Source organism: Coregonus clupeaformis, chromosome 2 (genome assembly GCF_020615455.1).
Source record: "Coregonus clupeaformis isolate EN_2021a chromosome 2, ASM2061545v1, whole genome shotgun sequence".
Classification (NCBI taxonomy): Eukaryota; Metazoa; Chordata; class Actinopteri; order Salmoniformes; family Salmonidae; genus Coregonus; species Coregonus clupeaformis.
In genome coordinates, this window is record NC_059193.1 from 4,942,952 (window position 1) to 5,005,543 (window position 62,592).

At 43.1% G+C, this 62,592-nt stretch overlaps 2 protein-coding genes across 2 annotated transcripts; both read left to right on the forward strand.

Moving 5' to 3' along the window:
• The first annotated feature begins 53,659 nt into the window (after positions 1-53,659).
• Positions 53,660-55,948, forward strand: LOC123492677. Its single transcript, XM_045225444.1, has 6 exons — positions 53,660-53,696; positions 53,865-53,986; positions 54,192-55,092; positions 55,227-55,410; positions 55,696-55,872; positions 55,932-55,948. The coding sequence occupies exons 2-6, from the start codon at positions 53,892-53,894 to the stop codon at positions 55,946-55,948; spliced, it is 1,374 nt and encodes a 457-aa protein (XP_045081379.1). The 5' UTR covers positions 53,660-53,696; positions 53,865-53,891.
• A 575-nt stretch (positions 55,949-56,523) lies between these two features.
• Positions 56,524-58,186, forward strand: LOC121536041. The gene is made up of 3 exons (XM_041843329.2): positions 56,524-57,306; positions 57,586-57,838; positions 57,988-58,186. Exons 1-3 carry the CDS (start codon positions 56,911-56,913, stop codon positions 58,080-58,082), a joined length of 744 nt encoding a protein of 247 aa, XP_041699263.1. The 5' UTR covers positions 56,524-56,910; the 3' UTR covers positions 58,083-58,186.
• The last annotated feature ends 4,406 nt before the right edge of the window (positions 58,187-62,592 follow it).

Sequence of the window (62,592 nt, forward strand, 5' to 3'; positions counted from 1 at the left end):
GGCCCATTCCTCCATGCAGATCTCCTCTAGAGCAGTGATGTTTTGGGGCTGTCGCTGGGCAACACAGGCTTTCAACTCCCTCCAAAGATTTTCTATGGGGTTGAGATCTGGAGGCTGGCTAGGCCACTCCAGGACCTTGAAATGCTTCTTACGAAGCCACTCTTTCGTTTCCCGGGCGGTGTGTTTGGGATCATTGTCATGCTGAAAGACCCAGCCACGTTTCATCTTCAATGCCCTTGCTGATGGAAGGAGGTTTTCACTCAAAATCTCACGATACATGCCCCCATTCATTCTTTCCTTTACACGGATCAGTCGTCCTGGTCCCTTTGCAGAAAAACAGCCCCAAAGCATGATGTTTCCACCCCCATGCTTCACAGTAGGTATGGTGTTCTTTGGATGCAACTCAGCATTCTTTGTCCTCCAAACACGACGAGTTGAGTTTTTACCAAAAAGTTCTATTTTAGTTTCATCTGACCATATGACATTCTCCCAATCCTCTTCTGGATCATCCAAATGCACTCTAGCAAACTTCAGACGGGCCTGGACATGTACTGGCTTAAGCAGGGGGACACGTCTGGCACTGCAGGATTTGAGTCCCTGGCGGCGTAGTGTGTTACTGATGGTAGGCTTTGTTACTTTGGTCCCAGCTCTCTGCAGGTCATTCACTAGGTCCCCCTGTGTGGTTCTGGGATTTTTGCTCACCGTTCTTGTGATCATTTTGACCCCACGGGGTGAGATCTTGCGTGGAGCCCCAGATCGAGGGAGATTATCAGTGGTCTTGTATGTCTTCCATTTCCTAATAATTGCTCCCACAGTTGATTTCTTCAAACCAAGCTGCTTACCTATTGCAGATTCAGTCTTCCCAGCCTGGTGCAGGTCTACAATTTTGTTTCTGGTGTCCTTTGACAGCTCTTTGGTCTTGGCCATAGTGGAGTTTGGAGTGTGACTGTTTGAGGTTGTGGACAGGTGTCTTTTATACTGATAACAAGTTCAAACAGGTGCCATTAATACAGGTAACGAGTGGAGGACAGAGGAGCCTCTTAAAGAAGAAGTTATAGGTCTGTGAGAGCCAGAAATCTTGCTTGTTTGTAGGTGACCAAATACTTATTTTCCACCATAATTTGCAAATAAATTCATAAAAAATCCTACAATGTGATTTTCTGGAGAAAAAATATCTCAATTTTTTCTGTCATAGTTGACGTGTACCTATGATGAAAATTACAGGCCTCTCTCATCTTTTTAAGTGGGAGAACTTGCACAATTGGTGGCTGACTAAATACTTTTCCCCCCCACTGTATCGACAATACAAAATTCATGTGTGTAGAGTGTGTGTCTTATCATGTGTATGTGTGTCTGTGCCTGTGTGTGTGTCTCTTCACAGTCCCCGTCGTTCCATAAGGTGTATTTTTAAAATCTGATTCTACTGCATGCATCAGTTACCTGATGTGGAATACAGTTCCATGTAGCCATGGCTGTATGTAGTACTGTGTGCCTCCCATAGTCTGTTCTTGACTTGGGGATTGTGAAGAGTGTCACGGTTTACTAAGCCAGAACCCAGAAGCAGACCAGGACAAGGTAAGTTGAAACAAAGGTGAGTGTTTATTTAATAGATCCACGAGTGAGGCTGAATAATCCAGGGAACAGAGCGGGTGGCGTGGATGGGTTGTTGAGGGTGCAGTGGTAGGTCCAGTAATGGCTCGGCAGCCGCCAGCCATCAGGCAGAGGTTGGGTGAAGGTTCCGGGTGAGTGACTGCAGATAGAACAAAACGGAGGTAAGTATACAGCAAGTCAAAAAGGTGCAAAACAACAAAACTAACGCTAGAAGTTCCAAGGCTGATACACGGACAAACATACTGTTCGTGGCTAACGATCCGGCAGGGAATGGATGTCAGGTCAGAGCTTATGAAGGTGATGATCAGGGCCAGGTGTGCAGATTGCTGATGGAATGCAGGTGTGGAAATCAGGAGAGCTCCCGCCTAGCAACGTAGCCCGGCAACCAGGCAGGGAGCGTTCCAGAACCCTCGGGAAACTGGAGATCCCGAGCAGAAAAACTAATACACAGACGGAACCGACTCAGACTGCCGGAATCGTTACAAAGAGACCTTTGGTGGCATGTCTTGTGGGGTATGCATGGGTGTCCGAGCTGTGTGCTAGTAATTTAAATAGACACCTCGGTGCATTCAGCATGTCAACACTTCTTACAAAACAAGTAGTGATTAAGTCAATCTCTCCTCCACTTTGAACCATGAGTGATCTACATGCATATTATTAATGTTAGCTCTCTGTGTACACACAAGGGCCAGCCGTGCTGCCCTGTTCTGAGCCAATTGTAATTTTCTGAGGTCCCTCTTTGTGGCATCTGACCACATGACTGAACAGTAGTCCAGGTGCGACATAACTAGGGCCTGTAGGACCTGCCTTGTTGATAGTGTTGTTAAAAAGGCAGAGCAGCGCTTTGTTATGGACAGACTTCTTCCCATCTTAGCTACTGTTGTATCAACATGTTTTCACCATGACAGTTTACAATCCAGAGTTAATCTAAGCAGTTTAGTCACCTCAACTTGCTCAATTTCCACATTATTTATTACAAGATTTAGTTGAGGTTTAGGGAATGATTTGTCCCAAATACAATGGTTTTAGTTTTTGAAATATTTAGGACTAACTTACTCCTTGCCACTCATTCTGAAACTAACTGCAGCTCTTTGTTAAGTGTTGCAGTGATTTCACTCGCTGTAGTAGCTGACGTGTATAGTGTTGAGTCATCCGCATACATAGACACCCTGACTTTACTCAAAGCCAGTGGCATGTCATTAGTGAAGATTGAGAAAAGTAAGGGGCCTAGACAGCTGCCCTGGGGAATTCCTGATTCTACCTGGATTATGTTGGAGAGGCTTGCATTAAAGAACACCCTCTGTGTTCTGTTAGACAGGTAACTCTTTATCCACAATATAGCAGGGGATGTAAAGCCATAACACATACGTTTTTCCATCAGCAGACTATGATCGATAATGTCAAAAGCCGCACTGAAGTCTAACAAAACAGCTCGCATAATATTTTTATCATAAACTCATAAATCTCACAAGTCACAAGTCTCACTAATGGAGAGCAAAACAGAGAACATTATACCAGTATTTACTATAATTAGGACAATTTGGCTTAAATGTATATGATAATTACTGTGATACAAAAATACATCAGTAGGAATGCACATATTGCATGACATGCAGTGCATTACATTTCCTCATCCATCACTATAGTATACAAACATGGAGGGTAAAGTGGTGCGAAAAGGGCATTTACAAGGATATAAAAAAGAGTGTAATGTTACAGCCTATTGCGTGATGAACTAACCCTCTCTGATGTTTTGGAGACAGCTGCGTTTGTATTATTTAATTATCCATATCAACAGCCTTCCCCCAGGTCAGGAGAATACCACAGTAGACTATTGCTGAACTTTAATTTACAAAGAAGCTCCATCTACCATTTCATTACTACACACAGTTGAATAACATACAGTAAATATATAAAGTACTACATGACACCTGTAGATATTCTTCAAGTGGTGAAACTAAAACAACTACTATGATAGCGAGCCATGTAAATTATGATTATGGTTAGATAATGACAACCATATTTATCTTCAAAACAGTCATTTGTGGGTGGAAAGATAAATAAAGAAATGGACAAAGACTGTTTAAATTCAGACTGTATGTCTAAGTGAGCAAGGATGGTTTGTTTCAATAACACACTGACTGATACTCATCCACAGACACACGCCCTGTCTACATGATGTCCATGTGTTCATGTGTCCCAGGCCTCTTAGCAGATGGAATCTACACTCTTATAAAAAAGGGTTCCAAAAGGGTTCTTCGGTTGTCCCCATAGGAGCACACTTTTTGGTTCCAGGTAGAACGCTTTTTGGTTCCCGGTAGAACCCTTTTGGGTTCCATGTCGAACCCTCCGTGGAAAGGTTTCTACATAGAACTGAAAAGGGTTCTACCAGGAACCAAAAAGGGTTATTCAAAGGGTTCTCCTATGGGGACAGCCGAAGAACCCTTTTAGGTTCTAGATAGCACCTTTATTTGTAAGAGTGTAGAGACTAACCACAGATATATAAGTGTACATGATTGAGTCATCTCACCCTGGGCCGAAGTCTCTGTAGGCATGTTATGTATTTATTGGGATAGCGGGCCCCCTTAGACATATGTGTGTGCGTGCGGGTGCGCTCATGTAAGCGATTGAGCAAATCTCTGGGTATACTGGTGGAATGCAGCCTGTATGGATTACCCTTCCTGGTCCAGGAGCAGGAGGGGTGGGTGGCAATATGTCAGTATGTGCCATGACACAAACTGTCGGCTCCACAGGACGTGGGTGGGAGAGTTGTACTGGCCTTATCTCAGAGCTCCATCTCTGGGTTCAGTTCCTCTGACCTCTCCCGGGGCTCTCAGGACCTGGGAACTGCTGGGGTCAAGGACGAACCAATAAACCCTCCCTATCTCCCTGTCCCTCACCCCCCCCTTCTCCCCCTCCCCTTTAACACACTCATACACTCCCTCTCTAAATAAGGGCATGTTGAGTCTATAGGCATTCAGGAATATTCAGCCCTCCTCGTAAATCAGAAGCGGGGTAAGGAGTGGGGAAAGTATTCTTGGCAACACTGATACAAGGGAGTGTAAATTAAATTATTTAATGACCTGTTTTCCAAGCAAGATTACCAGTGCCAGCACAAACAGAGATCTGGGGAAGGCCCATAAGTCACTGCCTGCCTGGGCTTTAGTCGGCTGCTGCCAGACCATGAAGATCTGCGCTGTTACATCTTACGTGTGCTCTTCCTGTATTTGTCAAGGGGTTGTTTTCAAACATACCCCTTCTCCTACTCCTCCGACACCCCCACTCTGGTTTCCTGCAGTTGTTATTGGGGTCGAGCCTGTCCAATGTGTAATTAATAAAGTGGAGAAAGAGAGAGTAAAGAGACTTTGGGGTTCTCTCTTTCATGGCTTATCAATATCAGGAAGAGGGGGGAACAATGGCGTCCATCAATCTCCCAACATTCCATTGTGAGGGCCATTGGTCAAGAGAGCAGTGGGGCTCTTGATGAGTGATGGATGGAGGGAGGGGGACTGACTGACCAGTCCCACAGCCACTTTCCCCCACTTCTCCTCCAAATTCCTCACCCACCTCTCCAAACTGGCATCGTAGCAACCAGTGAACTAATCTTCTGCTTGGACACACATACACATACATTTACCTATCCAATATACAGAGGTAGGTACAGTATAAATATTTAGTGCTGCTGTCAAACTGGTCATTGGTGTTTGTGTGTAGCTACAGAGTTGATGTGTATGGGGATTAGTCAAGTCTGACAGTTCAGCTTTTAGCAGAGCTCTGGAGGTGCCCTACGTTAATCAATCCAAGCTGTGTTTTCAGGCCGGACCCTCCCTCCACCCTCCCTCCACATGCCAGTGTCCCCCTAACTCACAACCGGAGCCCTGAGAAGAAACAAAAATACTTCATGTTTAATGTTCAAATAATTATAACGCAACCCCGGGCTCTGGTTGGGCTTAATGTTCGAACATGGTTGTTTTGCTGATTAATGGGAGTAAATGTTGTAAATGCCTGGTCCAAATGAGAACCAGGGCGTGTTGTCAATGTGCATTACATGTCATGGCTCTGGTTCAGCTCTCCCTTTGGTTCCATCCGAACCAAGTTAAGCATGCTTAAATATAATGTAATTTCCTGTTTATGCACTTTTCTCTCTACACGTATTCTGACCTTGAACTTAAGTATGAGAATAGCATGCTATTGACCCACATATTTTTTGGTGTGGAGATCAAATAAATGAAGGTGTGGCGGAGGTGTGTCTACAGATACGCTGTATTTTGACCTTGACTTAATTCCCTAATAATTACACCACCTTTATGCACGAGAACCTTAAATAAGGTCTAGCAAACCTATCAGTTCCAAGTGGAAAAAAGCATTTACTTATTTTTTTCTAATAGAAATAACACCATTCTCCATGCACTGTAATTTACAACTTGATAAGAGCTATTGGTAAGAGCTAGGTAAATGAGTAATCTTTTTGGATAGGGGAATTGTAAATATAAATTACACTTGTTTTAGATCTATTTTACCTTATAATTGCTGGAGACAAATATGAAACCAGTCATATGGCAGCAAACTGAATCGTGTATCAAGATATCAACTTTCCCACAGTAAAGTTTATGAAATGCAGTGCTATTCAGCAGAATTTAAATTGTACGGCCTTTTAACTTGCACTTTTGAATGTCTTAATTATAGGCTACCCTGACTTTCTCTGTTTCCTATTTCTATCATGTTAAATATTAGCCACTATCAGTATCGACTAATCAGTAGGCCTATTAACCACACAAATTCAACTGCCAATGTAATGTCAGTTCCCTTCAGTTGGTATAGCCTAAATTATCATTCCATTTACCTTCATTCACTTCCTCTGTAAACACCGTCATGGCTGTGTGTTTGTTGCTAAGGATCATTAGTAACAGTTGATAATACAAAAAAAGAAGATGAAATGTAGGCCAATGAAATCGTTGTGGAGCGGAGTGGAGACCAAGCCATAACAGTTTGAACACGACACATGGCGCAATACTTGACCGTGTCATCACACAGTTCCATGGTTAGTGCAGGCAATAGACGAGGGTGTAGCCTACTATTGTACACTATTCTAATTCTATGTACACTAATCTTCCAACATTACCATGGGTTGAAGCGCTGAATGTTGCATTTTCAGAAAGAATCAAACCACCGTTTTCTTTCTTTCATGCGTAAAGGTTCTCCAACCCATTTTTTCCCATGAGTGCCTAGAGTTCATGAGAACTTAGCCTACCTAAAAATAGCTGTGCCTTTATTCTGGATTTTTATTGTAGGCATATGTCCTCATAATTTGCAGGGATGAAATTTGGAGATCCAAGCTATAGGCTTCTGTAGCGCCAAACCTACCGAGTTGATTTAAAAACTATGGAATGTTTTTATTATATGCCCAGGCTTTTCTCAGTTTAAAAAAAACCAATTTGTATCATGTTCAATATTAGCCTCTATCGGGAGCCACCGTCAGTAATACCCACACACATTTATAACTGTCACTTTAGTGCTGGTTTCCTTCCATTTGTAGCCTACATTTAGCATCATACCATTACCATTCCGTTTACCTTCCTTTCCTCTGTCACGTCCGTGTATTTATTCCTGGGAGTCGCTAGCAATAGTGGATCATATTAGGCTAACGTTGTGCAATAATTTGGGACATGTAGCCTATTTCAATCATTATGTAACTAAGACACATAGCAGTTTAAACCTGGGCTACAGTTCCATGATTAGTGAGGAATAAGGTATTTATAGGACTATTGTGAACCAGAGTCTGTTGACAATATTCAAACTGAAAGGTACACCCTATGTAAATGGGTGGCTTAAGATAAATGTACCGAAAAGCCCATTGAATGAAAACTCCACGAGAACATCTGTTGGCCAGCAAGTCGGAGAGTTTTCAGCGGTTGAATTAAATGTATTCAGAGCGTGTAAGGAAGCCACACCTGCAGAGGCGACTGAAGAAGGTAAGTCTGAATAACACATTTTGGTACATTTATCTTATGCCATCCCTTTACATACCTTTTAGTTGGAATATTGTCGACAGACTATTAAATACTGAGAAGTGCGTAGGAAAGGTGTGCATAGGAAAGGCGTACATTTCCTAAGTCTGACCGGCCCCAAAGTATTTGCATTCAAGTCATTACTGGTCAGCCCCATCAATTACCATTCTTGGCAGTCGTCTGAAATGGAGCTGAATTTATTTAGGGTGGTGCCCAAGTCAAGATACTCGGCACAGCTTTGTGGGCTTTGTAAAGATTTTAAGATACTGTTGGGCTGGGGGGATGGAACTTTGAACTGGCCCTGTTTTCATCTCAGCTTAACATTTATTTGAATACCGCAGACATAAATTGTAATAGATAGTGTGCCCAGACAGACTGCGACGTTTTGACATCTTAGAATGATTACGGGGCTCAAGAGTGCTGTTAATATTGGAAACGGGCCTCCCTGGAACAAGGAACATAGCATCCCACTGCATAACATTACTGTTAATGTCTGGCAGTCGCGATTAGGGTTCCTCATGCTCTGCATTAATTTGTGTTATCAGAGGGGGCTACAGAAGGCCAGCTTTTACAGACAGCTGATGTCAGAGCACGCAACACTGCAAATAAACAATGTCTCTTTACACCCTCACTGCCGAAGAACCTAACAGCTCCTCTGGCTCCAGGACAGCTTTTGTTAATTAGTATTAAATGCCTGGTGTCGACCGGGTGGGTACATGAGCGAGAAAGGCACTGAGACGTTGGCGGTTTGGGCAGCAGCTCACTGAAGCTCAATGGGCCGCCGACTGCCGTGTTTCAGACGTGATGACCTGAGACTTGAATGGTGATCCTATGGCTCTAAGGTCTTTGTCTTGCCTTTCCACTGTGTGTTCCACTGTTAGCCGTTCCCAAACAACACCCAGGATGTTCCTTTCACACTCATTGTGTTTGGAGTGTTTCTCTCCGTTCCTATGCCTCCATGATGCCTGCATAATAGCTTTGGCTCTCCAGACACCTGAAGCACATTTTCCTCTCCTCTTAAAGCTGTGTTTATTCGTCACTGGGGCGAGTCGGAGAGAACAAACAGTCTACTATCCTGGGTTGTGTCTCCTCTCCTTCCCTCTGCGACTTCCTCCCCCTCAATGTGTGTTTGCTCTTGTGACTGTCAATGCAGAGTGTATTTGGAGAACAGAGCATGCCCTATCCTGTAACCTGGCTGGGAGCTTTATCTCACACTGCCCTCCTCTTCCCCCTTGCCATGGATCCCTGGCTGACACTAAGGGGACAACAACACTGACCCACATGTACTCCTGGAGATGCTGAAACGTACTGAGAGCCTTGCACAACCCAAAGGGCATGCGATTGAATTCAAACAAATCAAAAGGGGTGAAAAATATTGTTTTGGCCTTGTCCTTTTGGTGTGTGAGTGTGCATGTGTGTTTGCGCGCACACGTACAGGAAAGATGTGTGTGAGAGTGGAGACCCCTGTGCTACAGAGCGGGTCTTTTCAGAGACAACTAGCTATGAACATCAGCCAAAACAAAGCCCATATGCAGGACACACATGGGAAGCCGATTTAGTCAAGCAACTGTGATCACTTTTTCATCGAGACAGTGTGTGCTTTGGGGCACCTCCAACTTCCTCTAATTGAAGGAACTGTAAGATGCTTTTCAGTTATTCTCTCAGTTCAATCCCTCAACGGATCCCTGGTGGTGCTTCCTCCTCGGCTCATTTGAGTTGTTGGATGGGAGGGTTACTAGGATGCGTCTCTAATGGCACCTTATTCCCTATATAGTGCACTACCTTTGACCAGGGTCCATAGGGCTCTGGTCAAAAGTAGTGCACTATATAAGGACTAAGGTGCCATTTGGGACGTAGCTTAGGACTGTATCCCCTCTCCACCTTTACAATAAATATCTCCCTCCGCACCTGCGGCTTCACCTCTTGACTGAACCGCTGAGCGAACGTTCCCAGACTTTTCATTTTCCTAAAAGCCAAAAATAACCTACTGAGTTTCTACGTAAATGATCTCAAAGTGATCTTGAATGATTATTCAGGGGTCCTGTGGTCATTTACGCAAGTAAATTAGCTAAATTATTATGCAATAATAGTTACACACTATAACTGGAGGAGGTTTAGGAACAAATCGTCCCTGAATGACTAAATGATTGATAAACAAATATAAATAACTTTTGGAACTATAGAGCAAAAGGGATCCATTGAAACTCCATCATCATAAAGTGCAATGCATGGCTGATTTAGGGAGAATAGATCTGTTCTGTTCCTATCAATAGATTGTTTCTGTTTGCTCCCAAAAGTTCATCCAGGGTCGCCTCCATAACATCTTCGTTGAATTTTGTGTCTCCTGGAAGCTCTGAAATGTCAAGTCATTGTGCCCCTGTTAAAACAAGATTAAATGAAAGAGACTGGCCTCCTTCCATTGTGTTTTTTATCCAAACAAACTACACGGCTTAAGTCAGCTCACTCTGTTTTCCAATACTGCAGCAAATTAAGGAATTCCCAATAGTAATGATTGAACAACATGGAAGCCTTATGATATTACGGCCTCCCATCGGATTTTGATAGGCTTGTAAATATTTACACTGCTGTGGCAAAGATGGAGTTGTCTTCCAGCACCTTTACACACACGTGCACACACACGCACACACACTCACACACCGCTGTGGGAACAGAATGTGACCAGGGGCCTTCTCCCAAAGTGCCTTCTCCCCAATTTCGGTCCCGGCAGGAGGAATGTGATTTGTTTAATTACGTGCCCCTGAGTGGCCCCATGGGAAGAATACTTTTTAATTTCTCAGCCTCTAGCGGTCTCCCTCAGCCTGGCTGTCTACTCCACTGGCTGGTCTGGGGTCAATGCAGTGGGGGGCTGAGTCACGCTGCCTGCCAGGGGTTACCGGGGCCCACTGGTTCTCAGACTAGCGGAATGCCATTCAGGGCTAACCCCTCCCCAAAAACCACTCATAACCCTCCTTACCAGGACTCTTATCAGTGGGCTCTGTGGCTCTACACCCGCCTTGGGCTGCCCCTTTGCCCCTTTGCCCCTCTGCCCACCAGGCATGACAAGTGGGGGCGCTGGGAATAGGTGAGGAGGGATTAGAGGTGTTCTATACTGATCATATGGATCATATGTTCTGTCAATCAACCTGTCAATCACCCACATTGTAATGATGAACAAGAATTAAATCATGCACGTTTGTCTCTGCATGAATACACAGTATTATGTCAGGGTCAAATGTGACAGACTAGCTCTCAAAACTCTCAATCTCATGAACACATACGCTCACAAACAACAAACTCTATGCCTCTGATACTGTTGATGAGGCACAAGACAATAGCGCATGGCAATGCAGCAATAGAGAATAGAGCTGTCAGAGCAAAAGGTATGTGTACAGTGTATCCTGTTTGTTTGTGAGGCATAAGAGGCACAGAGATAGAGACAGGGGAAAGACTAGAGTCTGAGTTACAGACAAAGGTGCTCCCTCCCTTAGGGCCAGACATGAGACACTGAGGAAGAAGAGGGAGAAAGAGCGGTAGCGAGAGAGGACTGAAATGAAAGGCTGCCTCCCTCCATATCCTATACAGACAGACACACCAAGGACGGTCTGTTCCAAAGAACCATTGACCTTCTGCGAGAAAAGCCCCCACCACAAAACAAGACATCAATAACCTGAAAAGCGATACAGCGTGAGCGGAAATCACCATGGCACATGGAAGAGGAGCACCTGAATGGTCTTGTTTAAACAGCCATCGCCCTGATACAGTCAAGGAAGGGATGTGCTGTGGCATTGTGTGGCCAACAATAGCAGACTGTGAACTCTGGGTGATAAAAGGGCCCCACCAAACTATGAATATACCTCTCCTATGAACAAACCTATTGTTCTGGTTCAGAAAACACTGTTTTATGGCTGATGGCCAGAGTGTGTCAGGTAACAGGTTGTTTGTGGCGACTGAGATCCATGGAGAGACTGTAGGCACAGGGGAGAGAGGGAGGGAGGGATGGAGGGATAGAGGGATAGAGGGAGAGAGGGAGAGAGAGAGGGAGAGAGAGAGAGAGACAGAGAGAGAGAGAGCTGGAGTCAGTGCTGGAACTATTGGTGGAGACAAGATTAATTTTTTGATTAATTTGGATAGCTTTCCTTGGGCGGAGGGAGCAGAGAGCTTAATCCATTGCGATGGCTGACAATGGCGCTGTCAGAGCGGTATGACGCCTCAATAGATAGAGCTGCAATGGAGCATTAAGGGCCCTGTAAACAATCCCACAACACTCATAACCCACACCGCAGGACGGGCTTAGCGCAAACCCCGCTGCTCCCTCCTTCAGAGCTCTCACCCCTCCTTCCTTCCCTCCCTGCCTCCTGCTACAGAGCGGTACAGATGAGCCAGCCAGCCTGGAGCAATGTGGGAGCCTTCACCAAATCACCTGGCCAATTGGAGAGCTCTCATCCTGGGCCAAGCCAGAGCCAGAGCCAGGGCCTGGACAGAACCGGACTAGACCAGAGGAGGTGTGGGTATCACGCAGTACAGTCCTGCCTTGCACAACAATGATGTGCTTAATACTCAAGGAGTGATCCATTCTTATGACACCCTATCTGTTAATACTGTCTGGTTGGTTGAGATCCAAGAGGGTATGGTCCAATGGATGCCCAAGAGGCAATTAAGTCAGAGTTATAGCGGATGCGCAGTAGTTATAGAGGATGGAAGCCTTGTTCATCCAATAGGCTACATTGTTATTGGACTAGTCTTCCCAGCCATCCTTCAGAACATGATCTAGAATTTTAACAGTCGGATGTGACTCCTATGACTCATCTAATCACCTCGACTTTGAACACCCACCTCCGACACGCCCCCGATCCCACCAGCCAAATATCTCACACTCGGAGGAGAAGGACCTGAGGACCTCCACATCTGTCCCGTTAAAGACTTTGCCGAGGTTCAGTTAGCCCAGAGTGCTCCGCTCCGACTCACCAGAGTCTGTCCAGCATCCAGGGAACAGGTTCAGAGAGGAGAGGGGAAGTTAAAGGTTGCGTCCCAAACGTCACTCTATTCCCTATCTAGCACGCTACTTTTGACCAGGGACCACAGGGAAACCCATAGGGCTCTGGTCAAAAGTAGTGCACTATATAGGGATTAAGGTACCATTTGGGACGCAGACAGAGAGGGTTGCGGAGGATGAAAGGAGAACGCAATGTTCCTCTCCCAACCATGACGTCCTTTTCTTCTTCTACCCTTCTCTTCCCACAGTCTCCACCAACTAAACCCTGGGCCCAGGCAAGGCAACATATGGCCTGGGGGGATGATTTTTGTTTTCATCATAACCACAGAGATGGGGAAATGGTTCCAAATGACATGGGGATGGGCGTGTTATCATTTCAAAACTGAGATTAAAAAAACACAACCGCATTTCCTGTTGTTGTGATTTATGAGTGTTGCTTTTCCAAATGATGTCAACAGACATTATGCGTTTGCGTATATCTAAGTGAGTTGAAGTACAGTAGAGTGACTGTAAAATGAGTCAGATTGAATTATGATAATCATATTTCTAGAGGGAGCATCTTATGGCCAGACATTACACAGTACTACACAGTTAAGTTTATGGATGAGCGTGTATAACTTGGAGTGAAATTGAAGTACAACTTGTTGGATGCAGATCCTTTGCTGAAATGGGATAGGATCATATTCATATTATGCCCAAAGGGTTACATGACAATTAAGAACTGTAGACCTCAGCAATAAAATAATAGCAATATCTGATGGCATTTAAATGGTTAAGCATTGTCTTAACTGAGGGGGGAATGGGTAACCTAATGCATTTTAACAATGGTTATTTTTAGCGACAAAATTGTATGGCATTGAATTTCACATTTGCAAAAGAGCCAAGTTCATCCAGTAAGATGCATGCAGGCAGCAGTGGTAGAGGCAGCACTCTTTAAGCTGATTTATGCTTGATCGGATTTGCGGTCCGGCATTGCCATGCGTCTCCCAAATGTTGTAACAATGTGGAAGGCTCCATATAGCTCCGTATATCTCTGAATTGACATGATTGGTTGACGGTAGGTGGGTGCAGTATGTCCTGTATAAACACAAAATCACTTCCTTGACAACTTCCATCACAACAGCTCTGCTCTGCTCCGCAAAGCGCAAGAAGTATGAATGCCCTGACATTGCAATAAATGCTGTTTGGCAAATACATATCCGGATTGACCATAAATCAGCTTTAAGTCACAAATGTTGAGCAAAGTGCTTCAATGACCCTGTGGAAATAACCCAGCGAAATGACTATTGACAGAGTATAGGGCCTACACTTGGAGTGTGTTCAATGCTGACCATATAAAACAAATATGGCTGCTCATAGTTTGTGGCAACAATATCCTTTAGTTAAGAATAGAATGCAACTGCACAAGATCAAATGTATTCAAACGTGTCTATTCAACCTAATTACACAAGTAAATCACAGAAAGACTATATGCAGCATACATGTCTACCTGGTTGACCTTAAGTTCGAATGAATCTCAAGTATATTGAATTTCCTTTAACAGCACTCATACTCTATGTGTAGGAAGTGCATGAAAGAGTATACTTCAGCTCCTTTATGTACAAGCACAAAGCAAAGCTTACACCTTTTTTTTTTTATGTCATGGAGCGGAAGCCCCCACCCAAGCCTTACCTGAATCCCCATTCAAAGAGCTAGTTAAAACAGGATATCATTAGTATTAAAAAGGAAACAAGGCTTAACAGATCCTAACAACCGTCTATTAAAAATATGAATACTTTGTGTTGGTGGTCTGGTCAAAATCTTTAAATAACAGGTTCCACATGCCATCAATTCCCCAAGGCAGGGGCTATAGCTACACTTGACTTTGAAAGATTTTCACTTTCAGCATGAGTTGACACCCTCTCTTGTACAGAAATAAAAAAGACCACCCTCTTACCCTTCAATTAGTATTCTATGAGTCAGACAAACGTGTCTTAGACACTTTCGACTTCCTTTCCAAAAAACGTATTTGATTGTATGGGGAGGTTTGCAGGGGTGATGATTAAACAGTTAAAAAGCTGGAAGGCATGCTGACAGTGTAACTCCCCCGATAGCTTTCTTCATTAGTAATACTGTCTAGTCTAGTGAGATACCATATGTCATAACTTGCAGCTTCTTCCCCTTTTGGGAGCCGTGCACATTACTACAAAAATTACAAGGTATTTTTATCACCTCTAACTGTAACCCAAGACGATGAGTTGCAAGAAAATGTCAGTGTAGTCAGCCAAGTCAAATCAATGAGATTATGCATCATGGTGAGTTTTACTCCAAGCTGTCTCATGATATGATTACAGTATTACCCTGGCGGCCCGTGATTTCAGTGAGATATGATTAATTCTGCAACATATAGTGTTGGGGGTTGATCAGAATGAAGTATGTCAAAGATACACAAAACAGATGACTAATTTCACCCCCAAATAATAACGTGATACAGATGTATCTGAAAACATTGTATTGCTTCACTGGAGTAAAGGCCATTGTTCATTGCAAACTTAATTTAAGCAAAAGGAAATTTGGAAACGTAGTAGCACAAATTAAGTTAATTCAAATAGATTTAATAAAGTGCGGCAAAACTCAAACTTCATCAATAGTTGTTACTGGTTTTGGATAGTCCAAGAGAGATGCTGTACTATGGGCCAGCGTTGAAGACAACCAAACAGCTGGATGCAGTGTGTCTGTGCCTTAGCTGCCCTGTCTCCCTGCCTGCCTTTCCTCCACATCTCTGTTCTGCTGTCAGATCAGACAGCCACTCTCAGCCCAAAACCTCAAGTATTCCAATTACACAGCTGGGGTTGGGCCTCCTCTCCTCTCCTCTCCTCTCCTCTCCCTCTCCTCTCCTCTCCTCTCCTCTCCTCTCCTCTCCTCTCCTCTCCTCTCCTCTCCTCTCCTCTCCTCTCCTCTCCTCTCCTCTCCTCCCCACATCTCTGCTTCCCTCCTCTCGCCCCCCCCCACACTCCTCTCCTCTCTACATGGTCCTTCCAGACGTTACAATGGTTTCTCACATGGTCACACCCTCACAGGAAAGCTAATGAATGGGGCCGACCTTCATCTCCCTACATGCCAACCGCCCTGTCGCTTGTCAATCACACACCACACAATACAATTCAATTCAACTTTATTTATTAACAAAGTATTGAGAAACTTTTGTTATTGACCAAATACTTATTTTCCACCATAATTTGCAAATAAATTCATTACAAATCCTACAATGTGATTTTCTGGAGGAAAAAAATCTCAATTTGTCTGTCATAGTTGACGTGTACCTATGATGAATATTACAGGCCTCTCTCATCTTTTTAAGTGGGAGAACTTGCACAATTGGTGGCTGACTAAATACTTTTTTTCCTCACTGTATTTCCATCTCTGGCCATGAAACAGCTCGCATGTGCACTGCTCATTTTAGAACAGTGTTTTCCCGCAATTGCATTTTGGAACATTTGCACGTAGGTCTACCACCATGTGTACACTGCTGAGCCTAGAATGTGAAGAGATAAAATTGTATCAACATTTTAAGCTAAACATTCTGATCTGTTCTATCAGCCTTATTAATTGATATGGCATATACCTCCAATACACTACTTTGATACGCATCGTGGGGATTAAAGGAGTGAGTATATGCAATGCCCACTGAAAAATAAGTGGGTAGCCTATATGGCATATACCTGTGTATAACCTCCACAACACCACTGGCTGAAGTGTTTACAGTGCCATATTCCTGGGTTTGATCTTCATGTGTCCTGGCATTTTATAGGAATTCTCCATTTCTGGAAGAAGTTGCAGTGAGTGTGGGTGAGAATGGAAAAAGACATGGCAGTGTTGTATCAGTCATGAGAATGTATAAGAATGTACAGGACCATCACTGTGGTGAGAGGCAGAGGAAAGTTCCAGTATCAAGTTTAGTCTTTCCATTAAAGATGCTGACTACAACCAGACTCCCATTATCTTCATTTGGCATTTTGGGGCAATATTTGGAAACAAATAACTCTTGCCATTATGCATTTTTACGGTTATTTTAGGTTTTCTGTTTAGGGTTACACAAACTACAGACATCCAGGTGTATATGGATGTTTTTACAATAAATAGGCCTAAATTCTTTCTACATAAGGTATGCTAGAACTTGTCTGCCACTGTCCCACCCAAAGACCGGTGGAGCCACATATGGTACACAAACCTGAGCTAATGTTTGCAAATAAAAGGGTGTGCAGACTGATCTTTATCAAATCAACCAAATAAAGTAATTTGTTTGCTTTATTATCTTCTTATGATTATTCATTTTTGGTGGAGGGAAATTGATTATTATTATCTGGGCCAAATATTTAATGTTCCCATTATTTGAGTGAGTGCATATACAAATGCGTCATGAGCATTGTGTGTACAATAACACAGAGACATTTTCCCACACTGAGGCCAGGCCTGGCAGCGAGGACTGAACCTCAGAGATCCTGGCAGCAAGGGAATTCAAACTACCACATTACAGACCACCATAGTGCATACATATTATCACAGATCACTACAATTTTACAGATCTCTACTAACATGGATCACTACAATACAGTAGATCACAAAAGCAGATGCTGCTGTACTAGTAGGGCCTATGCTAGATCACTTCAGAATGGATCATCACAGACGGTTGTTCAGAAAAGATCTCCAAAACAGATCATATCATGATGGGTCACCACAGCAAATACTGTACAACCACAGGTTACAGAGTGCAAACCACAACAGAACATCACAAGAACCAAACAAACATGAATATCATGGGCTGCAAATCACTACAATGATCACAGCGTAGATTTCCTGGAAAATGTATCTTACAACTGGAAAAGATATGACGGGTAATCACGAATCACCTTACCAGAGATCTCTAATGGCTTCAAGATTCTAAAAAGTTACGCCAAAACCTTGCATTGCTATCTGTCCACAATCACATCGTACTAAGCATTGTGACATCACCCAATGGGGACTCTACACATACTAAAGTAAGGACCACAAACTCTAACAAAACAGATGACAAACCACTACACCACAGGAGTCATAGAGAGGTCATTGTGTCAAATAGTTGAGACAAACGTTCACGAGTTGCTATATCACTTTTGGGATTAGGGGAAGAAACATTGAACTGGAGAATCTCAATGTTATAGCCTAGTCCTGGGGGTCTTACAGAGTACAGAGGGCACACTGAATTCAACCCCTCTGATAGCATCTTCATTCTTATGCTCTTACGTTCACTCCCACAGAGCAGGAAACTGTAACATAACCAGAATACCGAACCCACTTGGGATTGGCTGAGCCACAGCGGTGAACCTAGGGTCACTAGTTAGATGTAAATCATTTGTGTGAAGAGAATATGTCAACAGAACCACTGCAATGGCCGTGTGGTGCCAGGATATCAACCTCTCCCTCAACGTGATCAAGACAAAGGAGATGATTGTGGACTACAGGAAAAGGAGGACCGAGCACGCCCCCATTCTCATCGACGGGGCTGTAGTGGAGCAGGTTGAGAGCTACAAGTTCCTTGGTGTCCACATCACCAACAAACTATCTTGGTCCAAACACACCAAGACAGTCGTGAAGAGGGCACGACAAAGCCTATTCCCCCTAAGGAGACTGAAAAGATTTGGCATGGGTCCTCAGATCCTCAAAAAGTTATACAGCTGCACCATCGAGAGCATTCTGACTGGTCGCATCACTACCTGGTATGGCAACTGCTCGGCCTCCGACCGCAAGGCACTACAGAGGGTAGTGCGTACGGCCCAGTACATCACTGGGGCCAAGCTTCCTGCCATCAAGACCTCTATACAAGGCGGTGTCAGAGGAAGGCCCTACAAATTGTCAAAGACTCCAGCCACCCTAGTCATAGACTGTTCTCTCTGCTACTGCATGGCAAGCGGTACCGGAGCATTAAGTCTAGGTCCAAAAGGCTTCTTAACAGCTTCTACCCCCAAGATATGACTCCTGAACAGCTAATCAAATGGCTACCCAGACTATTTGCACTGTCCCCCCCACCACCTATTTTACGCTGCTGCCACTCTCTGTTTATTATCTATGCATAGTCACTTTAACTCTACCTACATGTACATATTACCTCAATTTAAATGTTTTACTTATAAATTTATTACTCAACACTTATTTTTCTTAAAACTGCATTGTTGGTTAAGGGCTTGTAAGTAAGCATTTCACTGTAAGGTCTACAGCTGTTGTATTCGGCGCATGTGACAAATAACATTTGATTTGATTTGAATTCCACTTAATAGTAATCGAAGCACATGGAAATATCATTTGACGTGAAAACATGTTGTCAGTAGCTCGTTATGATAGAACCGTAGGTGATCTGGTGATTAATCATATCTGAGGTCCTTGGATCTCGAGCGGAAAAGGCAACGCATCATGAAAAATATGATCTGTGTGGCGTTTTAGGAAGCCATTAGTGAAACTACTGATGGGGCTGATTGGAGAAGGGCCGTTTCCTTTTACTGGCGTAGCGGGTTGCTATTTACAGAGCTCTGATAATGACTGTGAGGGCAAATGTACGCCAGCCTAGAGTAACGATACGTATCACTATGATTGGCGCAGGTCAAGGGCATAGACATGCATGCTCTTTTTTTTTGCCTATACACAGGCACACTTACAGTATACATACTCGCACACACTTATGCAATAGACAAACAAAAACTTGTGCAAAAACACACACTGCATAGACATATACATAAACAGAATGGCGCCAGAGAAGATGGCTGCCGTTTTACAGCCCTCTAACCAATTGTACTATTATGTGTGTTTTTCCGCGTTATTTGTAATTTATTTTGTACATAATGTTTCTGCCATCGTCTCTTATAACCAAAAATAACTTCTGGATATCAGGACAGCGATTACTCACCTCGTATTGGACGAAGATTTTTTCTTCAACGAGGCGGCCGCGAAGGATATCCTACAGACACCCAACAAGGCCCAAATCCCCGTCATTCGCATGAGAAAGTGACAGAGATATCGTGGACGTAGGTCGGGGTGCCTTGTAAAGATCCGACGGCGAGCGAGTAAACTGCCTCTCCCATCAATCCTATTAGCCAATCTTCAATCATTTGAGAATAAATTGCATGACCTAAGATTACGGTTATCCTACCAACGGGACATAAAAAACTGTAATATCTTATGTTTCACCGAGTCGTGGCGGAACGACGACATGGACAACATACAGCTAGCGGGCTATACGCTACATCGGCAGGATAGAACGGCTGACTCCGGTAAGACAAGGGGTGGCGGTCTGTGTATATTTGTAAACAACAGCTGGTGCACAAAATCAAATACTAAGGAAGTCTCGAGGTTTTGCTCGCCTGAGGTAGAGTATCTTATGATAAGCTGTAGACCACACTATTTACCAAGAGAGTTTTCATCTATATTTTTCATAGCTGTCTATTTACCACCACAAACCAATGCTGGCATTAAGATTGCACTGAATGAGCTGTATAAGGCCATAAGTGAACAGGAAAACGCTCATCCAGAGGCAGCGCTCCTAGTGGCCGGGGACTTTAATGCAGGGAAACTTAAATCTGTTCTACCTAATTTCTACCAGCATGTTAAATGTGCAACCAGAGGAAAAAAAACTCTAGACCACCTTTACTCCACACACAGAGACGCATACAAAGCTCTCCCTGGCCCTCCATTTGACAGATCTGACCATAACTCTATCCTCCTGATTCCTGCTTATAAGCAAAAACTAAAGCAGGAAGCACCAGTGACTCAGTTAATAAAAATGTGGTCAGATGACGCAGATACTAAGCTACAGGACTGTTTTGCTAGCACAGACTGGAACATGTTCCGGGATTCTTCAGATAGCATTGAGGAGTACACCACATCAGTCACTGGCTTCATCAATAAGTGCATCGATGATGTCGTCCCCACAGTGACTTTACATACATACCCCAACCAGAAGCCATGGATTACAGGAAACATCCGCACTGAGCTAAAGGGTAGAGCTGCCGCTTTCAAGGAGCGGGACTCTAACCCGGACGCTTATAAGAAATCCCGCTATGCCCTCCGACGAACCATCAAACAGGCAAAGAGTCAATACAGGACTAAGATTGAATCGTACTACACCGGCTCTGACGCTCATCGGATGTGGCAGGGCTTGAAAACGATTACAGACTACAAAGGGAAGCACAGCCGCGAGCTGCCCAGTGACACAAGACTTCCAGACGAGCTAAACCACTTCTATGCTCGCTTCGAGGCAAGTAACACTGAAGCATTCATGAGAGCACCAGCTGTTCCGGATGACTATGTGATCACGCTCTCCATGGCCGATGTGAGTAAGACTTTTAAGCAGGTCAACATTCACAAGGCCGCAGGGCCAGACTGATTACCAGGACGTGTACTCCGAGCATGTGCTGACCAACTGGCAAGTGTCTTCACTGACATTTTCAACATGTCCCTGACTGAGTCTGTAATACCAACATGTTTCAAGCAGACCACCATAGTCCCCGTGCCCAAGGACACTAAGATAACCTGCCTAAATGACTACCGACCCGTAGCACTGACGTCTGTAGCCATGAAGTGCTTTGAAAGGCTGGTCATGGCTCACATCAACACCATTATCCCAGAAACCCTAGACCCACTCCAATTTGCATACCACCCCAACAGATCCACAGATGATGCAATCTCTATTGCACTCCACACTGCCCTTTCCCACCTGGACAAGAGGAACATCTACGTGAGAATGCTATTCATTGACTACAGCTCAGCATTCAACACCATAGTGCCCTCAAAGCTCATCACTAAGCTAAGGATCCTGGGACTAAACACCTCCCTCTGCAACTGGATCCTGGATTTCCTGACGGGCCGCCCCCAGGTGGTAAGGGTAGGTAACAACACATCTGCCACACTGATCCTCAACACGGGGGCCCCTCAGGGGTGCGTGCTCAGTCCCCTCCTGTACTCCCTGTTCACCCATGACTGCATGGCCAGGCAAACTCCAACACCATCATTAAGTTTGCCGACGACACAACAGTGGTAGGCCTGATCACCGACAACGATGAGACAGCCTATAGGGAGGAGGTCAGAGACCTGGCCATGTGGTGCCAGGGTAACAACCTCTCCCTCAACGTGACCAAGACAAAGGAGATGATTGTGGACTACAGGAAAAAAAAGAGGACTGAGCATCAGGGGCTGTAGTGGAACAGGTTGAGAGCTTCAAGTTCCTTGGTGTCCACATCACCAACAAACTATCATGGTTCAAACACACCAAGACAGTCATGAAGAGGGCACGACAAAGCCTATTCCCCCTCAGGAGACTGAAAAGATTTGGCATGGGTCCTCAGATCCTCAAAAAATTCTACAGCTGCACCATCGAGAGCATCCTGACTGGTTGCATCACCGCCTGGTATGGCAACTGCTTGGCCTCCGACCGCAAGGCACTACAGAGGGTAGTGCGTACGGCCCAGTACATCACTGGGGCCAAGCTTCCTGCCATCCAGGACCTCTATACCAGGCGGTGTTAGAGGAAGGCCCTCAAAATTGTCAAAGACTCCAGCCACCCTAGTCATAGACTGTTCTCTCTGCTACTGCACGGCAAGCGGTACCGGAGCATTAAGTCTAGGTCCAAAAGGCTTCTTAACAGCTTCTACCCCCAAGATATGACTCCTGAACAGCTAATCAAATGGCTACCCAGACTATTTGCACTGTCCCCCCCACCACCTATTTTACGCTGCTGCCACTCTCTGTTTATTATCTATGCATAGTCACTTTAACTCTACCCACATGTACATATTACTTCAACTACCTCAACTAGCCGGTGCCCCCGCACATTGACTCTGCACCGGTATCCCCCTGTATATATAGCCTCCCTACTGTTATTTTATTTTACTTCTGCTCTTTTTTTCTCAACACTTTTTTGTTGTTGTTTTATTTTACTTTTTTATTAAAAATAAATGCACTGTTGGTTAAGGGCTGTAAGTAAGCATTTCACTGTAATTTCTGCACCTGTTGTATTCGGCGCATGTGGCCAATAACATTTTATTTTATTTTATTTGATATACTCTCTCTCTCTCACACACACACACACACACACACTAATGCTCATTAATCACCCTTTCTCCACAGAGATGTCCAGGGTTGAGTCTAATGTCCGGTGTGCAACCGCTCCTGTGTTGTGGTCCAATATTGGTTTACAGTCGCAACGATACGGCCTGCCTGGCTTTGTACTCTGCCTAAGCGCTCCTCAAAATCAAAGCCATTTATAATGAAGTAGTGCATGGACATTTGCTTTCCCTTCATGAGGAGAATAATGGAAGTCTCTGTGCAGATGGGACTACTTTTTCACATCACTGAGCGGACCCCCTCTGCTAGGCTCCGGCCCCGGGACCAAGACGCCAATCCATCAGCCTCTGAGACAGAAATGTGTGGCAGGAAAGTGGGGAGCAGAGGCACGGAGGGGGGCTCCATTGGGGAGTGGAAGGGGTTTCGGGTCCATGAGTCTGACAGCAGACATTTCCATCAGATTTACATGTAGTTGGAGGTCTGTGTCGTTAGCATAATTTATGTCTCCCAGCAGCTGTCTCTCTGAATATACAAAGTGAAGTGTAAGGAATGATGTGATAAGCTTGCAGGAGACTTCATCCCATGTGGTCATAGAGATCCCTGGGCAGGTCTTCTGTTTCTACGATTGGTGGGTTAGCAATGGGTGTGTGTATTTATGCGCGTACATATCTGCATACGTGTGCGTATCTGTTTCTGTGTGTACATGCATGTGTCTATACATCTATGTCCACTGTTTCACCCCACACAGAGATAACCACTCTAGCTGAACTCCTGTGTGGCTTTGCTCTTCCACTGGGTACCTTTAAAAAGCTCCCTTTCTGACGCTTCAGAGGATAGGTTCAGCTGTAAGAGCACAGGGAATGACTCGGCCCAAATGCTATGCAGTGTGACATCTGCAAACCATAACACCCACTTAAAAACAAGAGAACTTTATGAAACAAAGAACATGGCTTCAGCTTTTTTTTCTTTGTAAAATAACGAGGCCACAGGGTAAGCATCTTCACAGAAATTGGTGGGGCGAGAGAGCGAGGTGCCTTGAAGTTCATTGCAAGTGTCGGTTTTGCTTTAGCTAGACTTCTAAAGACTGCATTCTTACGTCATTGTTAAATATTCACATGACACTTTATGTTTGTGGTTATATTTATGACATGACATACCCCACCCCACACATCTTTATGACTTGCACTATGTTTGGAAGTCCTAAGAGTTTGACTTCAGTGCTTTAGTTCACTTTATCATCCTTATTGTTAAACGAATGTTGCATATCAAAAGTAGCGAGGACAGATCAACTCATGGTGTTGTGTTGATTGTGCTGTTTTGTATTGTATGTTTTCATTTTGTAATTGTTTATTTTTATTGTCCAGCTATCCATTTCAAAAGAGATTCTATATCGCAATGGGACTTTCTTGGTTAAATCAAGGTTAAATCAATAACAAAAATTAATGATTTCGGTCACACTTTATTTGGATAGTCTGGATAGTCCATCTGTAGATGCTCTACAGATGGTCACACTATCAACAAACTATCTGTTGATGAGCAACTGCTTACTATGGTTACGGTTAGAGTAAGGTTGAGAATAAGGGTTAGCGGAAAGGTTAGGGTTAGGGCTAGGGTTAGGGTTAGTAGATAGTTAGTAGAAATGTTACTGATAGTCTGTAGAGCAAATACAGATGGACTACCCAAATAATGTGTTACCATTATTTCATAATGATTTTTTATTATTCTTTGACAAAATAGGCCTACTGGTAAAACCTTTTTCACCTACAGTAGTACGCAACATGTAACAGTGACTAACAGTGACTAACAGGAAGTACAGCTCAGTTACTGGATGGTATTGGATAGAATGATCCCTGATATTCCTGTTCTCCTTCCCCTGTAATTATTTCAATTGTGTCTGTGCTTCTAATGGATGTAGTCGGGACTCGGCTGCAGTAGTCTGGCTCCTTCAAGGATGAACTGCTACAGTCTAACAGGGACCAGAAATTGGCCTGGGCATTTCTAACACCGGCCGATTTCTTTCCTTGAGGCCCCCATACCGGCCCATTTTTGTACCTCAAGGCCCTCATTTTTAGCCAAATAATGATCATTCAGCACAAAACCTCCAATTTAGACAGGCCCAGGTGGCTAAAGATGGACCCATCTGGCATTTTGCTGGAACTGCCTTACGGCCAGTCCATTTCTGCAGTCTAACTAACCTGAAGGGTAATCAGGTTTACATCCATGCGTTCAAATATGGAGCCCTTTCACTCAGTCATGTCTTTCCTGGAAATAAAATGGAATCCTACGAACTGACTTTAACTTCAGATAACAGATCAAACGTAATACAGAACATACAGTAAATATAGCAGATCACTTAAATGCCCTATAATTTCAAATGCTATGCTAGAGTAAAACATGCAATACTTTATAAGGGAACCTTTAAAACATGACCATTGTCAAAGCTGGGAGTACCACATGACATCAAGAGAAATGTGCATCTCTCTTTCATAAGTGTTTGAAAATGAACAGTTCTAGACTAGGAAGATGCTGTATATCTGATGCTAAACCAAGTCAAATTAACTGGACACAAACAGCCTGAGGACCTGTGTCTTTATCTAACCCATACAGTATATCATTAAAGCCCAGCCAGCCAACAGAGTCAAAGACACTGTAACATCCTATTGCAGTGAACCTGGATACAGTTCACACACCTGACCCAGTGAGGAGAGGGCCCAGATGTCTTATCTCTGCTAAACTAGGGTGATCATTGTCAGAAGTGACAGTACCCAACACAACATCAGTGCCCCTTGGAATCTGAGAGCTCGCCTTGCAACTCTACCTCGCAGGCCGGAAAGCAAAGAATCTGCTCAGATGAGGGGGAATTCTGTCTCCTGAGTGGTTGGTTACACAAACTTCTTCCTTTGTTGTAATTGTAGTGTACTTTTCCCCCATTTTCCCACTATGGCAAACAACTGAAACAAGGAAAGCCCAGTGGATTCATAGGCATTGAATCCTAATTGGACTAATGGTGGTGGTAAATCTAAATTTCCCCTAGTCTCAGTCCATCCATGAGGGCCAGTGTTTATGTCTGCAGCCAGGGTTGAGGAAATCTCCCCAATCATTTATGGGGGTGCTTGTTTGTTGTAGAATGCAGCTCTGGAGATCTTATCACGGTGCTGTAGCCACTAGACCAGACCAGAGCCGGTCAGTCATCATACTTAAACAGTACATAGTACAGCAGGAGTCTAGTGCTGGTGCATACCACGACTCCATGCCTACGGGTAACTGATTACACAACAGTGTTTTTTTTTCTGCTCTAATGCTTCCTCATCCTTCACTTTAATTGATGCAACCCACTTGATTCTATAATAGACATTGAATTCCATTGTACAATGCTGATTCAAGAGGGAATTGTTGATACATTTGATAATACGAATCTATACTACAGTCAAATACACTCACATTACTCAGAAGGCACACTGAAGCACAGCTCCTTTTCCTACAATGAAGAAGTTCTGTTTATAAATCTGACTGAATGATAACCCAAATAACACTCCTGACCTGTGTGAGAATGAAAAAAAAGGTGTGAAAGCTAGCCAGCATGCTAGTAGCATGGGCCACGCAACATGGACAATGTACCCACTTCCCATAGCAGTAGCACCCTCCGTTGTATTCTACACAGTAGTTCCTGGGAGATCTGTCTGTCAGTACCTATAGGACAAGCTGTTCTATGGGCCCGTATCAGCAGACATGGTTAGGTTAGACTGCACCACCACCAGCACATCCTCCTGTAGTGCCTGTCGTTGACCTGGAGCGACCTCGTCCCTCCTCTCCACGGGATCCATGTGAACACACAGCTCCTCCACAGATCCCACCGCTGAAAGCAACTGTGAAAAGGAGAAAAGCTCTTTGTTAAAGGTATGTGCTACTCAAAATATTCCCTACCTCGTTCTTTTCCCTACTGCTTTGGACGCAAAATGAAAACAAACAAGGCCAATTTCCATTTTCCTGCCAATGTCTTGAATGCTGAATATTTCACTCCAAATGAAAAGTTGCATTTGTCAAATGCTGCTTCAGAAACAAAGGACATTGATGGCAATGAATACTGTCTGGAGAATACAGTAGTTCCGTGTGTGAACCTGCGTGTCAGAGGAAAAGTGAAAGGGGAAACTTCCCCAATGATTCAGCATGTCATTTTTCAAGACTTCATAAAAACATGTGGAAGGAGGGTGAGATACTGAGGGAGCTGACAAGTCTAGCACAGAGGTGTGGGAAGACTCATTTACAGCGCAGCACCACTCTCCTCTCTCCAGTCCTCTCTCCTCTCCCCTCCTCTCCTCTGCTGCTCCCATGTACCCAGGCCTGCCCTAGGCCACAGAGTCCCAGGGAGAGGGTTCGCCGTAGAGCCACAGGTCTCCAGGACACTGCGATTGAAACCATGTGAGATGAAGCAACCTCTGGAATCAGCTTTCCATATGAGCTAACCCCCCCAAAACCTTAGATGACAAAAATCTGGAATGAATGGAGAGTCCCATTGCCTCTCCCGAGCATAAATAAAGATAAAAACTAAAATGATTTTCATTCACATATACATGGCTAGCGTGTACAGTATACTTGAACCACATCCAAATGCACTAAGATACATTAACTTTGGTGAGATCCGTGGATGAGGTGAACACACACAAACTATTGTATAAGTCGATAGCAGAAAAGCACAACTGAAGGGTGACATCTTTGTTGTTCATTTAACGTAACGTAGTTCATTTAAAAATGTGCAACCACAATAGAGCTTCTATTGTTATGGCCACCACCCACTTTCCAATAACACACCCAGTCCTGACTCCTGACAGTCACCTTTATACCTGTGTTTCCAAGACACCCTAATGTCATTGGCTGTATGGAACCATTGGAACATGATGTTCAGTGTTAGGTATTTGGCGAGCAGGTTTCCATGTGAGTCTGGTGAATGAAGCCACCAGAGGATTCCTCTAAGCCCTGTCTCAGTTTTGGAGAGGGGAAATCCATCCATCAAAATGTTGTGTGCATATGTGTATGTGTGCGCACATGCACAGCATGATGATAGGATCCCCATTGGATATCTATCACACACACACACGCACACACACACGACCAAAGCTCCTTTGTTTGTTTGTTTTGGGTGTAACTCTGAAACCATGGTGCTGGGTCACACATCACTTCAGTTTTAATTTCGAATGGCAGTCAGACTAATCCCACTTCACATTGTTATTCTCGCTCTCTCTAACACACACACACACACACTGACAGACGAGAGCCGGCTTCATTAGAGCTAGCTAGCCTGATCCTGCTCCAGTTCGGCTAATCACACTCAGCAGTGAGAACACAGTGAGATCAACTGTTCCACGGGATGGGCCAAACTCCCATCACCACCACCACCACCTTCTCTCATCCTCCAAATGATGCAAAAACGCCTTTCCATTGTGTTTTTTCCCTCTGTTACCACATATCAACCAGCTTTGAATGCTAAAACACATTTCTACCCTACAATATCTGAAATATGTTCTGTTTTTTGGTGTGGGGACATTTTTTAAGGTGGTTACATTCAAGATAAGTTAGGTTTAGTGCCCTGTTCAGATGTCAGATGTTAGGGTTGAAACTGAAGCTCTGGTTGCTGTGGTCTACCAACAAAGCCAAGCCCAGGTTATGAAGACCAGATCCATGAGAACATAATTAATCCACTGGGTTATAGTATTCCCCTTCCCCATCCACAACCCTCCTCAAACAGAGAATTAATTCAAGATGGTTTGCGTTGATTTAGGGTGCTTTGAGGTGGTGGCATGTTGGTTCACCACAACACAACATTGGCAGATTCCTTACAAACAGCCAAGGCCTGCTGGCTTTGGACTGGAAAATGTGTTGGAGGGGAAAGCCTGAAAAAAAAGATTATTGACATTATTTCATGGCTGATCTTTCATGGTGTGTATACAGGTAACTGCCAAAATTTAAAAAACACCAACATAAAGTGTTTTAATAGGGCGTTGGATCACCACAAGCCGCCAGAACAGCTTCAATGCGCCTCGGCATAGATTCTACAAGTGTTTGGAACTCTATTGTAGGGATGCGACACCATTTGTCCACTAGAAATTCCATCATTTGGTGTTTTGTTGATGATGGTGGAAAACACTGTCTGAGGCGCTGCTCCAGAATTCCCCATAAGTGTTCATTTGAGTTGAGATCAGTTGACTGAGACCCATACACAGACACACACACACACAATTTAAACCCCCTATGCTCCTTTGAGACCCCTCTTTCAAAGTCACTGAGATCTCTTCTTCTAGCCATGGTAGCCAAACTTATGGGCAACTTTTATATATGACCCTAAGCATGAAAATAACTCAGGAACCATTCAATATACTTTGTATCCCTCATTTACTCAAGTGTTTCCTTTATTTTGGCAGTTACCTGTATATGGAGACTCTTCTTCATCAAGGGCACCATGAAGAAATAATGAGGCAAATCAATACACAGACAACAAGAAGGAAGGAGAATCTATTTCAGAGGAAGCCTATAAACACCAAAAGAGCCTAGCTATTTGGGGGAGTAAACACACGCATACAATCAGAGACACTGGCATCCTTTGATCTACATAAGTAGTTCCTCCTCTTATTGAAACCATCTATTCTAAAGAAGTCAACAATAATGGTTTCATTTCCCCTCAGGTCTAGGTAGCCAGAGAGGGCAGAGGGTGGGTGGAGGTTAGGAAGGGAAGTCTGAGAGAACAAACTGGATGTGGAAGAAAAAAAGTCCTCCCTCTATCAGAGGGTAAACAGTGTGATTGGAAGTCAGCAATTAGGGGTCGTGGAGATAAAGAGCTGGAAGAGATAAGTGTGCCACGATTTGGCTCAATGGGCAAATCCCCCATAGGCCTGCTGTGAATGCACCTCCACACGCAGAGCACACGCAGACTACATAAACACACATGGGCCAAGCCAGCCCCATGCCTCATGTAGCCTTGTGTCTGATCCAGTACAGCCTGGTCTCATATGTAACATAGTAAATGTAAATCCAGGACACTGAACTTGATATGTTACCTTTGGTTTGGTTACATAAGCCAGATGGTTACTTAAGGCAAAAACGAAAGTAGGGTGGTTGTCTGGGTGGATGGGTGAACATATAAAGTGAATGTCTAGCAAGGTTGTTAGTTCGAATCTCATCAAGGACAACTTTAGCATTTTAGTTAATTATTCACTTTTCAACTACGTACTACTTTTTAGCTACTTTGCAACTACTTAGTATGTTAGCTAACCCTTCCCCTAACCCTAACCCCAACCTTAACACTTTTAGCTAACCCTTCTCCTAACCCTAACCCTAAACCTTCCCCTAACCTTAACTCTTTAACCTAACTCCTAAACTTAACCATAACCTTAACCCTAACCTCTAACCCTAACACCTAGCCTAGCTAACGTTAGCCACCTAGCTAGAATTCGTAACATATTGTATGTTTTGCAAATTCGTAATATATAATACGATTTGGAATTTGTAACGAAATGGTTGATGGACATCCACACATTAATACATTCCATACGAAGCGTAACATATCATACTAAATTGAGTGTCTCAGATTTACGTACAGAATAATATGAAATGTTCTGAGACCAGTGTCACGCCCTGGCTCTGGGAACACTTGTATGTTGAGCCAGGGTGTGAGTTTCATTTGTATTCTATGTGTTCTATTTCTATGTTGGCCAGTGTGGTTCTCAATCAGAGGCAACGAGTGTCAGCTGTGGCTGGTTGTCTCTGATTGGGAACCACATTTAAACAGGCTGTTTTCCCACAGTAGTTGTGGGGATCTTGTTCCGTTTGGTTTGTGTAACCGTAGGACTTCACGTTTCGTATCGTTTGTTGTTCTGTTCGTGTGGTGAATTAATAAAAAAGTATGTTCGCATTCCACGCTGCGCCTTGGTCCTCTGTGTATGACGATCGTGACAGAAGATCCCACCAAAACTGGACCAAGCAGCGTGTCCAGGAGCCATCGCCAGGGGAGTCTCTAGTGGATCGCCTTTGCAACCTCGACTGGGCCAAGCCAAGTGAAGAGCAGAGAGGTTGGACTTTGGAGCAGTGGAGTAAGAGTCTCGACTGGGCCAAGCCAAGTGAAGAGCAGAGAGGTTGGACTTTGGAGCAGTGGGGTGAGAGTCTGGCGAGAAATATGGAGGCCTGGTCCACGGGGAGGAGAGACACCCAGATTTTTTTTAGGGGGGGGCTCACGACGTGGACGTCGGGGCAGCAGGAGGCCGCGATAGAGCGGTCCAGCGGGTTGGCAGAGGAGGCCGCCAGGTTACGGGGGCCACTGGTATTAAAGGGGAAGGAAAGTGTAGGGGCACGGCGAGAGGTACTGGGGTGTGTTGCCAGTCCGGTCCGGCCCGTTCCTGATCCCCGCGTAGGGCCAGTGGTGTGTGTCCCCAGTACGGTCCGGCCTGTTCCTGTTCCTCGCATCGAGCCTGTGGTGCGCGTCGCCAGCCCGGCCCGGCCTGTTCCTGCTCCCCGCATCGAGCCTGTGGTGCGCGTCGCCAGCCCGGCCCGGCCTGTTCCTGCTCCCCGCACCAAGCCTATGGTGCGCGTCGCCAGCCCGGCCCGGCCTGTTCCTGCTCCCCGCACCAAGCCTATGGTACGCTTCGCCAGCCCGGCCCGGCCTGTTCCTGCTCCCCGCACCAAGCCTATGGTGCGCGTCGCCAGCCCGGTCCGGCCTGTTCCTGCTTCCCACACCAAGCCTATGGTGCGCGTCGCCAGCCCGGTCCGGCCCGCTCCTGCTCCCCGCACCAAGCCAATGGTGCGCGTCGCCAGCCCGGTCCGGCCCGCTCCTGCTCCCCACACCAAGCCAGTGGTGTGCGTCGTCAGTCCAGCACGGCCCGTGCCTGTTCCCCACACCAAGCCAGTGGTGTGCGTCGTCAGTCCGGCACGGCCCGTGCCTGGTCCGGCACCGGTCAGATGCTTTACGCCGGAGCTAGAGCAATCCGCTCCACCAGTGTGCAGTCCAGCTCCGGCCAGCGGGGCCAGACCGGACCAGGGGTACTTTGGGGGGTTGGAGAGGGAGTGGGGATCAGGCCCGGAGCCGGATCCGCCGCCAAGGCGGAGTGCCCACCCGGTCCCTCCCCTGTGGTATTTAGTTGGCGCGGTCGGAGTCCGCGCCTTTAGGGGGGGGTACTGTCACGCCCTGGCTCTGGGAACACTTGTATGTTGAGCCAGGGTGTGAGTTTCATTTGTATTCTATGTGTTCTATTTCTATGTTGGCCAGTGTGGTTCTCAATCAGAGGCAACGAGTGTCAGCTGTGGCTGGTTGTCTCTGATTGGGAACCACATTTAAACAGGCTGTTTTCCCACAGTAGTTGTGGGATCTTGTTCCGTTTGGTTTGTGTAACCGTAGGACTTCACGTTTCGTATCGTTTGTTGTTCTGTTCGTGTGGTGAATTAATAAAAAAGTATGTTCGCATTCCACGCTGCGCCTTGGTCCTCTGTGTATGACGATCGTGACAACCAGGTTGAATAGGCCTAGGGCTAGGGAGACATAAGTGGGATCGAATTGGGTTCCATCCAGTGCAACGCTGCTATTTACTGTGTTCTTAAAGTAACTGTAAAGTGTTTCCAGATTTCTATGAACTATGACCTATAATGAATTACAATATGAGTGAAATCGTTTTCCTTCCAAAAATTGTAATTAAGTATGTTAAAAAGTAGATTTTCTGTGTTGAGTTGGAATGGTGTGGGTATATATACAGTTGAAGTCGGAAGTTTACATACACTTAGGTTGGAGTCATTAAAACTTGTTTTTCAACCACTCCACAAATTTCTTGTTAACAAACTATAGTTTTGGCAAGTCGGTTAGGACATCTACTTTGTGCGACCAAGCTTTAACTTCCTGACTGATGTCTTGAGACGTTGCTTCAATATATCCACATAATTTTCCTTCCTCATTATGCCATCTATTTTGTGAAGTGCACCAGTCCCTCCTGCAGCAATGCACCCCCACAGCATGATGTTGCCACCCCCGTACTTCACGGTTGGGATGGTGTTCTTCGGCTTGCAAGTCGCCTCCTTTTTCCTCCTAACATAACGATGGTCATTATGGCCAAACAGTTCTATTTTTGTTTCATCAGACCAGAGATGATTTCTCCAAAAGGTACGATCTTTGTCCCCGTGTGCAGTTGTAAACCGTATTCTGGCTTTTTTATGGCGGTTTTGGAGCAGTGGCTTCCTCCTTGCTGAGCGGCCTTTCAGGTTATGTCGATATAGGACTCGTTTTACTGTGGATATAGATTATTTTGTACCTGTTTCCTCCAGCATCTTCACAAGGTCCTTTGCTGTTGTTCTGGGATTGATTTCCACTTTTCGCACCAAAGTACGTTTATCTCTAGGAGACAGAACGCGTCTCCTTGCTGAGCGGTATTTTACATTTACATTTTAGTCATTTAGCAGACGCTCTTATCCAGAGCGACTTACAGGAGCAATTAGGGTTAAGTGCCTTGCTTAAGGGCATATCGTCTGATTTTTCACCTAGTCGGCTCGGGGATTAGAACCAGTGACCTTTCGGTTACTGGCACAACGCTCTTACCCACTAAGCTACTGGGTATGACGGCTGCGTGGTCCCATGGTGTTTATACTTGCGTACTATTGTTTGTACAGATGAACGTGGTACCTTCAGGCGTTTGGAAATTGCTCCCAAGGATGAACCAGACTTGTGGAGGTCTACAATTTTTGTCTGAGGTCTTGGCTGATTTCTTTTGATTTTCCCATGATGTCAAGCAAAGACGCACCCTTGAAATACATCCACAGGTACATCCACAGGTACACCTCCAATTGACTCATATTATGTCAATTAGCTTATCAGAAGCTTCTAAAGCCATGACATCATTTTCTGGAATTTTCCAAGCTGTTTAAAGGCACAGTCAATTTAGAGTATGAAACTTCTGACCAACTGGAATTGTGATAAAGTGAAATAATCTGTCTGTAAACAATTGTTGGAAAAATGACTTGTGTCATGCACAAAGTAGAAGTCCTAACCGACTTGCCAAAACTATAGTTTGTTAACAAGACATTTGTGGAGTGGTTGAAAAATGAGTTTTAATGACTCCAACCTAAGTGTATGTAAACTTCCGACTTCAACTGTACATGTGAGTAGACCGCTGATTGGCCAGCTCATCCTCTATGAGGAAATAGCAAGCATTTTTGAAACGGTCTGTTTGAGGTGGGGTTTTTTAAGTGTTTTTTCTCCAATTTATGCTTTGGCCACAAATACGAGTACAGGATGAGTCCACAACATTATTTGGGTATGAGTTAACAGAATATGAACTTTTAAAAGTGAGATTTACACAGTACAGTTACTTTAACACTGGGCAATAACATGGTAACTGTATCAGAGATTCAGATTTGTTACTTTAAAATGCATACCAAACAAAAACCATTGATATCAAAGTTGAACAAACTACAGACCTCTATGCACAAGGATCACTTTCAAATTGTATAATAACCCATTTAAAGGAAGAACTGTGCAGATACAAAGTTTGGTAACAGAATAAAACGGAAGGAGATTTTACCCTAATTCTGTTACCAAACTTTGCATCTGCACAGTTTTTCCAGTAAATGTTTGTAATTGTACTTATTGTGTAAATTGTTGAAAGTAGTCATTGTGCATAGAGTTGTATGGTTTGTTAAACACAGTGGTGGAAAAATCACTCAATTGTCATACTTGAGTAAAAGCAAAGATAATTTAATAGAAAATGACTCAAGTAAAAGTGAAAGTCACCCAGTAAAATGCTAGTTGAGTAAAAGTATTAAGTACAGTGGTGGAAAACTGTAAAAAGTAAAAGCTATACATCAAATTCCTTATATGAAACAAAGCAGACGGCACAATTTTCTGTTTTTTGTATTTATTTACGGACAGCCAGGGGCACACTCCAACACTCAGACATAATTTACAAGCGAGGTATTTGTTTTTAGTGAGTCCACCAGATCAGAGGCAGTATGGATGACAACACATTACATGTATATTGATAGGTGCGTGAATTGGACCATATTACTGTCCTGCCTGAGAAATCGAAATGTAACGAGTACTTTTGGGTTTCAGGGAAAATGTATGGGAGTATAAAAGTACATATTTTCTTTAGGAATGTAGTGGAGTAAAAGTAAAAGTAGTCAAAATAATAAATAGTAAGTAAATTACAGATACCCAAAAAATCAACTTAAGTAGTACTTCCGAGTATTTTTACTTAGTTACTTTACACCACTGGTTAAACTTTGAAATCAATGGATTTTGTTTGGCATACATTTTAAAGTGAAAGATCTCAGCGTAATTACTGTACCGTATACAGGGATGTGAAATATGTAGACATATATTATCATTCCAGAGATGCTTTCAGTGACTCAGTCCTTTTCCAGGAAACTCTTTTTCATGGTGCCAATGTGTGTCTGTACACTCTTCCCTTGTGACCACTGACCACAACAGTTGTGTATTCTGGAGAAACACAGAAAATCATTATGTCTCACACATAATTATGTTTTATAAACACAGGCATAATAATTCTAGACTGTTTACACATGTTGCAATGGTAAAGTTATAACGTTACCACAATAGATTCTGGCGCTATCATGAAGTTTGCTTTCTGTCTCCACGTTTGGGCGAATGTTGAAATGGTGAAAAATCAACAGTGTTTTTTTTGTGTATAATTAATTGCTTCTAGAAAATAATAGAGCAAGGTCTGGTCAAGTTATTAGGTCCATTGTTTAAAATTATTAACTTTGAAGGGGTAACACACTGATTTAACAAATATTTAGGCTTGTCAATGAGACAAATAATTCTGTTTATTTAATAAATCATTTCTGTGGACAAACCCAGGCACAAACCGTCTCATGCATGGGGAAAATGTGTGTATGTGCGTGCGTGAGAGAGAGAAAGCTCACGTACATGTATGTGTGTGTGTGTTACAAAGAGAGAGAGAGGGAGAGTTTCCGTTGGCATAGTGCCTTATGCTGCTCAGCCCTGACAGAATAACCACACACTTAATCTCTTGCTCTCCTCTTTCTTCTAGCGGTCCCTCCTTTCCCCGTAAGCATGACCCATTTCAACAAAGTGTAAAAGAAGACACTCTTCACAAGTGTACTAGCAAACTTACAGGAGTTGTTCCTAAGACATCAAAAAGGCAGTCAGGGTACATGCAGGTGGTATTGAATACATAGAATTACCTTTGGATTTGTTTTATGTTTGTTATAACTATATGATTATTTGAGTGGCACTGTATTGCACATAATCATTTTCACAGAGGGATGAAAAAAATCATTGACTGTCAATCTGTCTGGTTTTCTAGTATCTGGACATACAGTTGGAGTCGGAAGTTTACATACACTTAGGTTGGAGTCATTAAAACTCGTTTTTCAACCACTCCACAAATGTCTTGTTAACAAACAAAGTTTTGGCAAATCGGTTAGGACATCTACTTTGTGCATGACACAAGTAATTTTTCCAACAATTGTTTACAGACAGATTATTTCACTTATAATTCACTGCATCACAATTCCAGTGGGTCAGAAGTTTACATACACTAAGTTGAGTGTGTCTTTAAACATCTTGGAAAATTCCAGGAAATTATGTCATGGCTTTAGAAGCTTCTGATAGGCTAATTGACATCAATTGAGTCAATTGGATGTGTACCTGTGGATGTATTTCAAGTCCTACCTTCAAACTCAGTGCCTCTTTGCTTGACATCATGGGAAAATCAAAAGAAATCAGCCACGATCTCAGAAAAGAATTGTAGACCTCTACAAGTCTGGTTCATCCTTGGGAGCAATTTCCAAATGCCTGAAAGTACCACGTTCATCTGTACAAACAATAGTACGCAAGTATAAACAACATGGGACCATGCAGCCGTCATACCGCTCAGGAAGGAGACGCATTCTGTCTGCTAGAGATGAACGTACTTTGGTGCGAAAAGTGCAAATCAATCCCAGAACAACAGCAAAGGACCTTGTGAAGATGTTGGAAGTAACAGATACAAAAGTATCTATATCCACAGTAAAACAAGTCCTTTATCGGCATTACCAGAAAGGCCGCTCAGCAAGGAAGAAGCCACTGCTCCAAAACCGGCATAAAAAATCCAGACTACGGTTTGCAACTGCACATGGGGACAAAGATCGTACTTTTTGGAGAAATGTCCTCTGGTCTGATGAAACAAAAATAAAACTGTTTGGCCATAATGACCATCGTTATTTACATTTTAGTCATTTAGCAGACGCTCTTATCCAGAGCGACTTACAGTTGCATACATGCATACATAATTTTTTTAAATATATTGTTTTCATACTGGCCCCCCGTGGGAATCAAACCCACAACCCTGGCGTTGCAAACGCCATGCTCTACCAACTGAGCTACATCCCTGCCAGCCATTCCCTCCCCTACCCTGGACCAATTGTGCGCCGTCGCATGGGTCTCCCAGTTGCGGCCGGCTACGACAGAGCCTGGATTCAAACCAGGATCTCTAGTGGCACAGCTAGCACTGCGATGCAGTGCCTTCGACCACTGCGCCACTCGGGAGACTGCCAGAGGAGGAAAAAGGGGGTGGCTTGCAAGCCGAAGAACACCATCCCAACCGTGAAGCACGGGGGTGGCAGCATCATGCTGTGGGGGTGCTTTGCTGCAGGAGGGACTGGTGCACTTCACAAAATAGATGGCATAATGAGGAAGGAAAATTATGTGGATACATTTAATCAGTCAGGAAGTTAAAGCTTGGTCGCAAATGGGTCTTCCAAATGGACAATGACCCCAAACATACTTCCAAAGTTGTGGCAAAATGCCTTAAGGACAACAAAGTCAAGGTATTGGAGTGGCCATCACAAAGCCCTGACCTCAATTCTATAACAAATTTGTGGGCAGAACTGAAAAAGCGTTTGCGAGCAAGGAGGCCTACAAACCTGACTCAGTTACACCAGCTCTGTCAGGAGGAATGGGCCAAAATTCACCCAACTTATTGTGGGAAGCTTGTGGAAGGCTACCTGAAATGTTTGACCCAAATTAAACAATTTAAAGGCAAAGCTACCAAATACTAATTTAGTGTATGTAAACTTCTGACCCACTGGGAATGTGATTAAATAAATAAAAGCTTAAATAAATAACTTTTCTCTACTATTATTCTGACATTTCACATTCTTAAAATAAAGTGGTGATCCTTACTGACCTAAGACAGGCAATTTTTACTAGGATTAAATGTCAGGAATTGTGAAAAACTGAGTTGAAATGTATTTGGCTAAGGTGTATGTAAACTTCCAACTTCAACTGTACAATCACCAGACAAATTAGGTCTGTTGTTCCCAATAGAAAGTCCAAGGCTAGGAACGCCACATGTTTTTAGTGATGAATGTTACATAGCACAGTATGGTATTACGACCAGCCCTAAGTAACAATGGAGAAAAAAAGGTGTGTACATTTGCCATGACACAGCTGCAACAGATTCAAGAAACAGACCAACACCTGTTCATATGTTCCGTGGGCCCAGCCCGGCCTGGCTGAGGAGCTTTTTATTGCACATAAATAGCAATAAGCTTTATGGGATTCACTGCCTCACAAAATCATGATGCATGTAAACCTGACATCCGAGATGTCAGGCAGTAATTTCTTTACTGCTCTGCAATGCTGTTTCTATGTAGTAACACCTCACTGCTTTCGGAAAGTAAGTGGTTGCCCTGGATGGAATCCCAACATAAGCCTTATGGGTTGTGATCCAAAGACAGGAGTGGATGTACTGCTATGTCCTAGAGCCAAGCTGAACTGCTTCCATCATACCACATTCTGGACACCCAACACAGACACTTAGATAGAGATAGAGATAGAGAGAGAGAGAGAGAGAGAGAGAGAGAGAGAGAGAGAGAGAGAGAGAGAGAGAGAGAGAGAGAGAGAGAGAGAGAGAGAGAGAGAGAGAGAGAGAGAGAGAGAGAGAGAGAGAGAGGAGAGAGAGAGAGTGTGTATCCTGGTGAGAACAAATGACCCAGGAAGAAGACCAAGCTGAGACAAGAACACGCAATCATTGAAATCCTGCCCTCAACCCCTCTACTTCAAACCCATCACCCTCCACCCCCACAAACCTCCTCCCTCCTGCTCACAACCCTCCCCACCGGAACTACAGGGCATCTGTCTGCCAGCTAATCATCCCTAATTGTGCACTAATAGAGAAAGCAATGAATAGGGGGGAGAAGGAGAGGAGCAAGGGAAGAAAATAAACAAGAGCAATAGGAAGGGGAAAAGGGCAATTTCAGCTGAGAAATATTAATGTAATCAAGGCAAATTAGTAGGTTTGGGATAACATTCCTATGGCTCGCTGTGTTTACTTTGCAGGCGAGCAATGGAAAGTGTGTAGGGTCGAGGGATGGAAGGGGGACAGGTTGGTTAGTCAAAACGATTTCGCTCCGCTTGCACGAAACGCATACACTTTAATTACTATTACTCCCTGTTCTAAACTGTATGGCGGATCTGTTTATGCAATCTATGCTATACATTATGTATAGGCGGATAGGTGGAGACTGTGTAATAATGGGCAGGATGAGTGGAATTTAGGTCATGTAAATGGTTTGATTGACGATTCTAAACTCCATAATGTTTTTATATTTCAATCAATATGGTGGGTCATCTATAACACTGAGGAATAGATCATATTCACCACTAGCTAATTGGCTTACAAGTCACACACCCTTCAAATTTGGTCACAATTAGAATGGGTATGTTCTACTCATACCAATTCTATGATTCAAATAGTGGTAAGGGTGAGAGAGTTGTCTTTCATGTGCACACACACACAAACATGAAAGCACGCACACAAACAGACACACACACGCACACTCACAATTATACATTGGCACACAAACATTCTGGTGAGCATGGACACACACAAACACACACAGGTCGTGCATGGATCGATTCTGCCTGTGCTTTGAGCTGATTTACTGACTGGTGTTTACTGTGGATAATGTTAAACTATACTCATGTGTAGGCCAGGGAGTCTCCCAAGTGTTGAAACAGACTGAGTGCTGTATAAAAGATTTCCAAACATGCATTAAACTACACTCCAGAGAGAACCACGTAAGAGCTTGACCTGGCCACTGCACCAGCCTTTTACAGCGCAGATCAAATCTACTTTTGCTCTATGCAGAATACAATACACTGTCAACTACTGTATGCAGCTCAAAGTGGGAAAACGACACAGAATGACTAGAACAATATGCATGAACATATCTTATTAATTATGACTGGTCAGACAGAGTAAGCACCTGAAATGCAGATCTGTTCTAACAATACTGAAGTAATTGAACGTCATTTACTCAATGAAATGGCACAACAAATATTGGAATTTAACTACACACAACTGTAAAAACGTTAGATTCTACCTGAGAACATTGTCTATGTGTTGTGAGGTAAAAGTAAATCAATACATCCAAGTAAATCCATTCCAGCTCAGTTTCTCAATCTACAAAAAAGGAACTACAGTTGTTGTATAGCGCCCACTTGTGGTTGACACTGACAATGCATCACCACCTTGTCCAAAGGCTCAATTTGGAATATAGCAATACTTACTTTAAAGGGCAAATTCAGCCATTTAATTACATCAATATCAAATAATTTAACAATTAATGACCTTACTGTAATAGCTTTCCATTAAAATGGGCAAAAATAGCTTTTTAGAAAAAACTACTTCTCAAGCAAGAATTTTGCTAGGACTGTCTGAGAGTGGTCTGAGTGGGGAGGGGAAATCTGAAAATTTACTGTCATTTGCAGAGAGATTTGGACCTCTCTTTGTTATTGGTCTCTTAACCAATTTACTGCATGTTGATATCACCATGGAAAGTCGAAACTCCCACAGATGCAAACCTGCTAATTAGAAGGTCCTGTGTAGATTTAATTTTAAACCAGCAACAATCAGGAAATAACACTGATTAAAAAAAAAATTACACTTTTACAGTGTTAGTTTCGTCAGCTCTTATACAATATGATGTAAACCAAAGGAAAAACAGAATTTTGAGTGCACTGGGCCTTTAAGCCCTGTGGGCTCTCCATTGACCATCACTAAGATACTCTCCAAATAACGACAGTGATCTTGATTTTGTTACTCAGGCCAATCAAGACACCAAATTTTAAGGGAAGAAAGTTTGCTAATCAACCTCAAGTAATGTTTCACAATGTGTCCTTCTTGAGGGCGGGCTGATTTTTATACTACATAAATAAATATGCCGTAATAGGATGGTGTAAAGCAGGAAAGCCACTCATTGTCTGTGAATACTGAGCAGAGCAGGCGGTTGTGGATGGCTGACTGTGGATTGGGGACAGATGTGCTTGTGGAAACAGCACTTGGGTGGTGCAATATAGGTCAACTGCCTCACATGGGGTGGGAAAACCAAAACAATAGTTTACTCCAAGCCTCCCGTGACCATGTTCCTCTCACGGTGAGGTCATTCACAGAGTTAACTGTGACCACTGTCAATGGCAAACACTGTAGATGGTTTATGTGACAAAAGAGAGGGTCAATGTCCCTTCTTTTCAAAGACCACCACAGTTGTGATGTTAATAATAGCCAAATTGAACAGATACTGTGTGGCACATAAGGTGTGGTATATTACTGTTAACTGTGTGCCAGTGGTATAGAAACAGTGTAAACAATGTAATATTGATAACAGGTGATAGATATTATCAGTACAATTAACATACTTGGTAACTTCACCTATCTTCAGTTAGACTGAATGTTACTGTACCTGACTGAGCTTGTTTACTTTGCTGAATGAAGTCTATTAATCTAGTAGTCCACTGCAATCCCACCAATTTACTTATACAATGGTAGCCAGCATATAGAAGGTGACCTGTCTGGATCTGAAAATCACATACTGTAGGAAAAGTAACCACATTTGGGGATAGATCCTCCGCCGACAATTTACCAATATGGCCTTGTAGTAATACAACTATATGAGTCATGGTCGAGAAATGCAACACTTGCATTTCTAACCCGGTGAAAAAATTGCAGTACCTCTAAAACCCACGAGAGGGAACTATTCCTGCTTTTTCAGACCGACGTCTCCAACAAGTTCATGCTGCTGTTGTTTCCAAGCAATGCCTCCATTGCTCTCTCTCCAAACACACACACGCACACACACACACACACACACACACATAGACACACACACGCACACTGTGCCTGGCTTGCACTGAGGGGGGTTTCAGGTTTACAATGCACTGCTGTTGATGTCTGGCCAGTTCCTCTCTCCTTGTGAGGTACAAAAGGGTCACAAAGCAGCCTTCTGGCACGGCTTTATAACATACACTGTTCTGGCCTCCACAATAACTCCTAGCCTCTCTGGTGTATGCTAAAGACTGTTCTCTACAGCTATATAGCCTTTATCAGTTCTCTATGGTCATCTCTGTCTTCACAATAGGACTGTTAAGTCACCTGGCAAGAAGAGCTGAAGCAGCTCATCTGATGAATGGCCCCAGTTCTCTACAGAAATTCCTTTGATATGTTTATACTTTGAAGGGGATATAATGGATGAAAATCTCCCTCATGTCACTTGAGTCCTACACTGATTTAGAGCCATAGTCGAAAAACTGCTCAAGTATCATTGGCAACATTCTCCTGAAATACATGTAGGCCTATTTCACAAAACACTGTTGTGGTTTGGTGCATCAGTGTATTAAATTACTATAACAATCATATACAGTACCAGTCAAAAGTTTGGACACACCTACTCATTCAAGGGTTTTTCTTTATTTTTACTATTTTCTGCATTGTAGAATAATAGTGAAGACATCAAAACTATGACGTAACACATATGGAATCATGTAGTAACCAAAAGTGTTAAACAAATTGTCGTATCGAGTGAGTGGTGGCAATTATTGCTGATAAACAAAGGAGTCCGCTCATACTGAATCCTTGATCATAAGTTTATTCAGATCACAAGCTTTCAGCATGAGTGACAGGTGACATGACACCCGGAGAGCGACGCCTCAGAATGGCCGCTCTGCCTCTCTTCTTCGTTTACCCCTATTTATAAACAATGCAAAAAGATGGGCTCCCTCTTCTGGCCAATCACCAGTCTCCCCTGTCTACAACACACTTTCTGTCTGTTGTATGTGGCGTTACACTAAAACATTCCCTCTTGATACTAAAATCAACATTCTTTCAGTTCCACTTAAAAAACATTTAACACCATGATAATCTCAATACACTACATTCCCCCCTTACGAGACAAACTAAAAGTCTCGAAAACAAACAGAATAGGATTATGACAAGTAACAATTTATCTTATTGAGTATCTTTAACATTAAACCAAAAACATTCTCCTCTAGAGTGTAAATACCTTTCTATGAAATATGAACAACTGTTTATGAAGTGTGAATACATTACTATGAAATATTAACAAATCTTTATGGATTGTAAGAGCGAAAATCTGTCCAGCAACCTTCCATCCATCAATCAAGACAGTAAAATTCTCTCACGGTCCCTCTGCCCCAGGCAACCACCTTCGGTACTCCAGATAACCTCATAAACCATGTAAATGCATTTGAAACTATGATGCAATTAAATACACATGTAAGCCCCTGCAAACAAAATCCTATCCAAAAACATCCACTTGTAAGGCTGGTCAACCCATTGGACCCTACAGTGGACCTCTCCCTGCCTAAATTCCCTGTCCCTAAACATCACCGAAATAAACAAAAACATCTATGATCCTCACATGTATTCAATAACATCAAACATCATTCTACAAAAATTAATACCTAAGAATATGACACAATTATGTATTACACATGTCTATATTTCATTGCAGACACTGGAATGTAGTCCACTACACTTCATCTCCCCGTAGTCTCCTCTTCCAATGGACTGTTGATGATGGAATCGGCCACACCCTCCTTGTTTCATCTCCTCCAGTCATATTGTCCTTTCATATTGTCCCTGTTTGAGTATTTCAATCTCCACATGTCCCCCAAATGCTTCTGGAAGAAAAAGAAAAGACCAAACAGTATCTTTTGCAAAACAAACACTTTCAAATTAAACATCAATATCAACTAAGAATATAAAAATGATATATAAATGATGTATGAATCACATTAACCTATTCCCCCCTTTGATTCATAAATCATACTACAAATCACACCAATATTGGAAAAAAAGAAAAATAATTGAAAAATCATCAACTCATAAAAAATGATATTTATCCATTCAGTTCTACTTGTCCATCTTCCTCCAGATCAGGAACAGTCAACACCGGCCTCTGAGTGTTGTCTCCAGGCATCACTCTCCACCCTATCTCAATATCATAGCTTTCTCAAAGGTCAGTAACAAATTACAAACCTCACACAGTGTTATCAAAGCTGCCATTAAATGTAACCCATCACTGCCCCTACTGGCCTACCTGATCTTGCAACCAAGTCTTCTCAGATCTCCCAAACGCATCCCTTATATTCTTCAATGCATATATAACTATCTGAACTATCTGGACTCAAAGTATACCTAATATTATCAATATGATCTTCCCAAATGTTACACCATACCATGGAAAAAGTCCCCCCTTCTCCCTTAGATTCATCCTTCAATGATAGGCTTGAAGACTATGACATGTAGCCATGTCTCTTTTCATCCAATTTCAAATATAGCTTCAGATTTCTGTGTCCAGTGCTACCCCTCTTATAATGGTAGAAACCTCATATGGAAGCTTCAACGTATATGTAACAACATCCTGTCTATCCATAGGGTAAGAATATATACGCTTTATCACCACAAACCCTCTAAATATCTCTAACATTCCCAATAGTCACATTGTCAGGCAAAAGCTAATCTTTTAACCATCAAAGTCCTGCTCTTCTTACTACCTGGTACATAAAAAGTAACATATTTCTCATTACTACCCTTAAGGTCATGCATACCCAAAGTTATCATATAACATCACAATCTGATATTCCCATAAACATACCCCTTACCTCATATGTTTTATTAGAACAAACAACTTTTAGCCCTCAATGGTTACACCTCTAATGCTTCAGTTACGCTGTTACCTGAGTTTTCTTCCCATCTAACAAATTCACACAAGTTAATTCACTTAACCTAATAACACCTAACCCTAGGCTTAAACAAATGTTTTGACAATGACATTATTTTATCTGTTACTGATTGTTGTTGCTGATACCACAGTCATGACAAAGCATAAAATTGACACATACTTGATAGAGGTCGAGCGACCGTCTCTAACATGTTTGTTGCTGGAATTCTCAACAGACATGGACCCTCAAGATTCCTCACTGATCTTACAGAATGAGCTGCTGGAACCTGCCCATCTATCTCTAATTTTCACAACAGAAGAATCAAACCACTCCCTTTAGTTTCTCTCTCCCCTAACGAGCGGTACTGATCAGATACCTCTCCTTGTCTGTCATTAAAATCAAAGACCTCATCCTGTACCTCCATGATAGTATCTATATTCTCTCTACTACTATCTGTTCTCCTATTTTAACCCTATTCGTACTATCATTGATAGCACTCTCCATCCGTAACATAAACCCCTGAGTCTTCTTGCTAACCCCCTTTAATCTCAGAAAAGTTGTTGTCGGTGTCATACTTCCTACATTTGCTATTGCCATCATATCATTAATCCCTTCCAAAGTTACCATTAAAGTATGTATTAACCTTAATTATTTTTAGTGGCACAGTTACCAATATCCTCTGTGTATTATCTACTGTTGGAGTGACTACTGTAATCTACTCCTCCTGAACTCCCTCAATGACTGTGGAGGCTACAACAGACCTCAACTCTTCCATTATAAGCGTTACTTTATGAATTACATAGCCTTTTAACCAATAATTCTTAACCACTAGTGTCACTTTTTCCCAACTCTCAGTCCCATCTCTAATCCCTGACTTTCAAACTTTTGATTATAAAAATACACCTATAATTACCTTGATCTTCCTACTCTAAAGTGTCCTTCACTACTGTTCTCTCTCTCTTACTACTAACTTTGAAACTTAGCTTACTGTCTTAGAGTTCCTTCAACCCTAGTTCTCCTAACTTATTTTAATCTAATCTTTTCTCTCATAACCTTTAAAAACTTTTTCCACTGATTTATTCACAAAATCCCTTTACCACCAAATTTTTAGAATACGTGATTGGGAAAGTCCCCACCTGTTTCTGACTTCTTTACACAGACTTGGCAAACGACTAAACACCTTTTAGCCTAGCCTGAAATCTCTTAGTGTAAGAATGTAACCCAGAATAACCGTCACCCCTTTTAACTTTATTTCCCAGACAGATTGTCTAATAGGCAGTATCATCCTTCCTATGATACTATCTTTTTAAGCCAATATGATTCCCAAAAACCTACTTTTTAAAATCTTCTACCAGACAGTCGTCTAGTGTACATCTTATTGTACAATTCAATTTACACCATGCATCTCTTCCCAACACTGCAATAGGTATATGCTCTAATATTAGTATGTCTATTTTAATTTCTCCTTGATTTTTTATAGCATAGCTCAATTGGTTCCCTAAGAGTAATTAGCTGTTTTACTACCTCAAATCCCTATCCTAATTAGTTAATTTTACATAGTGAGATGTTTAACCTCTTTAGGCTGAACACAGATAAGTTTTTACACTATTCACTATCACTTCTCATAGTCCTCTGGTTTTACTTCAATTGTTAGATATTTTCTCTTCTTCTCTAATCGGTGCTATCAGCTGACACCCCCCTTCCGGATCTTCTAGGCACTCTAGAATCTTTAGGGTTCACCTGGAGAACAGGTGATCTTGAATTGCCCCTGTATCTTCCTTAAAAATGTTCTCTGTTTTTCCTCCTGACTTGTTGCACTCACAGGTAAAGTAACCAATCTGTCCACAATTATAACAGTCTTCTGAAAGTTGCTGGAAGTGTAGCTGAAATCTTCCTCCTCCTTCTATTTCTTCTCGTCCTCTTCCTCTCCAATTCTGTGTCTGTCCAGAAACTGGCTGTGGATATGGAACATTTGGTACCCCCCTTGGCTGGTACAATTGCATTTGATATTGTTCAGTTGAAGCTGTAACAGTGATTGTTGATTTGGTTCACTCTGATTCTTCATAACCAAAGCTTCTCTTCTCCACCAGTTGTATGATTGAGTTTTCTCCGAGTTTCTTCGTCCTGTTCTTTCTTGCTGTTGACATATCAGGATTCTTCAAAAGCTTATATTCTAAGTTCTGTCCTCAAAATATCATCTTCCATCATCTTCTTCAGCATCTTTGCCTCAATGTATTCTTCTTCTCCTCCAATTCTTGGGATTAAAAATGTTCTCAGCAGGTTTTCTCCTTGTCTCTTCAACGTCTCGAGCTGTTCCTCTAGCTCTCTTACCTCTCCCAAAGTCCTCGCTTCCTCCAGGCCTGATAAGCCTCGGTCTATATCTCCTTCTATTTCTTCTGTGCCAGTCCTTGTAGGATAAAATCCTCTTGAACATAAAGCACCTTTAATCTCCAAATCTTCATCGCTTTCTTCATCTTTGCTTTCATCAGAGATCAAATCTCGTGTATCCTTCTTCCTTCAACTTCCATCAGAGATCAAATCTCTAGTATCCTTCTTCTTTCCTCTCTTGCCAACTTCCTTCTGATCACAGAGTCATATCCACCCATGACCTCTTCTCAATCACTCATCTTCATCATCCTCATCTTCTTTAAGTTCCATCCTCCTTAACCTCCCTCTTTTCTTCCAGACATCTCATTTTCTTCCTTCTGGAGTTTTGATTCATCTTCATCGTCGTTTCTGCTTGTCCTCTATCTATTATTCGTTCATCTTCATCTCTGATGTAATAATCACCCTCCTGGATGATCACCGGAAGCTGAAGATAAACATCCCTAAGCTCTCTCCTTCCCTTAGCCTTATCTCTATAGCTTTGTTTATCTTATCGCTGGAATCTTTTATCAGTTTTTGTTTGAGAATGAAGGGCAACTTTTGTTTCATTTGCCGGATAACCTAGCAATACTCTTAACTAAAGGATTACCATTTTGTACTATATCAATCGGTGTAATCACCTTCATATAGCCTTGCTGTCCTTTCTCCCCATTGTAACTACTCTTTTATATTCCTTTATCGTGAATTATTTTATTTTAGACTGTATAGCCTATGGCTTCCCCCCTCTAATTATTAATATAAACCTAACAACTCATTTTTTTTGTTTTTTTTTGTTTTTTAAATAAATCAATTAAAAATCAATTAAAAATTATGAATAATTTAAAACCAATTTCTTATTTCTATATCCTATGTCACCAATTTATCAATTAGTGGCTATCTTACCACAACCCATCAGGAAAGTAAATGTAAGTTAGTCAACTTCAAAGCAATCCCAAAAACAAAGCCTGTAACCCCTTGCTCTATAACCCCTAATTATCTTAAATTTACAGAATAATGTCAGTCCTTGATTCCCAACACAATTCCAATCAAACCCCAGTGATGCACAGAGCCTCCAAAATGCAATTTTTAATGAAACATTTGCCAAGCCTATGCAAAATTGTCATAACATCACATATTTTGTAAGGGATGATTTTGTGAACTAGCCTGATATCTGATCCTCTGCCTCGTCACACCTTGTCACGTGACGCACGTCAGCACTTCCTGTATCTCCTCTCTCCTCTCGTTCCTCTCATATGACAAGGGAACAAAGACACAGAAACAGATTTTAGTAGTTAATGCAATCACTGAGTATTTCCAACCATTCAATATTCATTCGTTCTACATTATTCACTCTAAGACTCAATTCAGAACTAAATAGATCGCTCAAAAACATTTATTTTAATTTTAATCCGTCATTTAATTTAATTCATTATACTTCGCCAACATATATTTAATTTATAAATTCAATAGGTCACAAAACAAGTTTCATCTTTAACCATCCGCCGTTTAAACTAGAATACTCGTGTCAAAATATATCTTCTCTTTGTTTCCTCGTCTGTGTCTATTTCTCTCCCTGCGACACGCAGGCCCCCAGAAATATGACACTGTACCCACAATCCCGTTTTTGTAGTTTTACTATACCCTCGTGGTGTAGGTTTAGTACCGGAACCCAACGTCTCCTAATCTCGTGCCATAAACTCCAAATCCCACGTTTTGTAGTGTAGTGTCATAAAATTAAACGCATGCGCAAATGCATTCAATGATACGATTCCCGGACAATAGAACGATAGCATTACGCTACAGCTTCACTATTTTATACCTTATACTCACACAATTACACATAACAGAGCTCACATTTGCGTAGAACTTTAAATTCTACACACACATACATATTTTAAGAGGCTTAGTCCATCGCAATGGGACCTCTAAGGATACATTAGCATGTAGCACAGAACACAATTAGCATTTAGCATTAGCCGCCATATACCATGTAACATGAAACACACTCCCATTTAGCATTAACATTAGCCTTTAGCTAACTGCGGCCTACCACGCCCTAAGTAACCTGCACCGTGGCCAAATCAATGTCCAATTATCCCCGTCTAACTTTATGCTGCCGTAAGTTCTGGATAATCATAGAGAGGTTATCCCACACATATACTTCGTCAACTATAAGATGAGCATAACATACATATAATCCGTCCAGCTTATAATTCCCAGAATCAACCTTACCCCACCGACCGCGTTGCAAGGATTTTATGGCCCATTCCTAAAGAATCGCCTCGCTTCGAGGTCTTTACCAGATTCACGGTGCCCTAAATATGCATACGTATTCCTGACTTCATTCTGCCAATATCTGCCGTTAATATCTCTACCATCGATTGCTCTAAAATTCCAAGCCTACCCTCCCCTTTGTTGCCCTGTCTACCAGTGCAACAATTGATAATGATTAGCCAGACCCCCAGTAATCAGCAATAACTCCACGAGGCACGGTCGTATGGTACACCTCTCCAGTGTACACAAGCAGTATCAAAACTAACAATCTCACAAAGCTTGTGAGGAAAAAACTCACCCTTGTCTGGTCATGACTTCAGACCGAGTTAGCTTAAGTTAGCCTGGCGGCTACAAATGAACAAAGGAGAACTGCAGACCAGCCCCATGTTGGGTGCCATTTGTCGTATCGAGTGAGTGGTGGCAATTATTGCTGATAAACAAAGGAGTCCGCTCATACTGAATCCTTGATCATAAGTTTATTCAGATCACAAGCTTTCAGCATGAGTGACAGGTGACATGACACCCGGAGAGCGACGCCTCAGAATGGCCGCTCTGCCTCTCTTCTTCGTTTACCCCTATTTATAAACAATGCAAAAAGATGGGCTCCCTCTTCTGGCCAATCACCAGTCTCCCCTGTCTACAACACACTTTCTGTCTGTTGTATGTGGCGTTACACTAAAACATTCCCTCTTGATACTAAAATCAACATTCTTTCAGTTCCACTTAAAAAACATTTAACACCATGATAATCTCAATACACTACAAAATCTAAATATACTTAATATTTGAGATTCTTCAAAGTAGCCACCCTTTGCCTTGATGACAGCTTTGCACACTCTTGGCATTCTCTCAACCAGCTTCATGAGGTAGTCACCTGGAATGCATTTAACAGGTGTGCCTTCTTAAAAGCTAATTTGTGAAATGTATTTCCTTCTTAATGCGTTTGAGCCAATCAGTTGTGTTGTGACAAGGGTGGTATACAGAAGATAGCCCTATCTGGTAAAGACCAAGTCCATATTATGGCAAGAATAGCTTAAATAAGCAAAGAGAAATTACAGTCCATCATTACTTTAAGACATGAAGGTCAGTCAATCCGGAAAATTACAAGAAGTTTGAAAGTTTCTTCAAGTGCAGTCGCAAAAACCATCAAGCTCTATGATGAAACTGGCTCTCATGAGGACCGCCACAGGAAAGGAAGACCCAGAGTTACCTCTGCTGCAGAGGATAAGTTCATTAGAGTTACCAGCCTCAGAAATTGCAGCCCAAATAAATGCTTCACAGAGTTCAAGTAACAGACACATGTCAACATCAACTGTTCAGAGGAGACTGTGTGAATCAGGCCTTCATGGTCGAATTGCTGCAAAGAAACCACTACTAAAGGACACCAATAATAAGAAGAGACTTGCTTGGGCCAAGAAACACGAGCAATGGACATTAGACCGGTGGAAATCTGTCCTTTGGTCTGACGAGTCCAAATGTGAGATTTTTGGTTCCAACCACCGTGTCATTGTGAGACGCAGAGTAGGTGAACAGATGATCTCCGCGTGTGTGGTTCCCACCATGAAGCATGGAGGAGGTGGTGTGATGGTGTGGGGAGTGCATTGCTGGTGACACTGTCAGTGATTTATTTAGAATTCAAGGCACACTTCACCAGCATGGTTACCAAAGCATTCTGCAGCAATACGCCATCCCATCTGGTTTGTGCTTAGTCGGACTATCATTTGTTTTTCAACAGGACAATGACACAACACGCCTCCAGGCTGTGTAAGGGCTACTTGACCAAGAAGGAGAGTGATGGAGTGCTGCATCAGATGACCTGGCCTCCACGATCACCTGAACTCAACCCAATTGAGATGGTCTGGGATGAGTTGGACCGCAGAGTGAAGGAAAAGCAGCCAACAAGTGCTCAGCATATGTGGGAACTCCTTCAAGACTGTTGGAAAAGCATTCCAGGTTAAGCTGGTTGAGAGAATGCCAAGAGTGTGCAAAGCTTTCATCAAGGCAAAGGGTGGCTACTTTTAAGAATCTAAAATCTATAATACATTTGTAATTGTTTAACACTTTTTTGGTTACTACATGATTCCATATGTGTTATTTCATAGTTTTGAGGTCTTCATTATTATTCTACAATGTAGAAAATAGTAAAAAATTAAGAAAATCCCTTGAATGAGCATGTGTGTCCAAACTTTTGACAGGTACTGTACATTATTGTAATTCAAAATAGATGATAGACATAGTCTATTTGCAAGTGTAAATAAATGTAGACTGTATTTATAGGCTAACCATTGCCATTGTCATTTATGCTTTGGTAATAAATACATGTAGGTATCTTTAATTACGCAGGAGTCAAACAAATCAAACATAATTTTGCTGACAATTAGCTCTATGTTGATGTTTTCGCTTGGTTATTTGATTATCGACATCATGCATTTTTGCTTTCGCTTTTACGCGTGAACAAAGAGAGCGCAGCGCATCACCTGTCACACAGTGTGACAACTATCGAACTGTAGCCTACAGTAGACGTAACAATACGCACAATCCATAACAGTATCTTCACAATCAATTTCTATGGAGATGGAATGTTTGATTTCTCCAGAATGTCAGAATGTTAGCTAAAAACATTAGTTTGCGCCAACCCAAGCACGAACACCTTTGCGAATTAGCTACAATTACTCATCTTTATTTTTAGTTATTGTCAAAAGTCCATCTATCATTTCCTCAAATTATTAATGGATTTTAGCAATAAAAACCCGAGTGCCTCTTCTACATCTGCACAGGTAAATCCTATGATTCTATTTTAGTTTTAATCGTTCAATTATGTCCTTGTAGAAAGTATAGTACTGATATGTTGTTATGTTCTCAAGATGTTCAGTTCGAGTGCTGAATACCTGCAGACTGTAGAGCGCTGCTGGGACAAGAGTTACTACAATGAGCAGGTAAAATTAAATAATCTTAATTTCAGAAAACACTGTAGTGTATTAAAATTATGTCTTTGTTAAATGTTTTTCATGAAGAAATGGAAGGTTGATTGTTGCTATCAAGAGGGAAGGTTTTAGCGTGATGTCACATATGACAGACAGGAAGTGGGTGGTAAGATACGGGGATTGAACAGTAGAGGGAGCCATTCAACTCTTGGAAGGCTATATAAAGGGGGGAGCAACGACGGAGAGTTAGAATACAGTAAGATTTATTTGGGACTGGTTCTCCGGACATCGCGTCTGTACTTACGCTGAAACCTCGTGGTTTGAATAAAGGCCTTTGAACACGATACAGCTTAAGCAGACTCCTTGATTGACGGTAACACCTACGAATAACCTACACTACAGTGGCTACTTTGAAGAATCTAAAATCTATAATATATTTTGATTTGTTTAACACTTTTTTGGTTACTACATGATTCCATATGTGTTATTTCATAGTTTTGATGTCTTCACTATTATTCTACAATGTAGAAAATAGTAAAAATAAAGAAAAACCCTTGAATGTGTAGGTGTGTCCAAACTTTTGACTGGTACTGTATATTTATTTATTTATTGCTCTTTACTTGTCAGTGTTCCCAAATAGGACATTATTTGTATTTTTACTTAAACATGCAAACACCATCAGATAGAATTCATAGCAATCAGTGCACTGGGTTAGTCAGATTTGATGAAATATACATGTAACAGAACAGATGACCTGGAATGACATTCACTCTCACGGGATGGGTTACCAAAAATACAAAACTGAAAGCCACACCCCCAATAAGCCACAAATATAACTGCATTGAGGCATATGTCACTGTGCTTCTATGGTTATATGCACCATGCCACTGCTTATTTCATTTGTTCATTTAGCAAACAAGACAGCTCATAATTCAGTGCCTTCATCAGTCAACACATCTATATTTTAGCTTTAGTGCAACATTTTCTCTCAGCCTCATGGCAAAAATGTGTAGAATTGCAGGAAGTTTCTGGACCACCCACATTTTTGCAGGCACACCCATCAACAAATTTCTGTCTACGCCACTTTTTTTCACTAGGCAAGTCAGTTAAGAACAAATTCTTATTTCCAATGACGGCCTACACCGGCCAAACCCAGACGACGCTGGGCCAATTGTGCGCCGCCCTATGGGACTCCCAATCACAGCCGGTTGTGATACTGCCTGGGATTGAACCAGGGGGTCTGTAGTGACGCCTCAAGCACTGAGATGCAGTGCCTTAGACCGCTGCGCCACTCGGGAGCCTGATTCACTATCATAGGCTCACTGAGAAATCAATGTGAGAGTAGAGGAAGGAAAACAAGGCAGGCATGTTGAGTTACTCTGTTTTTGATTTTAAGGTTCAGAAAGGAAGCAGCGGAAGGGAATGACATAGCTCACCTGGTAAGACATTAGAAAGACATCTACAGTATAAGTTAAGATAATAAACAGTTAGTGAGTTATTCTTTCTAATAAACCATATCCTTAACATTGGCTCAAGGTACGTTGATGTCAATATTTTTCCCCCTCACTGCTATGGGCATTAATGGCACCCCCTGTTTACTGTGACAGACCTGGGAGGTGAACACTCAACTCAGAATGAGGGACATTGAACATGAGGCTTTTACTGAGTTGGCCACCGACCTTAGTCAACCCATTGACTCACTTGACTTAAATACTGACCTCTCCTACCTGTGAGTCACATTCACTCTCTATGTTACAGTTGTTTGCTCTATGTATTATTCTAGCTATCCATTGATGCTATATGAAATGACTAGTGCAGGGTCCTATATCAATCAGTCAAACTTAGTTTACTGTATACAGCATCATTCTTACAGAGGATGCATTTCAAAGTGCATAAAAGTGTTTCCTCTTGTCTCTCTGGCTTGTATATTTTAGAAACCCTGAGGTCTGCGATGAGGTTGTAAGAGCTCTAAAGAGCATTTCCCGGAGCCTGGCCTTCCAGCCGTACTCCAAGCTGTGCTGTCCCTCTAAGGTGGTGGTGGACATCGTGCCCAGGCTGCTCCAGGCCCTCTGGTCCCGCCAGATGGAAGGCCCCTGTGACATGTCCTCCATGGCCCTGAGCAACATGAGTGTCACCAAAGTGCTGGCAGTAGTGGATAACCTCTCTGGAGTTCTGAAGGCCCTTCCTGTCGCTCAGGTCTACTACTCACGTTCCACTGGTGTCAGGATGGTCCACTCACTCAACCGTAAGATCCAGTTCCTAAGCAGCCCTGAGGACCTTAGGAGGACTCTTTTAATCCAAAGTTCCACCCTGATCAGCACCATCATTGAAGCTGTGAGCACGAAAGTCCAGAGGATGTTTGAAGCTCCTGCTGACTACATTCCATTAAGCTCTATCCGCAGCTGGCTATCAGAGCCAAAGGCGAGCGAGGTTCGTCCAAAGTGCTCTGACCAGCTGGTAATCTCCTCGGAGCTCCTGAGGACCATCATTGGTCTGATAGTTTATGTAGTCTTCGAAGGCCACCTAGAGGAAGACATCAACCTTCATTACTGGCCCCTCATAAATGACATAATCCACCAGCTGTCACTGTGTGGGGTCAAAGTCACAAAGAGAGCGAGCAAGGCTAACTGGCATCTTGGCTGGGACCAGATCCTTGAGATGGTGACAAACATCCATACCCATCTTCACCACTACACTGGCACAGAGCTGGTACTTAAGTTTGCAACATCTGCCAGGGGCACCATGCTAACGAGGCACATGGTTCACCATGTGGTCGAGGAGCTGGTAAAGCTGAAGGACTTGGATGAAGGGACAACAGCTTCAGGGAGCAGTGAGGTAAGCAATGATTACAAGTGTTTATCTTTATGAAAGTCCACTTATTCAAAACATTTTTGTTGTCGTTGTTGGTAAAAAGAAGATCTGAAATGTTGCAAATGTTCTGTTAAATATGATATCCTTGTTGCTTTCAGTCTGTGGACGTGAACCTGGCAATCACCGACCACTTTGTCCCTATCCTTGTCAAAGCGGTGGACTGGCTTCAACCCCTGGCCACTACCCCAGCGGTGGACATAGCAGCACCCCTAATCACTAACTCAGTCAAAGTGGACAACATCACAACAACCCTGACCACTACACCAGTTGACCTCCAGTCAGGTGAGTTAAATTGACACTAATCACTTTGACAGGTTATCATTTCTTACTGTAATAGGGCCTCCTGTAGCTCAGTTGGTAGAGCATGGCGCTTGCAACGCCAGGGTTGTGGGTTCAATTCCCATGGGGTGGCAGTATGAAAAATGTATGCACTCACTAACTGTAAGTCGCTCTGGATAAGAGCATCTGGTAAATGTAATATAACTTATTAGCTAATGTTTTGTAACTAGACAATTTCGTAATTAAGTTGTGTTTTTATGAGATTGATCTTCTCCTTCTAATTTCAAGGGGATGTTGTGGTCAAACACCCAGCACCCTGCATACTACCCCCAGGCTTTGCCCCGGCACCATGCACCCCACCACCAAGCTTTGCTCTTGCATCCTGCACCCCACCACCAGGCTTTTCCCCAGCATCCTGCCCCCCACCACCAGGCTTTTCCCAGGCATCCTGCCCCCCACCACCAGGCTTTGCTCCAGCACCCTGCATTCCACCCCCAGGCTTTGCCCCGGCAACCCACCACCAGGCTTGCCCCAGCACTAGGCTTTGCCTCCACCTGCACCCCACCACCAGGCTTTGCTCTTGCATCCTTCCCCCCACCACCAGTCCCTCCCCCGTCCATCCTGAGACACATTGTCCTCCGGTTCTTGGAGAAGTCAGGTGAGTTACATTGACACAATCACTTTGACAGGTTATCATTTTTCACTGTAATAGGGCCTCCTGTAGCTCAGTTGGTAGAGCATGGCGCTTGCAATGCCAGGCTTGTGGGTTCAATTCCCACGGGGGGCCAGTATGAAAAATGTATGCACTCACTAACTGTAAGTCGCTCTGGATAAGAGCTTCTGCTAAATGACGTAAATGTAATATAACTTGATGTCATCGGCCTCCCCCCTTGCTTGGGGAACAATAGAGAAGCAACATAGAACAAAAGAGCCTACCCACACTTGTGCTATGTCATGACATACCTGGACCACCTATTGAGATGTGACTTTTGTTAAGTAAATCAGGTGTTAAATGAGGTGAAAAGGAGACTGGAGTGCCACTTAAAGTTTTTATGTAAGACTGATCTTCACTTTGTCCGCCACCAACAGGCTGTGCTCCGGCACACTGCACCCCCACCACCAGGCTTTGCCCCGGCACCCTGCACCCCACCACCAGGCTTTGCCCCAGCACCCTGCATTCCACCCCCAGGCTTTGCCTCGGCATCCTGCACCCCACGACCAGGCTTTGCCCCGGCACCCTGCACCCCACCACCAGGCTTTGCCCCAGCACCCTGTATTCCACCCCCAGGCTTTGCCCCGGCACCCTGCACTCCACCACCAGGCTTTGCCCCAGCACCCTGCATTCCACCCCCAGGCTTTGCCCCGGCACCCTGCACCCCACCACCAGGCTTTGCCCCAGCACCCTGCATTCCACCCCCAGGCTTTGCCTCGGCATCCTGCACCCCACCACCAGGCTTTTCCCCAGCAACCTGCACTCCGTCGCCATGCTTTGCAGCTAATGCCATGCCAGGCTTTGGCACGAAAGTCATCCTGAAAGAAATGGTCCTGCTATTCCTGGAGAGGCTCCCTCCTGCATCAGAGGACCTTGTGTCAGAGTGCCTCACTGTCGCCGATCGTATCTGCACGCTGTTTCAAAGCATCACTGCCAGATTCCGCAACATCATTAATGAGGACCTGGAGAAATGTACAGACTCTGACAGTAAGCAGTACTGGGCTTACACCTTCTACTGGGAGTACATGAAGAGGTACCCATCATCCCAGTGCCTGGGGATTGAAGCCTTCACATGTGATGAGGAGAGATGTTTAGTGGTGGCCAACTTGTTTGCAAAGAAAATGTACCCCAAGATGTTCCTCTCAGCAGAAGACTTCGACACGGCTGAAGATTCAGGGAGCAATGGAGTAAGCAATGATTTCAAGTGTTTATCTTTATAAAAGTCCACTCATTCAGTTATCTCTGATACTGCACTGTCGGAGCTAGAAGCACAAGCATTTCGCTACACCCGCTATAACATCTGCTAAACACGTGTATGTGACAAATCAAATTTGATTTGATGATTTTATTTTATTTTATCCAAAAATGTATTGTTGTCGATATTGGTAAAAAATAGTAAATCTGCAATGTTGCAAATGTTATGTTAAATAATAAATATCTTAAATATTTAATATTTTTGCTTTCAGTCTGTGGACATGAACCTGGCAATCTCCGACGAATTTGTCCCTAACCCTGTCAAGGTGTTGGAGGTGCTTCGACCCCTGTCACTGCCAGACATCAAAGAGCCCTTGACCACTATCCATGACAAAGTGGTGGACAACACAACAACAACCCTGGTTGCTGCCCCAGTTAAGGTGGACAACATCACAACACCCCTGGCCCTGACCATTAACCCAGTCAACCTCAAGGTTACGGATGAACCAGTTGACCTCCAGTCAGGTGAGTTACATTAACACAGATCACTTTGACAGGTTATCATTTCCCTCTGTAATATAAGGTATTAGCTAATGTTTTATTATAACTAGACAGTTTTTGTAAATAATTTAAGCTATTGTGTGAGATTGATCTTCTCCTTATATAATTTCCAGAAGATGTTGTGGTCATCAAACCAAAGAAAAGCAGAGTCATGAGATTCTTCCGTCGACTTTTCTGCTGCATGTCCAAAGATGATTTCAAGGTGTGAACCTGACCAGCTTTTCAGCTGATGACTTCAGATCACACACACACATTTACATTACATTTACATTTTATCCAGAGCGACTTACAGTTAGTGCATACATTTTCATACTGGCCCCCCTGGCCATCGAACCCACAACCCTGGCGTTGCAAGCTCCATGCTCTACCAACTGAGCTACACGGGGCCACACCTTCAGCTCACACACTTATATGTGCGCACGTACACACACACACACACACACACACACACACGCACACACCACAGTTCTTTAAAATGTTTGAGTTTCCCATGTTAAACATTTCTCATTACTTTTTTCCTCATTAAATATTTTAAGAACAAGTTATTTTGTCTTCATTCAATGTTGACTGTTTTTACTATTTACAGTAGCAATCAATTAGGATTGTTATTTTTTTCAAATACAGTTTCAATTCACATTTCATCACAAACTTTAAATTACATATTATTTATGCATCAACAACATGTATTGAATGTGTGTTTAGACTGAGTTTCCTACTGTACTTCTTCAGTTTTCCAGCAGAGGGCAGTCTTGTCTAATATCTGAAGTCATGTCTGTTACAGTAATTCTGATGGCCTTGTGTCTTGGTGTATATGTTTTTAGTCATTATCATGTACTATAAAGAATACTACATTGAAATATATGGATATAAACTGACAAGCATGACCACAGTACAAAGAACAATGGTCTGTATGTGTATGCTATTAAGCTATTAGTCTGAAAGATAGGGCCATATCCAACAATGTTTCCCTTTCTTTGATTGCAACATCTGTATGGGTAATCCACAGGGGTCCCTGTTGGACTAGATAGATTATGGAAACCAAAGAAAGCTTTACAGTTTACTCTGTAGCAGGGATCTGGTTCATTTCAGTTTCAAGTGATTATGATGACCACGCCTCTCACTACATGATGTGTGGGGGCTGTGGTGAGACTGGGAACAAGACCATGGGAAGAACTAGTAGGAAAACGTTGAGACACATCAACTACAGTGCCATGCAGTACATCGGTCAAGAGTGGTGCCTTTAAAAAAATAACTGATGGAAGATACTGTACTGTATTTAGACTCCAGTCTGATTCCCACACCTTTCAACAGCACAACACCCCCGAGACCCGTGCAGGCGCAGATCTACAGCTCCCGCCAATGCCCTCGGTCCAGGTTTCCCACTTCTTTAACTCTGTGATACACACACCACAACCCCCCACCCCTTACCCCTGCCCAGCCCGTCCCACACGTACACAAACACACACCTCTCCCTGTCAAATTAGCAGTGGTTCACAGGGCTGGGGGGGGGGTGAGAAGAAGCCTGGCACGGAGCTACAGTGAGAGGCAGCGGAGGGCCTGATTGAAAGGCTTCCGAGAATTCTCTGGCTTTGTTGTGTAGTTCTATCCGCAGCGTATAGGAGACGAGTAATGGCTTTAGCAGGGCCAGGTACACAAAGCTCCTGTGGCCACAGACCGGAGCAGGACAAACTTTACTGTTGACATCTGGAATTTCTTTCCTCCCTTCTCTTTTTTTCTTCTTCTTCTCTCTCCTCCTTTTTTTGATTGAGGGGTGACTCACTGGTGTTCCAGCTTGTACTGTATCCATCATCGTAAAGGCGTCAGCTGGCTAAATGTAGATGTTTTGTTTGCCTGTCCATGGTCATGTACTGTACTGTATGGTTTTATCATGCCCTCTTGTATGTTTGACTGAGGAGAACACTGCAGTTAACTGACTGTGTGACAATCCTTCATGTTGAACCCGTATAACATGTATCTCTGTATGCGTATGCACACATACACAATCCATGTCTCAATTGTCTCAAGGCTTAAAAATCCTTCTTTACCCCGTCTCCTCCCCTTCATCTACACTGATTGAAGTGGATTTAACAAGTGAAATCAATAAGGGATCATAGTATTCACCTGGATTCACCTGGTCAGTCTGTGTCATGGAAAGAGCAGGTGTTCTTAATGTTTTGTATTCTCAGTGTATATATATATATACAGTTGAAGTCGGATGTTTACCTTAGCCAAATACATTTAAACTCAGTTTTCCACAATTCCTGACATTTAATCCTAGTAAAAATTCCCTGTCTTAGGTCAGTTAGGATCACCACTTTATTTTAAGAATGTGAAATGTCAGAATAATAGTAGAGAGAATGTTTTATTTCAGCTTTTATTTCTTTCATCTCATTCCCAGTGGGTCAGAAGTTTACATACACTCAATTAGTATTTGGTAGCATTGCCTTTAAATTGTTTAACTTGGGTCAAATGTTTCGGGTAGCCTTCCACAAGCGTCCCACAATAAATTGGGTGAATTTTGGCCCATTCCTCCTGACAGAGCTGGTGTAACTGAGTCAGGTTTGTAGGCCTCCTTGCTCGCACACGTTTTTTCAGTTCTGCCAACAAATGTTCTATAGGATTGAGGTCAGGGCTTTGTGATGGCCACTCCAATACTTTGACTTTGTTGTCCTTAAGCCATTTTGCCACAACTTTGGAAGTATGCTTTGGGTCATTGTCCAGTTGGAAGACCCATTTGCGACCAAGCTTTAACACCCTGACTGATGTCTTGAGATGTTGCTTCAATATATCCACATAACTTTCCTTCCTCATGATGCCATCTATTTTGTGAAGTGCACCAGTCCCTCCTGCTGCAAAGCACCCCCACAGCATGATCCCACGGTTGGGATGGTGTTCTTCGGCTTGCAAGCCTACCCCTTTTTCATCCAAACATAACGATGGTCATTGTGGCCAAACAGTTCTATTTTTGTTTCATCAGACCAGAGGACATTTCTCCAAAAAGTACGATCTTTGTCCCCATGCAGGGGCGGTGTGTTCAATAGGGCGATATGGGCGACGCACTGCCAAACGGGAAAAGGAAGGGATTTTTTTTCTAATCAATTATATCACGGCAACAGTAGTTATCAGTGTTCTAATCTGATCTGACTGCCACTAAATGTCAAATCAGGCTAAAGTCGTGCTTCAAATGGCCCCGCCCGTTTTTGGGGCGATTTCAGTCATGTTGAAAATCGCCCAGAAGTCTGTCATAGACTCCCATGTAAAATCTATTTTTTTCAAATTTCAAAGCTTTCAATACAATCTCTATGGGTGTCTGTGGGCTTGCACTTACGCGCTTTCGTCATACGTGACGTAACCATGAACGTAACTAAGAAAATAGCGGCTAGCAGCGTCTCTGTTGCGACCTGCAGTGTGGCGTTATCTTATGTTTTTAATTTGTACACTTAGTGGCGTTATTTTATGTTTTTAATTTGTACACTTAGTTTACAAACATTCTGCCAACCATGGATTTCCAGTGGTGGGTTTTGGACTGATCTTGTTGATCGTGTACATACCCGCTACGAACGGACTAAATAATGAAAACGCTGCTGGCAGCGGAATCCAATACAGCTGGGAGACTTGGCTGGATGACAGAGTCCCGGACAGAGAAGTGGAGCCGGCCGGCTTCACCCTGGTCAGAGCGGACCGCGATCTGACACAGTCACAGGGAAAATCGATCCTGGTAAGAGAGCGACTCTGTACCCCGACATTGAACTGCTTTCTGTGTCACTGCGACCTTACTATCTGCCCCGTGAGTTCCCCCAATTGTTTGTTACCGTTGTGTACTGTTGATAATCACAAGTTTACTGGAGAACTGAGACCAAGTAGAGACTTTGGACAGGGTGGATATGGTATAATAAAGGCAGTTTATTCAGAGGTAAAGATATCTGGAATCGCGTGCACGGACTCGTTCGTCAAACTCTTAGGGAGCTATCTGAAGAGAGCCCCGAAAACATTGTGTGCAGACATTTTATACAATAAATGATGTAGGTTGAATCTAGTAGTTCTGATCTTCTGATTGGTCCTGATGAGTTGGGCGAGGTCCCCTCCACTGTTGCATTGGCTCTGAGTCGGGTTCTCTGTCTTCAAATGTTCAGCCTAAAGAGAGGGGATTTTGTGTGTGTGTGTGTGTGTGTGTGTGTTTAACAGTGATGATGTGTGTGTGTGTGTGTGTGTGTTGTCAGTGATGATGTGTGTGTGTGTGTGTGTGTGTGTGTGTGTGTCCTCAGAGCAAGAACTCGTGAGTTGGAAGAACTGAGAGACCTATGGCGTGGGTGTTGTCCTTGGCCACCTGCTGACAAGGCTGACAAGATAGGACTCTTTTGTCCATTGTTATAGGATAGGAACAGCATTGATTGAAAACAAACGCCCAACACAAAATGGGTCATGCACAAGATTTTAGTCAGACCAAGCTATAACATTATATATTTACTACGACAGTACATTCAACCAAAAGCTAATATAACAAAGGCATCAGAGATTATTTATAATCTGTCACAGAAACTGGAATCCATCTCCCCAGATCAGTCAATAAATGCTTCTGGTATTGACTTATATGCTGCCCCTGTCTTCATGTTGTTGCTGGACATATCTTTTTTTAAAATGTGTGTAGGTCACCTAAATCATCAGAAAAATTGCCCCTCCTGAGAATTTTTTCAGGAGCCGCCACTGTCCCCATGTGC

Bases quoted from the DNA above. Each gene is read 5' to 3' on its own strand.
- LOC123492677 (XM_045225444.1), top strand. From the start codon at position 53,892: ATGAGGGACATTGAACATGAGGCTTTTACTGAGTTGGCCACCGACCTT. The intron at 53,987-54,191 runs GTGAGTCACATT...TGTATATTTTAG, and splicing joins AATACTGACCTCTCCTACCT to AAACCCTGAGGTCTGCGATG. The intron at 55,411-55,695 runs GTGAGTTAAATT...TCTAATTTCAAG, and splicing joins ACCAGTTGACCTCCAGTCAG to GGGATGTTGTGGTCAAACAC.
- LOC121536041 (XM_041843329.2), top strand. From the start codon at position 56,911: ATGCCAGGCTTTGGCACGAAAGTCATCCTGAAAGAAATGGTCCTGCTA. The intron at 57,307-57,585 runs GTAAGCAATGAT...TTTTGCTTTCAG, and splicing joins AAGATTCAGGGAGCAATGGA to TCTGTGGACATGAACCTGGC. The intron at 57,839-57,987 runs GTGAGTTACATT...TATAATTTCCAG, and splicing joins ACCAGTTGACCTCCAGTCAG to AAGATGTTGTGGTCATCAAA.